The 58,516-nt window shown below is 32.5% G+C and overlaps 3 protein-coding genes across 5 annotated transcripts; 2 read left to right on the top strand and 1 right to left on the bottom strand.

The window, feature by feature from the left end:
* Nucleotides 1-6,226: 6,226 nt before the first annotated feature.
* Nucleotides 6,227-18,376, top strand: LOC132713555 (all trans-polyprenyl-diphosphate synthase PDSS1-like). Its single transcript, XM_060696194.1, has 8 exons — nucleotides 6,227-6,411; nucleotides 8,142-8,294; nucleotides 8,758-8,891; nucleotides 11,473-11,611; nucleotides 12,344-12,455; nucleotides 13,092-13,201; nucleotides 13,517-13,597; nucleotides 18,101-18,376. The coding sequence occupies exons 1-8, from the start codon at nucleotides 6,244-6,246 to the stop codon at nucleotides 18,350-18,352; spliced, it is 1,149 nt and encodes a 382-aa protein (XP_060552177.1). The 5' UTR covers nucleotides 6,227-6,243; the 3' UTR covers nucleotides 18,353-18,376.
* Nucleotides 18,377-25,624: 7,248 nt separating this feature from the next.
* On the bottom strand, nucleotides 25,625-29,244 carry LOC132713550 (serine hydrolase RBBP9-like). Of its 2 annotated transcripts, none has more exons than XM_060696189.1 (2): nucleotides 28,970-29,244; nucleotides 25,625-26,192 (listed from the first exon to the last, which is right to left on the bottom strand). In XM_060696189.1, exons 1-2 carry the CDS (start codon nucleotides 28,987-28,989, stop codon nucleotides 25,646-25,648), a joined length of 567 nt encoding a protein of 188 aa, XP_060552172.1. In that variant the 5' UTR covers nucleotides 28,990-29,244; the 3' UTR covers nucleotides 25,625-25,645. The 2 variants fall into 2 exon arrangements, with proteins under 2 accessions (XP_060552172.1, XP_060552173.1); XM_060696190.1 differs by having other exon boundaries at nucleotides 28,965-29,236.
* Nucleotides 28,626-42,308, top strand: LOC132713549 (enhancer of polycomb homolog 1-like). Of its 2 annotated transcripts, none has more exons than XM_060696186.1 (14): nucleotides 28,626-29,041; nucleotides 31,992-32,148; nucleotides 32,980-33,221; nucleotides 33,546-33,653; nucleotides 34,127-34,194; nucleotides 34,606-34,686; nucleotides 35,221-35,329; nucleotides 35,626-35,799; nucleotides 36,277-36,360; nucleotides 36,809-36,957; nucleotides 37,737-37,859; nucleotides 38,113-38,522; nucleotides 38,981-39,299; nucleotides 40,160-42,308. In XM_060696186.1, the coding sequence occupies exons 1-14, from the start codon at nucleotides 28,889-28,891 to the stop codon at nucleotides 40,233-40,235; spliced, it is 2,253 nt and encodes a 750-aa protein (XP_060552169.1). In that variant the 5' UTR covers nucleotides 28,626-28,888; the 3' UTR covers nucleotides 40,236-42,308. The 2 variants fall into 2 exon arrangements, with proteins under 2 accessions (XP_060552169.1, XP_060552171.1); XM_060696188.1 differs by lacking the exon at nucleotides 28,626-29,041 and adding an exon at nucleotides 29,348-29,418.
* Nucleotides 42,309-58,516: the final 16,208 nt, after the last annotated feature.

The raw sequence follows: 58,516 nt of genomic DNA, 5'->3' as shown, positions 1-58,516 counted from the left end.
CAACAAAAACCGAGAAAAAGCCATCAATTGCATCAAAACTTCGGCATTCAAATGATACTTCATCACACGATCGAATACAATTTAAAGCATTACAACAATTTCAAAACATACCGCAATCAAACGGGAGGGAGGAAACCAACTCTGACAAACAACAGCCATTGGGAAAGGTCAAAACTATTGTTGTTTACACACAAAGAAAAGGTCAAGCAAATGCGCCGGTATCAAGATCGTCAGAAATGCAAAGACCAAGATAAATTATTTATGTTACAAACTTGTACTAGAAATATGTCTGCTGCCTGAAAATTATAAAACAATCACTATGTACTAATTTAATGTAACTGAATATAAGTTGAAATCACATTGTAAAGACATCTTGTGCAAACTCTGATTCTGAATCATGATGGCTTCATAACTATATTGCTCCATGTTTGTCTGATATATGGCTGCTGGATAGCTAACCCATGTCATTTCGGTCAAAGTGAATGGGGTATTCTAGTATATAATTCAATATAAATACTGAAATGATTTTCTTTAATTAAGTTAAACGCCAAAAGTATTTGTCTCGGGTGTTACAAACGTTGTGTTAAATCTCTCTTATTTTCCATAATTTTCCCAACTGATTTTTTGCAAAAAGTAATAAACAGCAGATTAAGCTTCATCCCAGGTACATTCTTGTCATTCATATTTGAGCCACGCCACGACAAAGCCAACATAATGAGTTTGCGACCAGCATGGATCCAGACCAGCCTGCGCATCCGCGCAGTCTGATCAGGATCCATGTTGTTCGCTTACAAACCCTATAACAAGAAGTGAAACTGATAGCGAACAGCATGGATCCTGATCAGACTGCGCGGATGCGCAGGCTGGTCTTGATCCATGCTGGTCGCAAACCCATTATGTTGGTTTTGTCATGACGCGGCTCATTTAAAGAAAATCTTTCCAGTATCTAAATCGATGGTATTTTAGCATTGTTCCGCTGTTCACTTTGCTCTAAACAAAGAGTCACGTGTGTTTCCCACCCTATATATACATTTAACTGTGTGGAATGGTGACTCGTTATTAACTATAACGTTCCACGTTTCAAATAGGTTGGCTTGGTGAAAACAACCTTGAGATTCTTTCACTTTAGTTAAACAGGGCGTAAATCTTTAATTCTTTAAACAAGGGACAAGGTTATAAACACGTATACTTTCATCGAAAAGAAAAACTACTTAAAGCAGATTAACGTTGGTATTCTATTTTTTCTTTCAAATTAACTCATTATTTAATTATAGCAATTAATTATCGAAAACGTTTTCTTCGGAAGACATACAAGACGGCATTCGCATAAAAAATAACAATTCTGTTATCCCGTACTTCGCTTAAGAAGTACTTGTACTAAAAGGTTAAAGCTGAAACAATCATGAAGCACAAATAGAATTTTAATTTGATGATGAAATTTACATAATACTAAGTATTTTACACAAGCTATAAATTCACATAAACATTTATGACAAAAGAACAGATAAGTTAATATAAAGCACTTCCAGTTGTCGGACATTAACTGTAGCGTTTATGGCGTCCTGTAAATATTTCAAGTTTATTGGCCATCGGCCTCAATACATAATTTCGTATTAAAAAGATGTAAATCTGGTCGCGTCACAAAGAATGGTTATATTTAGTGATGTTCCGATTGTCGCAAGTCGCTGATAATCAGTTACTGTTATGTAAAGCGACAATAATCGATTCACAAGAAATTGTTCCGCGACGTCGTCGAAAATGTTTAAAGTATCAAAACAAATTAATTCTGACGGTAATTTTCTTTTAGGAACACCTCGCCGATCACAAAAAAATTATCTCAGATCAATACGTGATGTAAACAATAGTAATATAATGTGATGTGAATGTTATTATTTGACATCCATTGGAAAAATAAATCTAATTCGTAAAATAATAACTAAATAGGGTTAAAACTGTGTTGAAAAGTGCTAAATGAAGTTCATGTTACTGAATATAATCAAGTGCCTTGGGAAAAAATGTGTCTTCCCTATTTCTTTTTAACGCGACTTTAATCGGAAAGTTATCGATTATGTCCCATCCGATTGAACCGATGATCGATTGGGACAAATTTCATCCGATTTCCATCACTAGTTATATTCAATACAATAGCAGAATATATAGTCAGCATTGTATAACAAGGTAGAAAATAATACATAGTATAAAGCATATACAAAAACACATAGTGTCAAGTTCAGAGAAATAATACACTAAACAAAAACATATCAAAATATCAGAAACAAAATGTAGTTTACAATTACGTATTTGTTTGGAATTGCATACAGTGCTGAACTTTTTATTGTAAGATGGTGATAGGTTTTCAATTAGTATGCTGTAGTCTTCACTTTACCAATTAAACTGATAACGGTGTCTTATATTATTAAATATTGGGCAAATAAAAAAGGCATGGTATTCATTTTCAATAACTATACAGTTACTATTATAATTAAACAAGCAATAGTGACATATTCTATATGATCTCTGAATGCCATAGTGTCGCCATAACCGGTGGATCGCGCCATTGATTTTCTAAACGGAAATGGCAGATCAATTGATATTCATATGCACAGCCAGTCATGGTATAACGGACGCTACTTAAAACAAGATTGCACTTGTGAAAATATGCTATGCCACCACATTAATACAATACTAAATACATGTAGTAGGAACAGAAGTATATTTTGTTTGTTTCTATACAATTGAACTGCCATAATGCAGGAGTGTTTGGGGTCAATGTCTTATTTCAGCATGTCAAATGAAAGACAATAAGCAGATGTGTCTTATGTTCAGATACAAAGGCAATAGTAAAATAATTTAGGCAAAATAAAAGTATTCTAACTTCATAAAAAAAACTTGTGAACGTTTTTGTTTTTTAGAAAAATTGCATAACATGAACACATGTATGAAAGAGTTTTTTCATTATTTAACTCATAGGCTTGTCTTTTTATAGCAATGGAAAAGGCATGGCCTTCTGGAAAAGAGCCAATTTTGATATTGAATAATGTTAATAGAGGTTCACTAGACAATGTTTCATGCTAAAAGCCCTAGTAGTTTTTAAGAAAAAGATTGTTAGAATATTTATAATATACATATAAGGAAAACACATTACCCCTGAGGCAGGGCCCATTTTGAACCCCAAGGCTATTTTTTGAACAATTTTGGTGGAGGTCCACTCCACAATGCCTTGCGCACAATACCTATGCTCTAGGCCTTTTAGTCCAAGAGAAAAAAGCTTTTTTTAAGATATTCTATTATTCCTTTCGGTTACCATGTCAGATTGTGGTGGCAGATATACAATCTTTTACTTAATATTTTGGTTTGAACAGTCACGTGACACGCATCTTATAAGAACCATGAGTTCGCGGTAGAACTCGAATTTTCATTTGTTTAGAATTCGAACAGTCACACGTTTATAAATTGACATAGACAAGTGGAACATTATTAATTTACCTAGATAACGTGATATCATGTATTGTGCCATATTTATGTTTGTTGGGGTCACATTCGCGATTACATTTCACAACGCTATGCTCGTTGAAAGAATATAACGTATTTTTTCCGGAGCTCAACGTCAGAAAACATTCGTCTGATTCCGTTGCGAAATTAGCCGAAACAATAGTTTGGAGGCTCGTTTTAGCGGCAGCGTAAGTCACGAAACTCAAGCCCAAAAAATATAGCCATCGGAGGCCAGCATGTCAAGGTCGCTTTTTCGTTTGGCGATTTGTTTTTTCTCTACATAAAGTCTTCGAATTTTTCTAAAAAGCACTATTTTCTACAGATCACCAACAGAAAACAGTTCATTTGATTCCGTTGCAAATTAGCCATAACAATAGATTGAAGGTTCGTTTTACGGCAATATAAATCACAAAGCTCTAGCTCAAGAAATGTGTCCCCCCCCCCCCCGACGTCCGCGTGGCGTCAGCGTGTTTTTTCACCTCCGATTTGTTATTTCTCTATAAAAAGTGTAAATGTTTTCGTAAAATAAAGTACCATTTTTCCCGTGCTTACTGTTTAAACACCATTTGTTTGATTCCTTTGTGGATTGGCTCTTGCAATAGTTTGGAGGTTCAGTTCTTTACAGCAATATAAGGCACAAGAGCTCTAGTCCAAAAATTTTGGTCTCGAGAGGCCTGCATGGCAGGATCGTTTTATGGATCGATTAAAACACCATTTTTTATTCCGTTGTGGATTGGCTTAAAGTTTCTTCTTTACAGCAATAAGGTACAAAGCTCATATCCACAGGAAATGGCCTCAAAAAGCTTGCATGGCAAGGTCGTTTTAAGGATAGGCGATTTGTTCTTTCTGTATATTCTTAGATCGACTGAAAATTTCGTGATTAAGATATTGTGTGACACGAACGCGCTCATAAGAGCACGTTATTGCAAGAAATTAAGTATGCCATGTACAGTGATTCATACTAAAATGCTACGTAGTTTAAAAACAAATCCAGTAGTTTGTTCTCGTTTGAAAATTCATCTTCTTTACAGCAATATAAGGCTCAAATATATAAGGAAAAATGACGGCGAGGCATAGTCGCTTTTAGCATTGGCGATTTGTTCTTTATGTACATGTATGTAAAATGGTATACATTTTCGTAATAAAAATCGCAACATTATTTAGAGTCAACCGTTAAAACACCATTAAATTTGCCAAAGAGTAACTTTTTTGAAACTGTATGAAGACATTTTATGAAATAAAAAAGCATTTTTGGGACATAATGGACCGATGGTTCGATCTATTTGTGTACCCGCTCAGCCTGAAATAATGCAAGAAGAGGCACCTGAGGTAAAGCAGGAAAGACAAACGGGGTGAATTCTGCATGGATTTTGATTTCCAGCATTTGTAAAAAGCAAAGGTTAATTTCCGCTGCTCCATATCTGCAATATAACCTCCATATGTGAAAGCGCAAAAAGTTTTGAATAAGGATCCCCTCCAATATCAATAGCATAAGGTTAAAATAGTGGCCTCAGAGCATGTTTGATGTCTTTCACCAGAAAAAATAGCGCTGAATGTAGAATTGTTTGTCATAAAAGGAGCAAAATGTTAACAAAGAACATACAACTATAGATACTAACCACAGAACAGAGCTTACAACGGGAAAGATTAACGAAACATACAACAAAAGACTTGGCACGTAGAAATTCGACATTGTAGGAATGAATAAGCCTTTGTGTACCTTAAAATGATAATATGTCAGAGTATTAGCCTTTTTGTAGATGTGTAGGAAACCAAAAGATTATCCAGTCACAATTTGTTAATTATGGATTAGCCTATATTGATAATTTCGTCGCGCGAACCTGTCGCTCATTGCTTACCAATGTACGAGTGTACAGAAACGTTTTTTCTAAAAAAAGCATGTAAACATCATGTTATATGAAAATCGGTATAGGAAAAGACCATCATCTGATAAAAACTACCGGTTATCCTGTATATTTAAATTCAGTCACAAGCAAGCACCCAAGCTTTCAGCTCACCATCAGGGTAGCTCTCTCAGTAACACAGACATCAAATATAACATTTGACCGGGTTTTGAAATTCAGACCGTCTACCAATCGACTAAACCCTTTCTTCTCTACATATTATTTATTGAACATAAACTTTCACTTGTATATGTATAATCTCCCTTTATTAGACGCGCACTTTAAGTTGTACTCTTTTAAGTTCACAAATATCAGATATGATTTGTCCGTCCCGAACCATTACTTGAAAGTCAAGAACCAATCTTACTAGTATTTGTATATGATTGTTACAGTGTATAATTCATTTAGGTCTGTCTGACCTGTGTGTATGGAGTGCAGGTAACGTACGAAGGACTGTTGCAGAATTAAAATATCGATACGGTTCTAAACTTTCAGCTAAAATAAGTGTATCCTTATATTATTTTTTTCTGATACAAAAATCTAGATTCAATTTTCTTTATCTTTTCATTGGTTATGAAAATAGAGTATCGATGCAGTGAAAAAAATTAGTAGCGTACAACATAACAAGAAAAAATATTTAGTGGCGTAAATTCTTTTACATTAATTAACGAATTATTCGTATTAATTATGTGTCAAAACAAAAATTTGAATTTCATAGTTAGGCTACTCAATTCTATCTTAAATATATAATTCAAATTTATGCTAGAACTTTAATTGATATTTCGATAATTTTAGATTTACGAAGCTACCATTGACCTTAGTGTCCTTGATAGCTTTACATAGAGAAATGAACATGGCAAACGTTTTAAAAAATGTTAGCAGACAGCATAAGTTTTTAGTTGAATTTACTCTTAATTCTTCCAGTATGACATCATTTTTGAATTTCGGAATCAAACGAGAGTCATGCAGGCATTTTTCAAAATTAATTCGGCGTGTATGTCACATGAAAACTCGGGTAAGTTGCTGAGAAAACTTTTAAACGATTTTCAAAGTCAACCGGCTTGCGTAATTTTACATGTATGTTTCAAATGTTTCTGCAGTTGATTTCATTAAAGCTTAAAATGCAAACTAAAGGCAAACAAAATGTTCAAAACAAATTAATTTATTCTCAACTTTTAGATCATTTTGCTGTGTTTTTACTTTTTTTAACCCTGTAATTTTCCCCACCCACTTTTGTTTTATGTAACACATAATAATAATTTCACATATCCTATATGGCAAGGTTAAAAAGGTTTAGCCAGGAACCAGGTTGTATCGATCTATTTATCCATAAATCACAACTGCATTTTAAAAATTCAAATCTCCCTTAATATTTATTTTGTATCATTTATTTTGATCCTTTTGCCATAATATTAACATGGCAAACATCACTGATATATAGTTTTTAGCTTTGAATTATACGGATATTTAAGGACATGTCAAACAGGTTGATGAATTAGGTCACGCCATTATATCGATGCATTGTGAGAATCGCTCAGTTAGCCAAAGTTTGGTAAGCCTTAACCATCTTTATGTTAGATATTTCAGTCAATTAGAAACATAGATGTCTGTTTTAAAATGTCAGCATAAATTTAGGAACTTTTAACACACAGCAAATGTACTTTTAATAAGAAGACATTATTTATATATCTATTTATTATCTACAACGTCTTACAGTACTGGAAAAATGGTTTTGATCATTTTACTGCACAAAAATAAATGCGAAAGATTTTCGTGACACTCTTGTAAATGTTAACAATCAGTAGGTGACGTATTTTGCAAAATATCTAAAGATTTGTAAATAGATCGATACAATGAATAGCACGATACAATGGTGTTCCACTATATATGGAATGCTGTATTATCGACATAGTTCCACTATGTCTGCAATGAGTTCCAATTGTAAATTTACTTAACACAGATTAATTACAGGGGCGCCTGTGGCCGAGTGGTTAACAGGTTAAGGTTGTTGTCTTGAAACCACTTAACCCTCACAGCTGTGGGTTCTAATATCGAGAGGGATTTTGGATTATTTCATGTGAGGACGCTATCCAGCTAGCTTAAGGAATGTCTGTTGTTCTACTCAGGTACCCGTGAAAGCCTGAAATAATGCTGGGAAGGGCACTTGAGATCTTCCTCCACCAGTAAAGCTGGAACATAGAGATATGACCTATACTGTGTTGGTGTGACGTAAAACCCAAACAAACAAAAGTCACAGATTGATTACTTGTTACTTTTTATCATGGACAAACCAGTTCTCAAACCTCTAAGCATTCAACTTTAGTAGAAATGAAAATATATCTTTATAAAAAAATCTTTACATATTTACACTTTAATCTTTATGTAGCATTTCTGTAAAATTTGGCAGAAATCCAACAGCTGTTATTTCCATTTTGGAAAAGCACAACACTTTTTGTACAAACTGACATGGCCTCTTAAAATAAAGAACCAACAGTACAGCTTTAACAATTTTTCCAAAGTTTGCCAATCCCCGCAATTTTGTTTTGGGTGGATTGTCATGGCAATGTCCCTGCTACAGTGGTTATTTTCCGCTCATCACATAGATTTACTTCTATTTGAAATACCCTGCTGTTGTCATTTAAATTTACTGAGATTGCTAGAAAAACAAAACAGAGGCAGATGCAATAGTAAAAAACTGGAAAATGTGATTTAGGTAAATGGGAATTTCATATTTGCCTTTTTCAGAGAAGTTTGTGCCTTGCAAAAGTATCATCAAGGATTGAGTCAGTAGGGAGATGTTTAAGCACCAGCACAGACACAGATCCAAGTAAGCGGACAGTAGACCCATACAGTCTTGTTGAAACTGAGATTAACAATATAACACAAGATATTAAAAAGGTAAGTTACGTGTAAAAGAGAGATTTGGTTAAACAAATACATGTCATGATCAAATCAAATCAAAATTTATTTATTGTCGGTATACATATATAACATTTTACAAAACATAAGCTATGTATAGCTTTTGACCGACATATGTGATGTGTCTTTTACAGGTTGTTATAACAGGGAACAAATTTATTATACAAAAAAAAGATGTTAAACATTTACAGATGTTACGAGATGTACATTATAACGAAGTGTAGTTGGTATAAGAAATATTAATTTTCAATGGCCCTGCTATATTGGCATTCAACAATTGGATGTTCAAGCATGCTTGAACCTTCCTTCCTTTAGATTCTTGTTGTATTATCACTATCAATTTATGCTTGCTTACTGAAAGTAAAGCTGGAAAGTCACCACATGACCTGTACTGTGTAAATGCAAAAACCCAACCAAAAAAATATCAATTTATGCTTTTCAGGAATTACTGACTGTAAATCCAGAATTACTGTCTGTGGCTGAGTATTATTTTGATGGACAAGGAAAATTGTTTCGTCCTATGTTGATAATGCTGGTGGCGAAAGCACTCAACTTCCATGTGTGCAATGATGACAGGTGTGATTATTTATATTTAGTAAGCTTTAATTTAGGGCCTTATTCACAGTCAGGTGAAAGGGTCTTTTCCCTAAATTTGGAGGAAATAATAATAATTTTGCATAAAGACAAAGAATGTGTAAATTGGTGTCAATTGAATTTGCTGAACAAAAATGTAAGTCTTGTACAAAATACAAATTTTTCATGTTGGCTATGGAGAGTCTGAGAGTACTTGTTTTTCCATGATGACTTTATTTCTAAGAAGATAGGGGGCATGATGGGGTTTTGGGAGGGAAAAGCAGAACATGCACACAAGGTCTTTGACTATTCTGCTTTTTGAAAAATAAATGGGCATTTGTGTACTTTTCACACCATGGAAGCAGGATAAAGGCTAGGCAGTGGTATTAACATTGCTTCAATTACATGTAGTTTAAGAAAAACCCGACAAAAATATAATTTAAAAAATATTTTTTGTGCCCCCAAGCATATAGTAATTGAACCGTCCGTCTTTCTTACGAGGTAAACCTAGAACTGCAAGTTAGATTTTTCTTATGTTCTACCTGTACCAATGGCTTCATAATTTACACACTTACTAATCCATAGAAAGTTTATGATCTGGGCAAGTTACATAACTATGGCTTCCATTTGCACCAAGTTATGGCCCTTTTCAGCACTTAGAAAACGAATAGTGGTTAACCTAAAACGGCAAGTTGAAAATATCTTAAGTTCTATCTATACTAATGGCTTTATAATTTCCACACTTACTTATCAATACAAAGTGCATGATATTGCCAAGTTATATAACTGTGTCATCCATATTTCCCTTTTTTCACTTTGAAAATAGGGCCTTGTCTGGTTAACCTATTTTGGCAAGTTGGATTTATCTTAAATTTCTCCTAATTGTTTAATTTCTTTAATGATATCTTTCATATTTAGTAGGTGGATACCTTTGATGGTCCTCTAATTTTTTGTGGAGTAAGCGGTCTCTAGGGTCAAGGTCAAGGTCACTAATAAATAGATATAAACATTTTTGCTCATACAGCCTTTATTTCGTAGTTGATGTCTTAGTTTAATACAAACATGCCAAGGGAGGTCCTTCTTCTTTGGGTGTAGTAAGGGGTCATTTGGGTCAAGGTCAATGTTACCAATGACAAAGTCACCAATGTTAAAAATAGATTTTTACATTTTTACAGGTGTATTAACCTTATTCTATAGACAGAGGTTATTTATAATTGATAGACACATAAAATTTGATGGAGTTAGTGGTCAGTTGGGTCAAGGTCACCAGTGCTAAAAATAGATTTTTTACACATTTGCTCATATCAATCAATCAATCAATCAATCATAGGTATTTTTATAGCGCGACACTTTATACAGTTATATTCTGTTGCGCTTCACAAGATCCTATAATGTCAAAGTCATTTCCACAGTTTAAAACTATATACACATTTGACGAAACTTTTTATCCATAAAATTGTTCAAAGAGGTGTGCTTTCAGTCTTTTTCTGAATGCAATTTCCGATGCAATGCACTTTAATTCTTTTGGTAGGGCGTTCCACCATTTAGGTCCCATAACAGAAATAGATCTGTCAGCAAGTCTGGTCCTGCGTCTTGGCACAACAAACTGTGTACAAGTGTCATCAGCAGCTGATCTTAGACTGTATTTTCTTCTCACACAATTAAACAAAGTTATGAGATACGTTGGAGCTGTTCCATGTACAGCCTTTATTAAGTGACAGATATATTTTATATTTGGTAGGAAGATAACTTGCATGGTATTCATCCTTTTGATTGGGGTAGGGATCAGTGGGTCAAGGTCACTTGTGCTAAAAATAAATTTTTACACTTTTGCCCATACAGCTTTTATTTATTGACTGATGTATTTCATATTTGGTAGGAAGATAACTTGCATGGTATTCTTCCTTTGGATGGAGCAAGGGTCAGTTGGGTCAAGGTCATCAGTGCTTAAAAAATAGATTTTTACACTTTTGCCCATACAGCCTTTATTTATTGACAGATGTATTTCATATTTGGTAGGAAGATATCTTACATGGTATTCTTCCTTTGGATAGAGTTAGGGGTCAGTTTGGTCAAGGTCACCAGTGCTCAAAATAGATTTTTACACTTTTGCCCATACAGCCTTTTTTTATTGACAGATGTATTTCATATTTGGTAGGAAGATAACTTACATGGTATTCTTCCTTTTGATACAGTTAGGGGTCAGTTTGGTCAAGGTCACAAGTGCTCAAAATAGATTTTTACACTTTTGCCCGTACAGCCTTTATTTAATGACAGATGTTTTTCATATTTGGTAGGAAGATAGCTTGCATGAAGTTGAATATTTTTCAACTTCACAAGTCAGAGCAATGACTTGGCAACTTATATTTTTCACAATTACAAAATGCCATGACTGTCAAGTTATATATCTTGTGTTTACATTTTTTTGCAATTTTTCTGTCCATAAATTAGTGAATGGGTAAACATTTTTAGAAATATTGCTCCTGACAAGAATCTGAGCTGGGGGCATTTGTGTTTAACAAATACGTTCTTGTTTTTTTTGTGATTTAAATCAGTATGTAAAGTATTGTAATTATGATTACAGTTTGTCAGAAAGTCAGTTAAAGATTGCTATGATAGCCGAGATGATACACACTGCTAGTCTGATGCATGATGATGTCATAGACGCTGCTGATACAAGACGTAATAAACCAAGCATAAACCAGGTCTGGGGTCAGAGAAAGGTATGACATGATTAAAAATTTTATTTTGCTCAATTTTGTTGTGGTTTTTCGAAAAATTTCGTGAGAATTAATATATACAGAATTTATTCGAATGCAGTTTTGTAGGAAGCTATAAGATTATAGACATTCTAAATCCTGGAACAATTCAGTAATGTTCAATGTGTAAAGTTTCTTGCTTAAGGACACAAATGCTTTGCCCTTGTAGGGTTTGAACCCACGCTGCCAGTAATCCTTAGATTACTACATGATTATCGCTGGTCATGCTGCAACTTGAGTTTTTAATGATATATCATATTCACATATTTTGAGTCATAAAACCCATGTTTTTTGGTGTCTAAGCAGGGCAAAAGTTGTCAGATAATGTTGGATTCTCAATCTTGTAAAACTGATTTCAATATCCCTAATTGACAGTTTAAAATAGCATATTTAAAGCTCATTTAGGTGAAGCATCTGAAAATATTTTATATCTCTTAGACTGCTGTTAAGGTCACATATTGCATATAAAGTTAAAAAAAAAATTTATTCCTGGTATAGGTTACCAATTTTTGAGGATAGAAACATTTTCCTGTATCTGGCTTGTGTTAAAATTCTGCACAGAAATTCAACATCACATGAACTAAGAATGGCTCACTGCACACAATTTTTGTATGTACAAGCATAGTGATAATTCAGTGAAAAATCAGAAATTTGTAAAGTAATTAATTACTAAGGTGGCTTATTACTTTATTTCAGTCTATAATAGCAGGAGATTATGTAATGGCAAAGGCATCAATAGCACTAGCTAAAATTAGAGATGAGCAGGTGGTGTCTGTTGTATCACAAATAACAGAGGATTTGGTGAGAGGTAAATGATTTTCCTTGTGTGATAGTATTGACTATTTTATTTGTGCAATCAATGTATTTTGTCATAGAGTTCAGTGTTTTTGTTTTGTAAATGTGTCAATGGCTGATCACACTGGTCTAATCTATCTATGCTGCAGAAGTTTAATTCTCTAGTATAAGTAATACACATAATCTTCCATCAGATTGAGAATCAACGATTCTACATTGGTGCCAAGTTAGCGTATTTAGCACTGGCCAGGAGGCCAATGGCCAGTGAAAATTAGTTCGGGCCAGTGACATGTTTTAATTTTATGAAAATTTAGTTAAATATATAGTAGAATAAATTAAAAACTGGAATTATGGCCAGTAAATTCAAAGTCTTAAATTCAATGACTGGGTGCCTACCATTGCTTTAATTTATGTTATTGGTAAATCTCCTCAGACATATGACCATAGATTGGTAATAGTTTGACAGTGCTTGCATTTAAGATCTGTAATTGCCATATATTGGGGCTAAAGGTTTGTACTGCTGTAAGTACTGCAGAAAGCTTGGACCAAGATATACCTGTCATACTGCACATCTCTACATAAAACCATCACATACAAACTGATATACATTAAAAAAAACTAACCTTGTTATATATTCTGTTGATTTTAGGGGAGTTTATGCAGTTAGGTTCTAAAGAGAATGATGAGGAGAGATTCAACCATTATATCAACAAGTCTTTCAAGAAAACTGCCAGTTTACTGGCCAACAGCTGCAAGGCAGTAAGTTTTATCTCAATCTTAATTTCATCATTACAATAAAAAACGTAGTTTCTTACCATCTAAGCTCTAATATTTACAGAGATGAGTAACCATTAATAAACATGTCTGGCTTTTTCACCCACATGATTTATGAAGTGGGGATGAGAGACAAGTGGCCATTCAGCTTCATGTCTGAGAATATGTGTCAAAAAGACATTTCACCTTGCCCATGGATCGAACCAGCCATCCTTGTATTATAAAAAATCCAATGCCCTTCCTATTGGGAAGACGTGTCACAATTGAGAATGAATATAAATGATTTAACAAAAATTTCAGGTGGCTGTTCTAGGAAATTGTGATGAAGAATTGGCAGAAGCTGCATACAATTATGGCAAAAATATAGGCATTAGTTTTCAAGTAAGAATTTTCTTTAACACTTAACTTTCTTTATGTGATCAGATGCACTTGGTTTTCTTTGAATTTTGAGTTTTAGAGGGATTTAAACATTTAAAAACACAAACAGTGTATATTCTTCATGTTTCATGAAAAATGTAGTTGAGGGTTGTAGTAGCTGGGTTGTACAATGTACTTACATCCTTTGTATTGTCCTTTTGTCAATTTAAAGGGACTAGTTCACTTTAAAGGGACTCCAGTCACTCCACTAAAGTATTTGACATAACAGGATAGGAAATAATTTTTCAAATTAATGTCCCATTGATGTGGTTGTAGATATATAACTTGTGTGCAAAATTTAAGATCATTCATTCACTCTGTGGTCCAAAATAATCATTCCTATTGTGAAAAACGATTTTTTATCAAATCAGACTAAGACTACCACGTTTTTCAATCTATTTCTTAGTGTATTTATTATCTTTTGATATTTTTAGCTCATCTGTCACAAAGTGACAGGGTGAGCTTTTGTGATCGCTTTTCGTCCGCCGTCCGTCCGTCCGTAAACTTTTGCTTTAATTGACATCTCCTCATAAACCACTGAGCCAATTTCATCCAAACTTCAGAGGAATGTTCCTTTGGTGGTCACCTTTAAAAATTGTTCAAAGAATTTAATTCCATGCAGAACTCTGGTTGCCATGGCAACCAAAAGAAAAAACTTTAAATATCTTCTTTTAAAAAACCATAAGAGCTAGAGCTTAGATATTTGGCATGAAACATCTTCTAGTGAGTGTCTACCAAGTTTGTTCAAATAAAAGGCCTGGGGTCAAAATTGGCCCCGCCCCTGGGGGTCATTGATTTTCCCTATATGCATATAGTAAAAATTTAAAAAATTTTCTTTTAAAGAACCGTAAGAGCTAGAGCTTAGATATTTGGCATGAAACATCTTCTAGTGAGTGTCTACCAAGTTTGTTTCAAATAAAAGCCCTGGGGTCAAAATTGGCCCCGACCCAGGGGTCATTGATTTTCCCAATATGCATATAGTAAAAACTTAAAAAATCTTCCTTTAAAGAACCCAAAGAGCTAGAGCTAAGATATTAAGCATGAAACATCTTCTAGTGAGTGTCTACCAAGTTTGTTCAAATTAAAGCCCTGGGGTCAAATTGGCCCCGCCCCGGGGGTCATTGATTTTCCTATATGCATATAGTAAAAACTTAAAAAATCTTCTTTTAAGAACCATAAGAGCTAGAGCTTAGATATTTGGCATGAAACATCTTCTAGTGAATGTCTACCAAGTTTGTTCAAATAAAAAGCCCTGGGGTCAAAATTGACCCCGCCCCAGGGGGTCATAGATTTTCCCTATATGCATGTAGTAAAAACTTAAAAAAATTTCTTTTAAAGAACCCAAAGAGCTAGAGCTAAGATATTAAGCATGAAACATCTTCTAGTGAGTGTCTACCAAGTTTGTTCAAATTAAAGCCCTGGGGTCAAAATTGGCCCCGCCCCGGGGATCATTGATTTTCCCTATATGCATATGGTAAAAACTTAAAAAATCTTCTTTTAAAGAACCATAAGAGCTAGAGCTTAGATATTTGGCATGAAACATCTTCTAGTGAATGTCTACCAAGTTTGTTCAAATAAAAGCCCTGGGGTCAAAATTGACCCTGCCCCAGGGGGTCATAGATTTTCCCTATATGCATATAGTAAAAACTTAAAAAATCTTCTTTTAAAGAACCCAAAGAGCTAGAGCTAAGATATTAAGCATGAAACATCTTCTAATGGGTGTCTACCAAGTATGTTCAAAAAAAAGCCCTGGGGTCAAAAGTGGCCCCGCCCGGGGGGGGGGGGTGTCATTGATTTTCCTTATATGTGTATAGCAAAAACTTAAAAATCTTCTTTGGAAAAACCCAAATAGCTAGAGTTTAGATATTAAGCATGAAACATCTTTAAGTAAATATCTACAAAGTTTGATAAAATAAACGCCCGGGGGTCAAAACTGGCCCTGCCCCAGGGGTGACATTGTTTTAAACTATATGTGTATAGTAAAAACTATAGTAAATCTTCTTTTAAAAAAGCCAATGAGCTAGAACTTAGATGTTTAGCATGAAACATCTTCTTATGGGTGTGTACCAAGTCTGTTCAAATAAACAAATAAAAGCCCTTGGGTAAAAATTGGCCCGGGGGTGGGGGGCCTATATACAGGTGAGCGACCTCAGGGCCATCATGGCCCTCTTGTTCTGTTAAAGTGCCGCTGCTGATTTATGTAGAAAAATAAAATTTTATGTTTTTGAACCTCAGTGGAGTTCGTTTGACTTAACATTTCATGTAGCCTTGTCATTTAATGCCAAATACCTTAAATGATATGTTGAAATCTTGTTAGACACCTTAAATGATATGTTGAAATCTTGTTAGACACCTTAAATGATATGTTTGAAATCTTGTTAGACACCTTAAATGATATGTTGAAATCTTGTTAGACACCTTAAATGATATGTTGAAATCTTGTTAGAACACCTTAAATGATATGTTGAAATCTTGTTAGACACCTTAAATGATATGTTGAAATCTTGTTAGACACCTTAAATGATATGTTGAAATCTTGTTAGACACCTTAAATGATATGTTGAAATCTTGTTAGACACCTTAATGATATGTTGAAATCTTGTTAGACACCTTAAATGATATGTTGAAATCTTGTTAGACACCTTAAATGATATGTTGAAATCTTGTTAGACACCTTAAATGATATGTTGAAATCTTGTTAGAAACCTTAAATGATATGTTGAAATCTTGTTAGACACCTTAAATGATATGTTGAAATCTTGTTAGACACCTTAAATGATATGTTGAAATCTTGTTAGACACCTTAAATGATATGTTGAAATCTTGTTAGACGTCTACCCTTATAAGGTCAAGATCACAAAGGATAAAAGTGAATTTCTGTTCTTTCCCTTATTGTTTGGTTCTGTTTTTAGCTCGACTATTCGATAAGAATAAGTAGAGCTATTGCAGTCACCCGAGCGTCGGCGTCGGCGTAACCACTTATGTTAAAGTTTTTGTAATAGTTCAAATATTTTCAAAGTCCATTGACATATGGCTTTGAAACTTTGCACACTTGTTCACCATCATGACCCCAACCTGTAGACAGGAGGAGGTAACTCTATCAAGCATTTTGACAGAATAATGCCCCTTTTTCGACTTAGAATTTACGTTAAAGTTTTTGTAATAGTTCAAATATTTTCAAAGTCCATAGACATATGGCTTTGAAATTTTGCACACTTGTTCACCATCATGACCACAACCTGTAGACAGGAGGAGGTAACTCTATTAAGCATTTTGACAGAATTATGCCCCTTTTTCGACTTAGAATTTACGTTAAAGTTTTTGTAATAGTTCAAATATTTTCAAAGTCCATTGACATATGGCTTTGAAACTTTGCACACTTGTTCAACATCATGACCCCAACCTGTAAACAGGAGGAGGTAACTCTATCAAGCATTTTGACAGAATTATGCCCCTTTTTAGACTTAGAATTTATGTTAAAGTTTTTGTAATAGTATAAATATTTTCAAAGTCCATTGACATATGGCTTTGAAACTTTGCACACTTGTTCACCATCATGACCCCAACCTGTGAACAGGAGGAGGTAACTGTATCAGGCATTTTTTTTACTATCAAGCACTAAGAATAGTCGAGCGTTGCTGTCCTACCTACAGCTCTTGTTACATGTGTCAAATGATATTTGGGATCATTCATTAATACCACCAATTTCCATTCCTAGATTGTCATTTTAAGGATGTGTTATTGTTCATCTATGTAGATTGGAGTTGAGAGAGAATTAAAGAGAACAAAAATCGAAAAACTTTAAGCTGGTTCCTGCTTCCTTAAAAATGTATATGACTGAAATACTTCTACAAAATCCCTTACAATTTAATAATAATATACTTGCTGTAATGTCCAGGGTTACAGTTATAAGATTTTCTATTCATTTAAATAAGCAAAAGTGCAGAATATCCTAAAGTAGCAGAATATCATAAACTACCTATACTGATAACCTAAAAGTAAAGCATCTGCGATGAATATGGCAGGTTACATGTCAATCTATGTGGCATTGTTGACATGGTCAACATGGGCATTTCCTAGCTTGTCACATGTTAAGGTGACATAATGCTCATTTTATCGTTGTCAAGTTGTGTTGAATTTGTAATATATTTCTAAAGATTTGCTTCTATTAGGGTGATTGACCAAAGACTGCCCCTCTCTTTTACAGAATTGAGCGTTACCGATACATTTAGAACAATACTAATACTTTTACCTGTCCACTGACCATTTACACTTAGATGTACATAATATCACTTTAATAAAATTAACATACTTGCTTTTCATATCAAAATTTGATGCCAAAACAGATTCTATAAGATGTAGGTGTTGAGTGGGATAAATACATGTTGATCTTTTTTCTGATCTTTCAGTAATTTCTGTACAAACTGTAGTAACTTGAATTTCACCTTGAGTAAATTATTTTTACAGTTAATAGATGACCTTCTAGATTTTACCTCATGTGATCATGTGATGGGAAAACCAACTGCTGCAGACCTCAAACTGGGCCTCGCTACTGCACCAGTACTTTATGCTGCGAGGAAATACCCGCAGCTCAATGCCCTCATCATGAGGAGATTTACTCATAAAGGAGATATTGAACTTGCTAGGGAACTTGTTGAGAAGGTAAATTTTAACTTAAATCCTACCTTAGTTTGTGTAATGGACTTTTCCTGCTTTTAAATATGGAGTAGTCTATTAGTAGTTTAATGAATTATGTAATCAGACATATGAAACAGAGCTGCTGATATTATTGGCCTGGCTATATTACATTGATGTTCATGCTGGCCTGGATCGACACTGGTGGCATAGTCTGAAGTTGTTATTGTGGCACCTAGCCTTATAAAGGGCTGATAAGAAAATCTTGTAGTTTGAATTTGATATAAATGACAAAGTTCTGTAAAATTTAGAAAGTAAATTTTCTAGTTAGTCTTTCCATAAATAATTTTTAAAAACATATGCAGATAATTGATATTTATATATTTGTTATTTTACACAAATTAAAAAAGCATACTACAGGGTATTTGAATACCATAACAATATGTCTGCTAGTTTTGGTTACATAAAGTGCCAGCTTGTAGCAGTATTTGCCTCATATTTATCCCTCAAGCTTACAATATATTAGCAGTTCTACTCAGGTGCCCGTTTAAGCAACTGTATTCCTTCACCAGTAACATTTGACGTTGTTTGCCCAATCCAATTTTTTTTTAATTCCTTTTTTTGAGGAATATTTCAGGAATAATTGCCTCTTGATCTAAGGCCAAACCACAGATCCTTGTAAGGTTTTTCTTGCATAACTGAAAAATGCTTGTAGACCCAACTCTTATGGCCAATTTTAATCTAAAAGTGGCGTACTTTCATTTGTTTGTAAGTTGATAAAGGGGGGATGTAAGAAGAATGATATTAAGTTAAAAGTGATTACAGCGGGGTGAATAAAGGCGAGTAAATTAGCAAAATTAAAATCATTTAAAGTACCTTTGTCCCGGCGGTTTATTAAGCCGGGAATACGGTTTTTAGTGTGGTGCTCTCACACTTTTTTGTCCCACTCATAAATATGTATTACATAATATATACTTTCTATACATTATGCATTGATTTGTTTTTTATTTTCTCTCCATAGAGTAAATGGTGTAGCGGAGTACGGCATGGGCAAGGGGAAAACCTGGCTGAGGACGCACAGTGCCGAGGCAGTGAAATGCAAAATCAAAAACATTACAAAAATCAGACAAGTCTAAAAAGCACTTGAAGTTTTAGCGAAATTAGTTCTCTCGAGAAATAAATAATATTAGTGTTTATTAGGAACATTATTAGGAACAAATTTGTTTGGATATTTATAGGACTTGTACACAAGAAAAGGCACTGGACTGTCTTTCATTGTTGGTAGTGATAGGACTTGCAAATAAGTTGGATTTATACTCTGAGATTATAAGTTCAGTCAGACAACATATCATTGACTTCAGATGATGCAGAATGGAAAATAATCTGATTTTACAGCTTTATAAATGAAAAAAACATTAATTGTTTCCCCCTTAGTAATGTACACACTATCAACACAACATTGTGTATTGTTTGACCTCACTTCACTGTGATAAAAAGAAAATGTCATTTACTGAGACTTAGATATTATGACTATTATATAGAGGATATTTGTTTAGTTCAGTGTAAGATCAGAATATATTTCACCGAGTGAGCACCAAAAGGTATATTTCACGAGTGGCGCAGCCACGAGTGAAATATGAACTTTTGGTGTTCACAAGGTGAAATATATTTCAATCTTACACTAAACTAAACAAATTTTCTTTTTATTATATGCAAAGAAACGTTTTAAAAAAAGACATTTAAAACCTAATACTTGAATGAAAAAGCGCGCCAAATAATAATATAACGTGACGTCAATTTACGATTGTACTCATTTAGGTTGGTTCCCCAGTACCTGTGACAGCCTGGTATTTCACTGAAAACAATGTAAAGGGGCTTAAATTCAAAACAGTGAAATTAAATCAAGTGGTAATTTTTCACGTTTTTCCGAAACAGTGAAATAACCAAATTTTAAATATCAACTGAAATATTTCTATAAACCACCGAAAAGCATGTAATAAATTGTTTTTAAACACAGTTTGTCAGCTTAATTCTATAGCCAGATCATCAGATTGGTAATCTATAGGTCAGTAGTATGAGTCTCTGGTGCGGGGAAATTTCTCTGACAATTGAGACGAGACATAATTATGAGTTTAATTATGAGTTAATACTGCTGATTCAGAAATCATTTGGGATTTTTGAAGTTGGTCATTTGTGAAAAAGTTCAGGAAAGCGGGTCAGGTGGACCAGCCACCAAGTTGTGACCATAAATGTTTTTAGATTCTTGTAAAAACCTGGCAAAACACTTCATATTTTGAATGACGTCTTGTAAAGGTAAATAACTGATTCAGTCTTACAGGCAAAATCACCCACTGTTTACCTCCCTTGTTTACATTGCAGGTACACTAGGATCTTTGTTGTTTTTTGTAATAATTGTTGATGTAATGAAGTTTACAGTTTCCTGTAAATCTTGAAAAATTTTTAAAAATTCTTATGTGGATTTTTTGTTTTTTAGTGTAAAGTTAAAACAAAAGGATTTTTTGAAAACCCTGAAACTGTTAAATATGATACATGAAACCAAATTTAAAAATTTCTAAAAAAATTTTTTTTGATTTTAAAAAAAAAGAATTTTAAACATGGAAGAAAAGTGTTTTTCGGGGCTCAACCCAAAAAACCCAATTTCTAACAAGACAATGTCAGAAACATGTTTTATTAAAAAAGGTTACTTAAACTTTTTTACAATAAAAATATTTAAATTTTAAAAAAGGGCCAAATTTTTTTAAGAGCCCCCAATTTTAATTTATAATAAAAAGTGTCAGAAAAATTTTTGAAATGCATGTTGAAGATATTTAACTAATTATTATAAGTTGTTGATTCTGAAATATCAACTAAATTATACTTTAGAAATTGATATACAGATGTTGTTCTCATATGATATTTTTTCACGTTATCACAGTAATGGGTCAACTTCTATTGTTTCAAAATATGAGGAAACCCTACACTGCATTAAGGTTTTAATTTGTTGTAAAATAAGATTTAATAGTATTTTATTTTGTAAAGTTAATGAAAAATTATTGTTATTACCTTCATATGAACATACACGTATGTTTATTTTGAAGGTAAAGGTTATTTTTATTCAGCAGTTTAATTTCATATGACTGATCCGAGTATACATGTATAATACTGTGATTCATACAGAAAACAAAACCTATACTGTATTTTGTAAGTTGATGTTAAAGGGACTAAACTGGGTTTTTTGTGTGTCAGGACTAGTAATATTTTTTTCTGATATTTGGGGACAGATTGGTGAAGGTCTTGACCAATCACTTTTGTACAAATTTTTAGGTCATTTCCTCACCCCTTTTTCCAGAATAATTATTTTTTTATCGTGCAAAATGACCTAAAAATGGAATTCTGAGTTCATTTCTTTGTTATCCTTTGTAGAATTTTTCTTTTAAAATGCTTCACTTGAGATTTTTAAGATATTAAAATTTTATGTTTTCAGGCCTTTGGACCTCAGTTGAGTTCCTTTAAGCTATTCAATCTTTTAATTATAAACATAACATATCAAAATCTGTTCACTTTCCAATGAATTTCATCTAAAAATTATTGAATATTCACATTGTCCACAATACATGTAGTATGCGAATGTTAACACTGTTTATGCCTCTGTGATTGTTGTTAAGCAGCATCATCAAAGAAATTTTTCACCTTTGAAGATAATGGTCAGATTTACTTTAATTTAATATACCATCTTTTGTGGGCAGCTGTCTATGATTTGCTTAGTTTACAAATGAGTCACTAAAGATAGATATACAGAAACCTTCAGATATCTTCAAAACCAAAAGATGGATTATCTTCATATTTTGTCTGTTCTTTTCTTAGATTATTTCTTTTTCTATCAGTTTGGTTGAAGAATTTTATAGAAAAGAGGCCACTAGAATTTTAAAAAAATACTGGATCATCACCAGATTTTGGTTTGAAGCATCCTTTAGATGGTTCCTTAGATCTTTCAGGCTTATGCAGTTAATTATGCCAGCCTTGTTGACTATCAGGGTCTCTCTATACAGCAGTGCTTGTATTTGAAAATTAATAATCATAATAAGAGTTAAGGTAGACAAATAATTGTGTTTATTCTGAGGTTATGTAATATGGCTATTTATAGAAAACCTGTTGAATGTGTGAACAATTGTTATGGAAAATGTACTCAACATTTTCACTGCCAGAACTTTGTTATTACTCAAAGGGATTGATAATAATAAAATATTTTTATATGATAAACATTGTTTTTCTTATTAGCTCATCATTCAGTGTCGAAGAAAAAGTCGAGCTATTATGATCGATTTGTCAATGCTGTCTTACAAAAAAATTAAATTAAAGTGTGCTGTTATTCAAACTGTTATCAAAAAGTTATCAATACTTATCCAAACATTTTTAAAGTTATCAACATAAAACTTGGAATACTTGCTTATTATTACAAGGGGCTTAATTTAGAAAGCAATATTATATTTGTAGTTATTCCCCTTTTCAACAGTTTTTATCAGACGCAGTGCATTAACACAGCATGTAGTGCTCTTGTATTGTAAAATGTTATCTATACCTCCCTGTACCTATGATGAGTTTCCACCTACCCAAGCATACTTGCAGAAACTTTGCAGGTACTAGTGAGACTTAAATTCAGTCCGACAGGAAATAGCACCGAAGTCTATCATATTCTTAAATGAATTGGCACTTTTCTGTCGTCTTTTTACAATGTTTAAGAAAAACAAAACTTGTACAAAAGTCACTAGCTTGAATGAATGATTAAATGAGAAGACTCTTGGTGCTTTTTCGGACGGAGATCACTTGATCATGTTGAAATGGGTGTTTAGCCCAAACCCGACCCCGCCCCCCAAAATTTTAAACTTACGTTGACAAGAAATAATTCACCCCACTGTTCGTTTTTTGCCCCTTGTCTTCCCGGATTAGTATAAATATAGGGCCTTCTTTTCCTTTAACACGTACTGTTTGGTGACTTGTATTCAGAAGAAGGAAACACTGATCGGTTTGGTTTATTTAAGGTTAAGGTCACCAAAATCAATTTCTAGTAATTATTGTTTTCGTTTGACCAAACTGCCCTACATATATATATATACTTACATTGAGTCCCTCTTATTAGGAGAGAACTTTGTTTGGAATCCTAGTTGTTGGAATATATTTTAACTTCACTTGCCGCAAAGATTTTTTTTAAATGCTTCCATTAAAAGTCCAGTCCAATTTGGCATATGCTCTTATGCTTTCAGCTGGGCTTTTATTAATTTAAGGTCAATGTTATTATATGATCTTACATATTGATAACGATTTCGGCTGAATAATTGGCATATTTTTTAGATAAACCAAGAATAATTTACTTCACATGCACACAGTGTATAAATATAACATTTCCTGGTTACGCTGATTTGCTGCTGTTCCTGCTATACGTTGAAACACCTGTGCTTGCAGAACGAGCTCTTAACTGTACTCCATAGTATTTATGCCACTGAATATAATATATTATGAATGTTTAGTACAAATAAATGACAATTTTTTTGTTCCAAATGAGACCAAGTCCCCAGAATATGAAAGACACCTGTATTTTAATGGATAAATCACCTCGGCCTTAAACGGTACAGAGCCACCAGTGGTCAAACTGACTACAAATTCATGGATCGCAAACAAGAGTTCGAACCCCCGATCCAATTGAATTACAAGTTTTTTGTTTTTGTTTTTTCCACAGCGATGTCCTTTGTAATAATTCTTTAAACCCTGCAGGCATTGAAGCAGTTGTTACGTGGGATAGGTTATTTAATATATCATTTGCTATGTCGTTCAAAGAATAAAATTACGAGTTAAGTCATTTGTATTGGGTTTCCGGTGGCGACTGTACAAGTCAACGTAGATACAGAGGCCAAACTCGTAACCTTACGTGTGTTTCAATTTTTTCCAATAGAATTCCCTTGACGCTTATAAATATCAATTGAAATAACGGAGAAAACGAACGATTTTATGTATTTTGTTCTCAATGAACCACGAAGAACACATTCCACTACTAGTATCCCAGGTCTATAAAATAATTATTACACCTAAAATTTTGATATCTCATTTATACAATGGCTTTCATATATATATTTTTCAGGAAACCTCTACTGTATGGTTTGATACGAATAATTTTCCCAGATACTCACAATAATAACGACGAAATAGAAATTTTATTTCGACGATTAGACAGAAAATGATTAGGAATACGCAACTTCGATAATCATAAAGCGATCTTGTATTCCCAAACTTTTCAAGAAGGATATTTAAACTGAGTTATTAACTGTTCATGTATAAATGGAATTTTGACGTTTTATGTAAAATTATGCAAAGTTGTATCGATCAGCAAAGATGAAAGGGATAACAAAATGTCTTAGACTGTAACAGATATTTAATGCATCTCCCTGTATGACTGTAAAATTTTCTTGAATACATGAAAACCATTCCTAATGGAAGTTCGGTAATCGGTATGTGCATAAATGACTAATCAAGTATCAGTCATGGCGTCGTTTCAGTTACGTATCAATATCTGATAGCGTGCCGGAGCAGAAATTCAAGGACTTAAAAACTAACTTAAGCTTATCGTTTTGTTGTTTTATTTATTTATTTTTGTCTTTACTGTTTTGTTTCTTCTTATATTTTATTTATTTGGTCCTGCGCGAGAATGTGTCAGAATTGCAATTCACCTTATCACATAGACAAAACATGTGACAGTGTGCGTTAGTAATTCCGGAAAATTTCATTTCTCGAAGCAGGCGTGCATACGATTAAAACATTAAAATGAAAGACTACTATTCAAGGCACCATGAGTACGATCTTCCTGTCCTCCAAATACATACAAACTTGTCTTTAACGGCCACTTTATTTATACGGAAAAAGTGGTCTGTCATCACAAGTTGCCTCTCGAAAAAAAAATTTATACTATAATTGTTCAAGAGGGAAAATGCAATTTTGACCTTAAGTGAAAGGTTTGTAATTATTGGCTGAAAAAAAAGATGGTAGACTTAATCAGAGGGTGCGATCAATAGTAAGCTTTCACTTTAAAGGAAGGACCTGTTAATACTTCTGGAATGCACAGTCACTATATGTTACATTACCGAAACAACAACTTACGGCTCTTCTTCAGGATCGAGCCGCCAATATATGAAACATGTGGAGAATATAAATTAACAACTGTTATATATATATGACTAAGCACCATTCGATAGTTCACAGCTTTATCATTTATTGACTGAAAGGATATAAAACCTGTTTGTTCATCCTCAAATAAATTTGTACATGTACATTCATTGATTAACTTGTGGAACTACAAAAAAGTGCAAATTGTCCGTTTCTATCAATATTTTATTCAAGTTTTTTCTTTATTACTTCAATCAATTTCGGGAAAGAAGTGTTCATAAAATGGCCTTTATCGTCGAACTTGTATAGTTCTGACGTCATACCGTCTGCAACTTGTTGCTGCTCCGTCCATGGTATAAACTGGTCGTCTGTTGATCCAAACTGAACGCGCCATTCGGTATTGCTCTTGATTGTGTCCCAGTCCCAGGGTCGGCTGTAATACCTACTGGCCCGCTCGTTCTCGTCGCCAAGGTCCGTTACGCATGCCGAGACCACAACGATACCTTTTACTTTATACCGTTCCGCGAACCTCATAGCGGCTTCAGCACCGGAACTGTGGCCAACTATTATGGTATTGTCGCCACAATTCATCTCATCTCTCATAAAAGGAATCCAGACTGATTCCCTGGCAGTGATAGGGTCGGGCATGTTTCGGAGGTCGCATTTCACGTCTTCCATAGCATTTAACTTTCTTTTCGCCCAGCCATACCAATTGGCCGCCGTAACGTCACCAGCGCCATTCCCCGGAATTATTACTATGTGTTTCATCGTCCTGAAAATAGACAAGACTGAACTTTAGAAAAAAACATAGGCATCGATGCATAACATGCTGTTTTATTCAGTTAAATTGTACTAATGCGTGTTTCTGCCGTTTTTCTTTTTATATAAAAAATGATAAGGATCACAGTTAAGGCTCGAATCATGACTATCTGAAACAAATAGGTTTACTAAGAACAGATAACGTTTAACCACTAAGGCAGCGTTCCCCTTTAAAGTAATTCATTAAAGAAAATTTATATATTTATTGTCTTACTTTTTTTCAAATATCAAAATCAGGACTAACTTCATATTATCATTGATGCAACATTTTAGAAGCAAAGAAAAAAGTGAACAAAGTTCTTTTGCTGTTTATTTTATTTCATTGTTGTTGGGGTTCTTTTCGTTTTTTTTCTTTTTTATCTATTTGTTCATTTATCTATCTATTTATTTTTTATGTATTCTTTTTTTAGAAATTACAATACAGACAGAGTAATAAACATGTTTTTTATGACAATATCATAATTATGACAAAAATACTTTTATTTATTTATTTATTTATTTATTATTTCTATTCATTTATATAATTATTTATTTATTTTATTATTATTATTATTATTATTATTATTATTATTATTATATTATTATCAGAGACATAGATAATTAGTTATCTATGTCTCTGTTGTTATTATTATTATTATTATCATTTTAGAAGAAACAAAACAGAGTGAAAAAACATGTTTTCTTTTTAAAACAATATCACAATAATGAGAAATGTACAAATGTACTTATAAATGGTTTAAAAGATAAGTCAGAGGACACGTCGATCCGCATTCGACACACTTCGCCGATACCCGTAAATATACACTTAATCGTTGTTGACTTATATCTTACCGGAGTATAGCGGAAATGGCCGAAAATTTACGGTAGATTACCATGTAGATCTTATGAAATGGTTAATCTTAAATTGAATCTGGTTGTCTTATTCAATGCCTTTATACATATAATAATAAACAAAACCCAAGTACGTGTGCGTAGCTAAGCTTATATGCGAATAAAACTTCGCACAATGATTTTATAATTATAATTCTTTACGTGTTTCAACACATAACATGTAATTTATTATGCATTAAATGTTACAAAATTTATACCCATTTTAAATGACACAATGCTTTCATACAATATTATATGCTACAAGTAGGCCTATATAACATGGCTAGGGAACAATAGCAGCTGGCTTTCCTAATTTGTTTCCGGTATCCTATTTCTTTCAATATTATGTTGCTTTCATTCAAACACACCCATTTTTAAATAAAATGCACTGTAACAAAATATCTCTATTTCAAATCGAAACGAATTTGATATTTTTAACAGGTGATGTTCGATGAAATTACCCGTTTGAGTCGTGAAATTACTTATTTATAAATACATCACCATGTTGTACTTGTAGTAGCTACGTGTATACGTGTATATACAGTAGGTAGATGCATACTGGTAGATGCACTAATATTAAATCATTTATGAACTATAATATATTAGCATAATATGTTTTGATTTTATATATATCTACACGTAGAGCTATCTATTATTTCAAATAAACATATTATCATGAAAATGCGTTTAATCTGAATTATTTGTAAATGTTATAAAAATATTGCACTATGTAGGCCTATCTATAATCTTATACGTATGGCCTAAAAGCTATAGGATAAGCTGCAATGTCTAAGTTACATAAATAAATCTATATCCTGTATTAGTCATATCGCCTTATCAAAACTTCTTTTTTATATTTATAACTGTAAATGTCGACATTTTTTTTCAAATACTAAACCGATTAATCTACATTTAGATTATTTAGAAATGTCTTACTAAAAGATAAAATTGTCATGATACGTCGAATGGATTTCTTTTTCTGCCTGGAACATATGTCTGTCTGTATATCATTTAATTGAGGGGGTAAAGAACTTGGAGTTTATATGATGTAGGTTAGAATCAAATTTATACAAGCTAAAATATAATGTGCTTTGCATTGGACTCACATTTCTAACACGCTGCCTTAGTGTATATCATATAATATAGGCTTACTATGTTTTTAATCACTATCTCATGCAATAAAATTCTAGACATTTTATCAAAAATATATAAAACTCGTGCAGTAGGCCTATACTGTATGCATGCATGCTCGTTATCGATGAACTCAAGTGCACTCAATAATATCGAGATCTAATGTCTTAAATAGCACACTCATTATCATACTGCTTGAATGGATTACTTTTCAGATAGTATAATATTTTAATTAAAGTTAATGAAAAAGAATTTTTCACTTTTATTTGTAAATCGTTCAATTAAATCGTCGCTTCATAAATGTTTTCCTAGAATGATTGGAGAAAATACGCAAAATGACCACGTGCTTTTCGCTTCTCCAGTTTTCGAGCATGCGCAGAAAAGCTAACGCGGGATTGTGGGAGTTGTTCAGTGGCAAATTGTCCGCCATGATGAAAAAATCGAAAAATTCAGAAATATTACAAAATTTGAACGCTAACTGTGTATTCATTACTGGATAAGTATATGTTTAATGAATCAAATACAAATGTGGTCCCATTAAGGTATTATTTAAGACTATTTAGGTTCGTACGGAACCTCGTGTTTTTCATATTTTTGAAAAATACTAGCGGGTGACCGTCTCATTAGCATAAATTCAGGTCAGCCAAGATGAGCAAAGTAACTTTTCGGGCTAGGGCGCTGGATGCTGCCCGCCCTATGCCCGTATATAAAGCAGAGGACATACCGGACCTTCCAGACTTTGCAACCATCAACAGATCTGTTCCACAAATGCCGACGGGGATGGAAAAGGAAGAAGAAACGGTATAGTCTTTCACTTGCGAGTCCGGGCAGGATTGGCCGCCATCTTGGATTTTGTCAATTTCAAAACGCACTTGTTATTTTTGACCAAGATAACGCTTTAATTGTAGAATGAGACATACACTATTCTTTTAAAGTTCTTTAAATCATGTTATTGTCCAGATAAAATGCGGAGAACCTTTAGTTTTAGGGTTTCGTTTTGTTCTATTTTTAGAAGTTTTACCCACGTGATAAGCCAAGGGAGATAACTACACAGCGCACGTGGGTTTTATACTTAATCTGTTAATCATAATAAAGTTGAACTTTTATTCTGATTCGTATCTGCTTAACAGACATGATAATTCATGAAGAACTATATGTGAGATCTACTACTGATTTAGGTCTGTGTACACATTTTGTTCCCTTTGAGTTTGAATTTTGTGAAGTTTTTAAAACTGCTAAAATTTTTAACTTCCTGGAATTGAATGAAAGGAATGATTGGCATTTAAATTGATACAATGAACACATTTTAAGTTTTGGTTTGATTTATAGGTACATAAAGCACTTTTCGTCACTTCTCTGATTCCTGCTCTTGAAAAATGCAAGATATTTGAAATAAGCAGTGACTTTTTTTTCAATTTTCAAAACAACTCGTTGAAAGGGAAAATATTGTACAAGAGGGAAAACCTGAAATTGAATTTAAACAACTGAGAATGAAATTTACACACTGTGGGACACATTTGATAAACTTGCAGTTCAATTTAAGAGGCATGGTACATAGATAAGACTATAGGGACATCTTTCAGTCCGTTATCTGATCTGCACAGGGTATTTAAGGAGAAAATAGACCTTTTTTGGGCTAGGGAAACAGCCTTTATTCGGCTATAAAATATAAGAGGGGAGGGGGAATCACTAAATAAAAGAATAAAAGATCCTTAACTGCATAGTCATAAGCATTTTACATTTTTGCCAAACTGTCTTGCAAAGGGCTGATAAAGATACTTCTCAAAAATAAAAATGTAGGATAATGAAAACGGACCCAGTCACAATCTTAGAAAAAACCATTGACAGGTCATGAATTCATAACAGTAGTCGTAGTAGTGTTGGGTATCGGACTCAAAAATTACTATCGATAATCGGACCACCACAATCGATTGTCTGCCGATAGTATAATCGAGGTTCACACTTATTATGGCCCTTTTTTCTTTTAAGGTACCAATCCTTGTATGTATTTTTTTATACAGTAGTGACCACATTTTGAGTGTCTCCAATATTAAAGTATGTTTTGCTTTTTGAATTCAAAACAAACGACACCAGGGGTTTTTTTTACTAACAAATTGACACCGATAGTCGGCGTCTTCCCCTCGGTAAATAGCCAAGTTTTTTCCCCCAAAAAATTCTATTTTCCTTTAAACTGGATCAGATTTAATAATTACATGGTTTAAAATATTATTTTTCTTCATTTTATGCAGGATAAACCACCAATTGTTGTCCAAAATAACCAAAAACATTGCAGGAAACTGCAAGTTCTGTCTCAACATGGAGGCAGCCATTTTTTTTTCTTGGCTATATCCCGTACTGAACGGTACTATTTCTGGAAATCAGTTGCTATCAAAATATTGTCATTTTCTTGGTTATTTTTAGTAAAGTAATATATTTTGTACTTCTTATTATGAAAATGACTTATATGGAGCTAAAGTGTGTCACAAATACACTATTATACCTATACTGTATTAACTTTCATATAAAAATAGAAGTATAAAAACCATTCACCACCATACATATTAAGAAAATATGTTATACTGCAAAGAATATTTTGCATGATGATAAAGTTTTTAAGGGGAAAAAGATATAGTTGTAACTCTCTACTATGTAGTTAAGTATATAGTATAAATAACGTCATAATAAAGTTTCCCCAAATTGACTTTTTTCGTATATTTTTTCCCCTCCCTACCAGCGTCCAGCGTCTTCCCCTTTTCCTAAAAAAAACCCCTGGACACAAATACCTAATACAACTTTATGGCAGTCAATATTAGTACTAGTCAACAGGTCAAAATATTAATAAGTAGTATTGTAGATCACTAATTTAACTACAGTAGAAACTACAGTAGATACTCATTTATAAGTTTATAATGTTATGTTATTACACACTATGATTTTCTAAAGTAGTATTAACCATGTTAAATAGGTTATGAATGCAAAAAAGACTTTAGGATCGTCTGGAATTAAAGAGATTCGGTATGGAAACTTTTATTTGACCGCGTGTAAAAAAAGTTACGCCCTAGGCAATTCAGCAGTGGTAGAACATTAAAATAATCGATTTTTAAAAAGGACTATCGATTGTCGCCGATTTTGGGGTGATCCGATTAGTTATCGATTTTCAGAGACAATCGGGACAACACTAAGTCTTAGTGATACATTTTTCACAGAAACTTGTTAATCATCATTTGTATAAAAAGATATATTGAACATTATTTTGTAATGCTTGACAAAAATAGATGACAACATGTCATTATAAAGATATATAAACATTTACAATAATATCAATATGGAGCAGGTCCACGGTTACCTGTGCCAAGTTTGCATTGGTAAGTCATGGCTAAGTAAGTCATAGGACTGAGCTGACTGTGATTTTATTACAAAGGTGCATGTCTTTCAAAGTGAAGAGAAGAAATATAAAAATGCTTGCATAATTTAAAAGTGTTAAATTCAAAGAAATATGATGAATGAAATTTGTTTGTTCTATTGAGAAGTTTTCCGTGTTGATAGACAACTCAATTGATTTTCTTTGTAATATTTTTGTGTAAATTTCTTTTTAAAGTAAGTATAAAGGTCCAGAATAAATTTAAAAAGGGGTTATATCATAGAGAGACATTATATTAGCAGTACTCTTTTTGAGTCGTAGCATGTAGTTTCTTAAATAAGGGTTAAAAAATGTTTTATACTAAATTAATCAAATTTGCATATTTTACAGGAGCACCATCTTCAGCGAGCTCTCTCAGCCCAGCAGGTGTATGGTACTGCAGAATCTTTAACTATTCCTATCCCTGATGTTGATGATACATCTGAACGTTATGATGGCCTTTACCCCAGTGACTTCAAGCAACCAAAGCAGTTCATTCATTTACAGGGTATACATTTTTTGTGTCTTTTGAGTCTACTTTTCTGAATTCTGAATTTCACTAGCTTTTTGTCCTTGCTCGTTCTGAAAGAAAAAATATTGCATGTAATAATTTAAATGTTAGTTTATTAAATTATGTGCTTTCTTCAATTCAGGCATTTACATAATGTATCTGTTGTGACTTGAATACAGTAAAATGTGATGCGTTTTTGAAAAAATTTACTTATTTTAAATATAACAAATAATTTCACTGCTAATTTTATATAATGAGGTATGACTAAATAAATATGATAAATCATATTTCAATTTTATTAAATTCATGCTTCTTTAAATAAGTGATAAAAAAAAGTTTAAGTTACATCCTGAAATAGTGTCTAACTCTTGGTCTGTGCTTGTTAAAAGGTTTATATTTCAATAAATAAAATTCTTGACTTTTGGCATACACCTTGCATATTCAACAGTCAAAGGATAAACATATGACAATAAGATATGATAATGAAATGGAACATTCAAGTCTTCGTATTTGTGAGTAGAATCTTCAGCAAGGCGAGTAGGAAAGAAGTAGCTTGCTTGTAGAATTAAGAAGCTATTTGTTCTGCTGGTTGAGTAGCTCTAAGTGTTTTTCGATCTCAAAGAATGAAATCAACAAGTTAAACATGACAGGTTTTCTTCAACAATCACCTAAGCCCAAAACGTAGTATGCTGTTGCACTATAAGTTTTCAGTTTATATTTGTCCCATGATGTTATAATGTAAGAAATATTATTTTGGACATGAGATACTTGAACAAGAAAGAGGGAAGAACTTGTTTTAATGCTTACTTTAAACTTATTGCATTTCAGCATTTGGTATGGACCAAGAAATTCCTGATTATGATATGGACTCTGAAGATGAAGCCTGGTTGAGTGAACAGGCAAAGAAAATGGAGATCACCCCTTTAAAGTTTGAAGAAATGCTTGACAGACTGGAAAAGGGAAGTGGTCAACAGGTTGTCACTATACGAGAGGCGAAACTACTGCTGAAGGAGGATGATGATCTCATTATAGCTGTCTATGACTACTGGCTTAACAAAAGACTCAGAACTGTAAGTTTCTCTTCGAGCCCTCCTTGTTCCTATTCATTTTCTTTGTCCATTGGCATTTATCATAATTATCATTATGAAAAGACTGTAGTCTGTTGAATTTGGGAAAAAAAGCTATAATTGCTGATTGGGAAGTAAAAAAGGTGGTGTACTGTAGGTTTAGATTTTTGGGGAAAACTGCATAATTTTATGAAAATGTTGATTGGGAAGAGGCCTTTTATAGGTCCCTGATATATAAAGGTGAAAAAAATTTGTGGTATTGACTTTTAAAGCCCTACAGTTTAAGAGGAAATTGATATTTAAATTCCTAAAAAAATTTTTTTTCAGCAACATCCGTTGATTTTGAGCGTTAAGACAGAGAAAAGAGATGGATCTACAACAAATAATCCTTATGTTGCTTTCCGACGACGTACAGAGAAAATGCAGACAAGAAAGGTATGTTGTTACATGATGTTGTCATTTTAACTTCATAAAGACAAGTTTTTCTTGTACATATTAAGATAGAATATATAATTAGCAAGATTTGAAGTTTTAAATCTGTATGCATTTTACTGTTAAATTGGATCAAGTAAATGTATAAACTGCTATTTACTGTTGTAGATAAATCAATTAGATTTTAAAAAAAAATGTTTTTGCTGTATGTTATAAGTATATAGTTTGGTCAAAAGTTTCAAAACAATGTCTATTTTTTCAACATCGAAACATATGATTTATTACATTTATATTGTTAGATAATGAAGTTAGAATGTGGCATTTTGCTCACAAGTGTCATTCCTTTTCTTTCTGTTAAGTGCTAACATTAAATTTAATAAGTTGTCTTTTTTTTCAAAGACACCTTTATTAGTTCTTATTACTAAGTATGTACAGTTAGAGGTGTTATGTACTCTTGACTAACTTTACTCTTGTAGAATCGCAAGAATGATGAAACATCATACGAGAAGATGTTGAAGCTGCGTAGAGATCTCAGTCGGGCAGTGTAAGTGTCATTACATGTGTACATTGGCACTGATTTAACACTTTAAGACCCTTCTTCTCTCTATGTGGCATAACAATTCTCTAGTGTCTATAGCAACTTGCCTTAGGTAGGTAAGTATGACCACTGATTCTGAATTGAAAGCTAAGTCTTAGTATTACCTGGTGGTTCATTTGATTGCTGAAAGGCTACTGTATTTCAGTTGTGTTTTAAAGAAGTGGTGCTCATTACTGAGCTTAATCTGTGTACAGGTATGTGACATGTACAAAATGAAACAGTAGAATTACAAACACTAGTGTGTTGTTTTTGTTTTAATAAACGAAGGTTGAAAATAAAATGCAGTAAACTGTATATTATTTGGGAAGACAGCAATATGCATATTTTGATTTATCAATTTAAGTTGTTTCATTTTAGGACTTTATTGGAATTTGTGAAGCGCAGAGAAAAAATGAAGAAAGAAATGCTACAGTTGGCTATCGAAGTTGCAGAGAAAAGGTAAATGAAATAGTTGAAATATATTATATGTAGTGCAAGTTTTCACACTTAAGATGTTGCCTTCTTTTTCATAAGCATTTCTGTAAATGACTTAGTTTGTTAATACAAATTGCAATGGCCCAATGATGAAGAATTAAATCAGAGGTTGGGGTAGCCTTCGTCTAATCGCCTAGTCTTCATCTTTTTAAACTGTTTTCTTTGTTCTTGATTTCTTTTCTTCTCTATTTCTATCTTTCCTACAACCTTCTTGTGTCACCAACCCACCCTTCTTGTTTTCTGTCTTTTACTGGGTGTAAGATGTGTGTGCTGCAGCGCGACCAATGACCAGTGATTATGAGAGCTGAGGGCCATCATTGCAATAAAAGTTGAGCTGTGAAATATAAATAATTCTTTTTGCTGGGCTTTGTTACTGCCTTATTCAAGCTTTGTTTTACATAAAAGTAAGATATTTTGTTTTTTTATTGCATGTGCATTTAAGTTGGGTATTTTATTTATATAGGCACATAATTTTACAAAAATATTTATATTGAAAAGGTACCACTTGGAAGACTATGATGGAAAGATGCTTTCAGATGCTGAATCTATCAGGCACAAGTTACCTCCCTTTGTTTCTGCATACACTTGGAAGGATTGGGGCACTGGTGTAAGTTTGCAATTTTTCAAATATCTTAAGACATTGAAAGCTATTTTTAGCATTTATGCATTTTGCTTAAGAAGGTAATACATTCTAGAATAAGTTTCTTTATAGTATATCTAGGCTTTGCTAAACTACTGAAAAGTTTGTTCAACATTTTGAAATACAACTTGGGGGGTTTTTTGTTGTTGGAAATATAATTTTCTTACTTATTGTCACCCGAATATAATTTGTTTCTATTGTACATAATAGATACTACTCATGTTCAGCTTTTTGACTGGCATGCATGTTTTCTTTATATACAGGAAGAAGTATCTGTTAGTAAAAAGAAACGAGAATATAGAAAGCGCAAACATAAAAGTTCTACATCACAACAGCCAAACCAAAACACAAATGCTCAACCTGTATATAATAACACAGAACACTTGGGGATGCTGCAATCTGATCTATACAGCTCTGATGAAGATGTCCTTTCACCAGTAAGATATTTCATAAATGTCTTAATGTTAAACTTGTATATGTTTTTACTGGTAATATTGTTTTAGTTCCACTATGGAGGTATTACAATTCTACAGACTCCGGGTCTCAATGTTGATACAATTTTAAGAATATATTGAATTTTCAAAGCAGTTTGCGTTTATCTAGCTTTCATTGATGTAGTGGTGAAGGGGTTGCTATTTTAGTGAAGACTTGATGCAATTTGACATCACCTTGAGAGAAAACCATTGAAGTATTGAACCTTATGATGGTCAGATAAAGGAGGGATTTGTACAAATTTGCATATATAGGGAATGAATATGCACATTCTAATAACTGTCTTCGTAAATAAATAGGAATTTGTTAAAATTTGATTAAGGTTATCAGTTTACCTAATTAATTGATTTATTTACTTGGCACCTTAGTACATCTTATAGAACATAGATTGACTTGTATTTTCCTCTCTTTTTTCCCCCTAGATGTCTCCATCAGATCATGAAGATGAGAATGATCCTGATGGTATGTTTGCCTTCAAGAGAAAAAAGAATTGCTCCTATTATGCTGTAAGTATCTATAACAGTACAGTCTATTACAACATATATCTGGTGTTGTTAAAATGATATGTAAAAACCATTTTATGAACTTAAGTAATGAACTGATTTATGGCCTGTTTAAGAAAGACCATAATGGGTTGAGCAGATACAGATTATTTCACAAATAGTATGGAGAAGTATCTTTGCTGTAGTCTCCCTCTCTTATTACTGGTGAACATCTAAATAAAAATTTCTTCAGTAAATGGATAGATCCTTGTATGACCCTATTCTTTCTTATTCAAATTATCAGATAAGTGCATTCAGTTAAGAATTTTCACCACTAACTATTTGTTAACAAAAGAACATATGATGGTGTTTGTGATTAAGTCTCTTATTATTTAAGTGAAAGGTCAGAATATGGATACAAAAGTATTTGATACTGAAAACATGCATAAAATTTTATTTGTTCCTTTTGCAGCCAATTTTAGACCGCCTTGGTAATTGGCCTTGGTGTAGTCCAGATGATGGTGGTCTTGGAGACAAAAAATACCGGTATTCATTAACCTCACTTTCACAACCTCAGAGATGTGTAGGGTTTGCACGGCGGCGAGTTGGGAGAGGAGGAAGGTCGGTACTTTATTTAATGTGTGCACAGTTTGTTGGGTAGAATTGTTCAAAGTGGATACTTTTGTTTCTGTGATATGATAGGGTTTTTATAGTTAATTTGAACTGCAATGGCCCAATGATGTAGAACTAAATCAGAGGTTGGGGTAGCCTAAGTCTTATTGCCTAGTCTTCATCTTTTTTAAACTGTCTTCTTTGTTCTTGATTTCTTTTCTTCTCTGTTTCTATCTTTCCTACAACCTTCTTGTGTCACAACCCACCCTTCTTGTATTCTGTCTTTTACTGGGTGTAAGATGTGTGTGCTGCAGCGCGACCTATGACCAGTGATTATGAGAGCTGAGGGCCTTCATCTTAATACAGTTCATTTTCTAAATTGTAGTAATATAATTAAAAAAATGAGGATGGATAATTTTCCATAGTTTGATAGTGGTTTCTTGTTACTATTAGTACACAGCAACTTATTTGATCTTTTTGTAGACTTGGAATCTTTCATGTGAGGAAGCTATTGAGCTACTTTATAGAACTTCGGTGGATCTACTTAGTTGCCTAAAGTTAGGCACAGAAGGGCACCTGAGGTTTTCCTCCACATGTAAAGTTGGAGCCTCACCATATGACCTAAACTCTGTCGGTGTGACAACCTAATCAGATAAACAAATAATTTTTGTAGACAAATAATAATCACACTGTTAAAATTACTGGTAATATTGTTATTAACAGTACATTTTCCCTGTTAATCATTGGTATTTGATGGAAAAAGATAACATAAGAATTTTTTTTTACAGAATATTATTAGACAGAGGTTTTTCTCCGTGGGATGATGAATTACATCAAGTGGATTTGTCGGGATCGGGTTCATATTCAGGAATTTTAGGAGACTATGTCACTTATATACGAGATAAAAAAGTGTAAGTTTCTATAACTTGATAGATTCATTCCTTTATCACCCATAACTAATAGTGATATCTCTTTTTATAAAAAGATACTCATTTGGAAATTGGGTAGTGTTTTGTGATGGAAAAGAGCTCACCATTCAGGAGAATAACGTTTAAAGTTTGGGTAAAAAAAATAAAGATGAATCGAGTTGCATTTGAATGATGTTGAATTAAATGATCTTTATGTTTTGAGATGTAGGTTATCGATACTTGCATTTATTTGTAGATCACATTTTCGTCCCCATTCACCACCTCCAGATGCCGACACCAGTCATCTTCTGGGCCCTCCATCTTTCACGTCCTCCCAGGACAGCGAGTTTAACATGGATCATTTCACATCACACCAAGAACAACTTCTCCAGATGCAGAGAGACCAGCAAGAACAACTTCTGCGCCACCAAACCTGTGATCTCGACACTTCATACCCAACATTAGAACATTCCTTCTCCTCTCAGCCCACATCAAGGTTCACACTTGACACAGCTAGTGCTAAGTTCGCTGTATCAGCAGTGATAAACTCAACTCAAGTGCAACAGCAACAAAGTGCAACTTCCACAGCTACTATAAATGGTGCTAGCTCAATAGCCACTTCAACAGTCAATTTATTGAATGGACCAATAAATGCTATCACTGAAAGTAAGCTTGTATTAAACTTAAAGAGCTTGAAAATAATTTTCAATGCTGATTTCTTATTGCCATTGGTGATGTTTTGATTAAGACATAAATGGGGATAAACTTAAAAGTTTTTACAGCCACCTATTTCAAACCACAGGGACGATACTTTCGTTGATCATTAGCTGAAAAAAGAGAAATATTGCCTTTGAGAAAATTTGTGTGGATACTTTAGTGTTTTTTCATGTACCTCTTAATCTGTAATGAAAACTAATGTTATAACTTACTATTATATATGGAAAAGTTTTATAATGAAAACATTACTGAATTGATACTAAAAGTCAAACAGAACCCAAAAAAATGTGTTTTATTCTTGTTTATTTATTTAGATGTATATAAAACTTTGACTATTGATTATACATCCAGCTCACTTTCAAAATTTATTGAAATCTTAATTTGTCATGACATTGTGTACCTTGCAGATAAATCCCACGGGCTTTCAACATCACCAGCTGCAAACATCCTGCAGTTGAATTTTCCATTGAACAACAATAACAACAACAACAATCAGCTGTTGCCTGTTACGATCATCACGTCCCTCACCACATCTAACACTGCCATATCATCACACAGCTCTAGTCTTTCATCATCGCTGTCAACGACGAGTATATCATCATCGTCGTCCGTCCCTGCAAGTACAGTGCTCACAACTATTAATAACCTGGCTGGCAGGAACTTCACGGCAGCCAATCTGTACAAATTGGCTACCTCTCAGAACACTGTGCTGCAGACATCAATCAAGTATGTTTACTCTTTTATCTTCACTTAGTGACAAGTTTTATTTGTTTAGCCTAAATTTGGTCAGATGCCAGTCATTATGTAGTATTTCCTTATCAACCTAAGTGCTAACCATGCCATATAATGTACCTAGTCATCTTAAGGATAATTTATTTAAATATTGTCGTATTATCTAAAAAAAAAAGCTTAAATTTTAAGTCCTTTTCATAAAAAGTGCGAAAAAATTGAAATTAAAGTGCTAAGTCCTTGAATTTAATTACCCTCTTGAAAAGTTGATTTCTCTCTAAAAAAAAAAGGGCTTAAATTTGCTGTAAATATGCTTGAAAATGATTGAATGACATAGTGTCTGTAAAAAAAAAAAGCAATTAGCAAAAAAAAAATGATCAAATTATTATTGAATGACATAGTGTCTGTAGAAAAGGCAATTAACTTAGATCAAACTTAGTACCAAAATCAATGAAATGTTTGCTGAATACAGTAAGGGGAAAAATTACAGTTGATTGGAACTAGTTTGAGTATGAATATATCATAGTTGCGCCCCTTTGTTGTTCTTCTATAGAAATTGTAAGATGGCGACCGGAAAATACTACACATCTAGTTGAGAAGTAGTCCTAGTATTATTTCAGTGGTTTATACTAAGCAAACTGATAGATGTATAGAATATGAAAATAAATACAGATGTATAGAATATGAAAATAAATACTTAAATTACTTTAAAATTGTGTATGTGTATATTTTATTCAGGTTTCATATATGTAATTTTTATGAAAATTATCATTGAAGAGTTTATTAAAATTGATGATATAATCGGAACTTTTCAATGTCATTTTTTATAACTCATTTATATATATTTGTCATTACAGACAAAATCATGAAGATGCCAAATCTTTGAACAACCTCAATAATATTGAAAAAGTCATACAAATGGATGTTACTTGAGACGAGGTCTACTCCACTATGACTCACATAGTATGAAGTGAACTTGCATGTCAAATGTGATGGATTATGTCCATACATTGTATAGGAAGCGCCCACAGCTTGGGGAGAGTAAACACGCACCAATGTAAAAGCTTGGATTGTTTAGAGCATCGTGGTTCTTACTGGTACAGTCTTGACGAGAGTAGAATTTTGTAGAAATAGAACCTTCGGCAGTATTACAATGTGTCAATGTACATGGTCATTTGCAGGGAAATTCTTGAGGGTTTAATCCTTGATGATAATTTGATATTTATGTTAGAGCACATTAGAAATAGAAGGGCTATGGCTTATTCTTTTGTAGATATGAAGTTTATAACTTGTTACACTAAGTCTTTATACCGTTCTTGTTTAAACTTCAGGGTTATAAGTTATTTTTGACTATTGTTTTAACGTATCTGTAATTTAGGCGCTAAAGCTGTTCAGAGTAAAACTTGTCATTTACAACATCTAAATTGTTACGAAGGATAATACAAGTTAAATAGTGAATAGCATTTTAATAATGAGGTACCATGAAAGTTTACCATTTGGTGTTTTACTTTTATACATGTACAAACAAGTCAAATTGTAAGATCTCGTGTTCAGAAATTTTAAGAGGATATTCACTTCTTAAGAAAGATGTAATCGTAATGATTATTTTGGATACCAGCAAAAGGTACTGTATGGTGTCAAAATGATTTCTGGGATTATTGAAAGTTGAATCATATTTAGTCTGTTAACAACAAATATGTTTGCATACAGTTAAACATGAACCAGAAAGAAGACTCTTAATGGCAAATGGTTGTGCCACCACCGTGTTTTATTTTGAAAATCATGTTTCTATAATTTAATAACTTAATGTTTTTCATTTTCTTCTTCTATTACTAATATGTTCTATTACCTTTGTTCCTCATTTTAGAGGGAAGTTACTAATGAAAAAAAAAAATGATAACATTCAACAAGGTTTAACAGTTAACTTGCATACTTTGAAGATGCAGTTAGTAGAAACTTGCAAAAATTTGTGAGTAATTATAGTGTTGATTTTTGTGCTAAAGTAATTAAGTACAATTTAAGTTTTCATTATGCGAATGACATTCATCTTAATTAGCTTAAATTAGCAAGATTCTAGTTGTGTGTTAAATCTTTGTACAAGACAAAAGGTTACACAGTTTAAATTGCCTTCCTGATTTATTATGTTGATGCTTGACAAAGAACCATGTAAAGATAGTGGCAGATTTTGACTACCATAACTATACTGAGGTTTTTAGCTTTGCCGTGTCTCGAATTAACAGAAAGGGTGAAACCAAATATTATATTTGAAGAAAATGCTGAAACTTTATCATTAGTTTTCCAGATCTTAACAAGTTTCTTCAGAGAGGTAGCACTGATTAATAAATATAGATCATTTCATTTTTTGATAGCTGCTAATTATTTCACATGGTTGTTTTCATATTTTTTTACCATTCATCAGCTTGTTCTAAACCAAAGTCTTTCAAATAACATATTTTGTATATGAGCTTGTGAAGTTTTCTGTATGAACTTCTGTCATGTAATATCATTATTTGTATGTTTGTGTAGAATTATTTGTACATTGCCACACACAGGGTAGCTTTAACCAGCTTTCATTGATACCATAAAACTTACGGGACCATATCACTGATGGCCATTTTATATTTCTGGAGTGATTGCCTACACTGCATTTTTATGATGCTTGATAGTAAAAAATTTAACTCTGATCCATAAGAGAATACAGAAAAGTCTTTGTATGATTTTGAGAGAATGATTTCATTTTGAATTTCACATTGTTGCCTTTTCTATTTTTCTTTCCATTTGTTTTGCAAAGATAACTACCTCAAGAGCGAAGAGAAGAGATTTCCAATCTTATAGCATAATAGATATATGAAACATATGCACGATTCTTGCTTAATGTGAAAAATCAAGAAAGATCACTTATAACCATTGTTTATTCTTACCCGAGGAAATGAAATTGATCATAGTAATTATCGTTTCCAAATGACTTCTTCATTTTTCAAACTATGTATGTTATACTGAAGTTGTTATCTATGCGTAAAAAAAAACAACAACATTGAATTGAAAAATTGGTTTGGAGAAATTGTTAATGTTATGATGCTTATTGTACTACAGTTGTGATGTATTTATGTGTCGTGTATATCAGAACTTGTCACCCAACTTGTAGGAATTTTATCCATTTGATTCATTAAGAGGGTTCGGCATATTAAATCTGAAGTTTGGCTTTGTGATCTGTAACAATATTCTAAAGGATATGAAGTATTTGATGCCAAAATATGTTAAAAGTGAAAATAGATTTTGTACAATTATGTAGTAGGTTTATAAGTTGTCTGCTCACCGCTTCTCAACAGAAAATCGTTGAATTCTTTGATATTGGCGAGTGAAAATGGTAATTTTAAAACAAATATTATATTATTACCAATTTTTGTTTGCTATCACAAAAAAAAACTTCCTGTAAACCTGGCTAAAATTTATATTTGCCAGTGTTGACTATATATTTGTAATGTGATTGTTTATTTAATGTATTAATTTAGAATCCCTGGTGCCACCTTGTATGACTGTATGCATGCTATGTTTATCTATACCACTATTGTGTTCATAAAACCACATTTTACTGTGTCTAGAAGTGTATAAAAATTGGTTTGCTTTGTAATTTATGACTAGTATTTTCTCACCTGTTATGTTGAATTGTTGCTTTTCAAATTTTTAAATCATGTCTAAAAAAAAAAAAAAAAAGTTCTTTGCATTTTGAATTATGAAATCTTATCCTAGAAGCTACCAATTGCTTGACTGATTAAAGCGATTTTTATCATAGTTTTTCTCGAATTATATGAATATGCAAGGCAGACCTATATTTGTCAATGATTACTTTGTAGCTTTTAAAACTAGACCCCCCATCCTGCTGTCTCCCAAATTTAGTTTTAGTGTAATAATCATACCAGATTTGTTCTAGAGTTGATAATACAGTTTGTGTGATTTTTGTAAAAGGGGGGGGGGGGCTGACTAGTTTAGGGCACTGTTTTCAAATCACTTGCCTGTAGCCACAATTGGCTCAAGTCACGCTAGAGCCTATGAATTATTTTATGCTAGGAAACTATCACAACAACACATAGAATTTTCCAGCAACATGTCTGCTACTGGCTGGAATTAATGTAGGGATCTCTAGGATCTGCATTTACTAATTAAACAGAAAAATTGACAGTTGATCATAACAGTGATTAATCCCAAACAATGGAATAAAGAATTACATATGTGATATGAATATAATTCATTTTTATCTTTCCTTTATAATGATGGTGATAAAAAATGAAAATGGGTGGGTAAAAAGCAACATAAAAATGTTTGGTTTTTGATTGATGGGGAAAATCAAGGATAATTATTTTTTACACTTATCTGCCCAATACTTAAGATATCATATTGTTGAAATATATTTATTTCAGTTAGATAGTATAAAGGGAGAAAATGAAATTATTGCAACAAAGTCTAACTTCATACTTGCATTGTACTAATATACTTTCTTGTACAAAAAAACTCTAATGCTTCATATTTGAATTAAAAAATCTTTTTGTTTTCTCTAACTATATAATATACATACTAAGCTCAAATCCTTTAAAAAAAAATAAAATATAAAAAAAAGTTTTTGTCTCAGTTATCCAGGTAAATGCTATGCTGCTAGTACATCAAAGTAACAAGGATTTATTTTTACTTGAATTATTTATGAACTTACCTTAAAAAAATCGTTTGAAGTTTAAAGGTGAGTTTTGTAATCTAATCAGTGATGTGAAGGGCGAGAAAGTGAGAGTGGTTTAGATACATGTTTTGTAATATAATAATCTTGTGTTCAACTGTGATATGATAGAGCTACTCGACAGAGTCAGTTCTGAAAAACACAAAAAATAAAATAATAAACAAATACCAAATACTTCTTGTGTATTCTTTTCTATAATGCAATGGTCAACATCTAAACTGTCATTTGCATTCATACAGATTCCTTGGTAGATTTTCAAGTACCAATTTCTTTACGATTTTCACAATAGTAAATTTTACGGATGTGTTGATCTTGAGATCGGTCAAAGGTCACCGTTGCTTTTACCCCTAAAAGATTGCCCGACCAATAGCAAGAGACCGCTTTGACATACAGCTGAAGCTTGTCATGATTTGAAGATGATCCTTATCAATTTTGAAGTCGGTTGGTTAAATATCAAGGTCGCATGCCTTTACCAGGTAAAGCTTTGCTGACCAATAACTTGAGAACGCTGTCGCTGATTTGGCGGATAAGTCGATGGATTTTCAGATCAGTCGAGTAAAGACCAAGCTCACCGTAACATTCATCAAAAAAAGTTGTCCGACCAATTGTTATGGAATGCTCTGAAAAGACATCCGAGATATTTTTTGCTGTTGCATTTGTGCTATATGACATTGCGAATTTTATTCTTATGACAAGTCCTGTTAACTTTAAAGGAACTTCACTGAGGTCCAAAAACCTGAAGACAAAAAAATCATACACAGATCAGCAGTGGCATAAAAAATATGCATAATGTAATAAAGAAATATTGAAAATCGTATGTTTGTGCTATTCTTAGCCCGATTTAAATTAAAGACGTTGCAGCGTTTTTCAATTGGGGGGTTGTTGTTGTTTTCCGCAATAAAAAGGAGTGAGCGAAAGATCTTAATTGTTGCATACAAGTTATTAGTCTAGATCTACATCAAATGGAACGTTAATCTCGAAAAAATATTTTCAGCCCCGTCATGTTAAAGGAACTCCACTGAGGTCGAAACGCCTAAAAATAAAACTTGAATTTCTTTCACAGATCAGCTGGGGCTCTTTAAGTAGAAAGATTATTAAGAAAGATGTTCAGAAACAAATTAGAAATCGTATTTTTTGCCGTTTTGAATTAAAAGCGTTGCAACGCTTTTGAATTTTAGGTCAGTTTTTACAATTAGAATAATTATTCTGGGATGAGCAATTGATCTGAACATTTTAAGGCAAGCTATTGGTCTAGAGGGACATTCATCTCAAAAACTATTTCTAGTCCTGTCACATCAACAAACTTCAGTGCAGTCCCTTTAAAGTCCTCTGAAGTCCCTTTAAAAGTTTACAGGACGTGCCTATAGATTTTATTAGCTTGCAACATATTCTATCCCCCAGACGAGCGCTTTGTGGTCAATGACCCCCTTGTATTAAATACAGTCGAAGCATGATATGAGGTCAAAATATATTAAATTACATGCCGATGTGTCACGCGCAAAGATTAAATTTCATGCAGCTTTCATAATTTATGCATGCATGGTTGGATTTACGCATGAAAGACCTTTGTCAAAGTTTTTTTTTGTATTTCTTTAAGTTGTATTTGTCATATTATTATCTTTACTGCAGTTTGAGTACATGTTCAGTCCACCACCTTTGCATGCTATGCATGATGGGTTTTGAAAATAAATGTGTACCTATACAGCCACCACATGTATATGATGGCCTTAGGTCAAAGGTCAATGTCACAGCAGGGGATTAACCTTGATGAATTTTTCATAGTACATTGTAGTATATATATAAAAGTGCAGTATCGCTGTCCAGAACCTTTGCATGTGCGATTGAATTGCATTATTTGGTTATAAAGAAGATGTATTTGGTGCCGGCCAATATTATTGTGTCAAAGGTAAAGCTCAAAGCATGGGATTGAAATTGGTGCGTTTTAAATACTTTGTATACTCTTAAGAACATCTTTTACTTGCACCTTTTATTATAAACTTTAAAAAAAACCAACACGATACAATATGCATTAATAACATAATTATTTTTTCAGTCCTCATCACATTCAAACGAAATATAATTTGCTAACTATATCTTTCAATTAACATGTCAATGTCTGTAGCTAATAAATGAACCGTATTTCCTATTATTAATCTCTTCGGATTTCTTTCTGATTCTATTTGTACCGTTATGAATATTTCGGATTTCTTTTATTTTCAAAGTAAAAGCACCATTGTGGAAAGCCCGAGTTATCTGGCGTTCCCTCATTTATGAAGTTTTCACTGACCGTATTAAATACATTTGTTTTTCAAGATGACTAAAGTAACTATTTGTTTGTTTCCGAAGGGATAGTGTTGCCAACCGGAATCACATAATGCCCCGGGATATTGAAAAGGAAATTATGTTTCTAGAAAGCTTTTAAAGTAATCAATCGTTTATAAAGAAAACATTGCGAGACTAGATTTTTCTGTTAGAGTGATTTTGTGAAAATGACTTTAAAGCAAAATATAATTCACCATTATTCTAAGTCAATATTCTGCTGTAATTTTGCGATTACAAAACATCCCTTTAGCCATAAGATCATTTTCAAAGTTACTAGTATATTGTATGGATATCCCTACAAAATGTATTGAGCAATTGGTCATTGATACATATACATTGTTGCTATGATAGCGTAAAAATAATTCATTTTTTTATTTGACTAATAAGCATCAAACTTTTATATACAATTTATACGATCTACATAATAATATCATCACAAGCTAAAACGTGTGTGGCGGTGTGGCTGAGAGGTTGCACGTCGGATTTGTAATATAAGTATCGCTGGTCGCGTGGGTTCAAACCCCGTCAGAACAAAACCGTTGTTTCCTTCAGCAAGAAACTTCACACTTATTGCTCAATACTGGTTAGTTCCATGAACGGATTCCACCGTGTTTCAATAAGTTCATAGCTTCCGACAAAATCGATCTAAAATAAATTCGTATAAACTAAATGCTTTAACTTTTATTTTCCATGTCTACTTTTGTGCTGCAAAATCATATCAAGTTACTGATCAACCTGTAAGATGCTTTTCTTCCTAAAAATGTATAACTATGTATTAACTCAAGTAATGTCAGTTATCTTTTAGACTGTATTACAATATACATGTACTTATTTCTATTTTAACCGTTTGGACCCTATAAGTCGTTATTTTGGCGGATCACCTTTGAGGGATTTAACTGGACAACTTTATTATTCCATCTCTATACAGAGTTCGAAAAATACGACAGTTGGGCGAATAGACAACTGGTCGAATTTGACATTGAACAGAAAAGACAATTTATAGAAATGTATTTCTTTTGAATTTCGTCGAAAACTTTTGACGAATGATCGAAAACTCAGTTAATTGAAAATCTAAGAACAAAATGAATACCGGAATTAAAGGAAGTTGTACATTTTATTTTGTGTTTATCATACCATCTCTATATATTCTAATATCATATCGATAGATTTGTTTTCTATATGAATTAGTATTAACTATTTTCTGACTTTTAATTGAATTCACGATAAAATGAACACCTTTGGCATTGACAGACTTGAACGATCAATCAATCAATCCATCAATCAATCAATCAATCAATCAGTCAGTCAGCCAGAACACCTGATAGACTTTGTCAATCAATCAATCAATCAAACAAACAAACAAACAATTATTCAATCAATCAATCAATCAATCAATCAATAAGTCAGTCAATCTATCATTTTTGATAGACTTTTGCAAAATAATCATATCTATTGATACATTTGCTTTTTTTTCCTTTCAGCACGTAAACAGCAATTGATCTACATTTTATATCTATATACTTAAGTTGATACTTTTTAATTTTTATGATTCGTCCAGTGCCCATTCAAACTTTCAATTTGTTTGCATTAATAATTTTTCATTTTATTTCAATATAATGTAAATATCATTTAATAATCGATCTGGGCTATTTGGTTTTATGAAGGCGCGGCAAACGTACTTACGATATTGGCAAGTCTGTTACAATTTCTATTGTCGTCAATAATTTGCTACTTTCCAAATAACATGCATTAAGAAAATGGATGGAATGCTATATCCTTGTAAATATTTGATTCCAATAAGTAAACAATAGCGGAAACGGAAGTGACGTAAATATATAAAAAGTATATTTCAAAAAGGACTCATTTTTTGCTATTTTTCAGCATTTACATTGGTGGGTGCTAAAACAAAAAGTTTAACGAAAAGAGCTTTGCTTTATAAGAAGAAGTGATATGTAGACAATAAACAACACGTCTGTTTATATTGCTTTGTCTGGAAAAACGGAAAGTTTATGGGTTACTTCCACAGTTAAAGTCTGTTCGATTATATAGAGGATATTGGTTTAGTTCAGTGTAAGATCGGAATATATTTCACCGGCTGAGCACCAAAGGGTATATTTCACGAGTGGCGCAGCCACGAGTGCAATATGAACTTTTATATAGTGTTCACGAGGTGAAATATATTTCGATCTTACACTAAACTAAACAAATTTTGTTTTTATTATATGCAAAATAACGTTTAATAAGACGTTTTAACCTAATGTTAAATAAAAAGTGCACCAAATAATAATAATACAACGTGAACGTCATTAACGACGTCACGTCGGTTTCCGGTACTGTGCACGCTGGTATTTCACTGAAACAACGTAACGGGCTTAAAACAGTTCATAAAATAACAGTTTTTTATTTCACTGATATATTTCTATAAACTATCGAAAAGCATGTAATATTAATACCTTCTTTTAAAATGAATTGGTCTGTAATGGAAAGTTTGTAATACAATAAATGATTATGTTGATATTAATTAGTATCAGACAAAACAACAAACCATGAAAGACTTATGTATGGATGTAGTTCGTCAGTGTTAGATACATGATCCAATATTTCTATATTTATATTACAGATAATAAAATGTTCTAGAACAAAATATTATTATTCATTATAAAAATGTTCATACTAAATCATTTAGAACAACTTTATCAACATTTTTTCAAGTAATATTTTATATGAAAGTCCAAATGATACATTTATTTTTTTGTTTTTATTAATATTTAAAATACTTACAGTATGGAAAAATGTGCAAATTGCAAACCAATCCACTTTAAAAATGTGCAAGTAATGTACGTATAACTTAACGTATGTACGTGGATTCACAAGAGAAGAAGTGTGTATAAAATAGAGAATAAGGAAGAAGATGTGTAAAATAGAGAATAAGGAAGAAGATGTGTAAATAAGGTTAAAGTCTCTGCAATGCCGGACATTTGGTTGCTAATTTGAAGTATCTTAGACCGTGACACTCAAAAAAATGAAAAAATTAATACACACAATGTTAATAAATGGCTAAAAGTCTATATTTGATGACTGTATAGGTTAAGACCACAGTTAGATTTTTAAACAAAACTATCTCTTCTACAAACCTTGACTTGGCCTATTGCTTACATCTTGGCATTATTTATATACATACAAGAATCTCCTAAACATCTTCCTTATTCAGACGACCCTTTATATATTTGTAGTATTTCACATTATTTATTTATTCATTGGCAATTTGAATTGTTATTTTCTATACTCAAACGTCCTTAAGAGGTTAAGATGTAATATTTCATGATTAATAATTGAAAGAATCCATCAGCAAACCATTCCGCCGTAAATGCTTTTAACTTTTGACATTGAAAATAACAAAATCAACAACAATAACATACTCTATAAGAAACGATTTCTCCATGATAACAAAAGGTTACAATACATGTCCTAACAAAAGCAATAAAAACAGTTGTCTTGTAATGGACTCGATTGTGGAAAAAAATCAGAAAATGTATAATCGTTTTCCCCTGTTACCATTAACGAACCAGCATGTATAATGTTCGGATGACTTTTGATGTGGGGGCCAAGCACCGGCCAACAGTTGTCATGTTATAGTAAACAGTATAGATAAATGTTGATTTATTCTATATACAATATCAATGACATTGTCAATAGTTCTGTAATATTCCTCAGTCAGTATGCTATAGGAATAACTTTCTCACCATGATACTAATTGAATTTTACGACATCGATTCCAGTTTCTCCATAAACAAACGACATCGTTACTGCCGTAAGGCCGGTCAATGTTTTCATAATGAAAGCGTGTTTCCGGTGCATTTGTCCCAATGTTACGCTTTTGCCATAGGAAAATAACTTGTATTGTACAATTGTAGCATATTCTTATTCTATTCTTAAAGCATATGTTCTGTTCTGTTCTCTTCTGTTCTATTGAGATTGTTTTTTTATATTGCTTGAAGATACTTAATGACTTATTCAAAAATAATTATATTTAATGCAAAAGTCCGATGTCACCTAGTGTGAAACGTTTTTTTTCCTTTTTTTTCAAGCAGTGTCGTGTATTTATAGCAATTTTCCTTTTTGCGTTGTAAACGGCCCTTTTATTCACATGTCAGGACATTTAAAACAGTCGGTAACAACTCCTATATTGCTTCCATTTTGGAGAAAATTGCATAAATGGTTTCAATTAATAATTTACTTAATAAAAAACACATGTTGTATGGCCTACACACTTTGATACTTAATCACATGCAAGAATACGCTGTATCTTTTCTCACACAAAATATCATTTCATGAAATTAAAACGGTGAACAGAAATGCGAAATGGCCTATAATGGAAGGTTTGTAATACAATGAACAATTACGTTGATTAGACATAACAACAACGACAGCATTTATTTGAAATACTTACGGAAAACGTGCCCATTGCAGACCATTCTTCTTTAATACTATTATTTTGCATAAAGTGTTATGATTCTTTTTATAGTCATTTACAGGCTATTTGTTATAATCAAAATTTCTTGATAACTCTGTTGTGGAAAGTTTCAAGTATAAGTAATCCTGCGTTGTGTCTGGTAATAATTTTGTATCCAAGAAAATTTATTCTAACTCATTCAAATAAAATTGCAATATTATTATTACCTTTTCTTTCAGAATCAAAAAAAAAGAAGAAATAAATAAAACAAATATATTTTTTTTAAATTTGAATTGATATTCTGGGCAATGCTAGATTTCTGGGAGGATAATGTGTATGTCGTGTTGGCAACCAGAAACCGGTACACTATACCCCTCACCGTATCATTGCATTAGAAGCGCCCGCCCTATTCATTTTTTCTCTCCAGAAACTGCAATGTAAAGGGGAAATTTTCTCATTAAGTACATGATATTAATGTTTTTTTTTATGATAAATGGCTGTTAAGATGAATCATTGACCAAACGGCAATTGTCATCGGTTTCCTAGGCGACTATGGCATTATAAGTCACAGTGCACATAGAGCTTACATTTCGCATTAATCAACATACAGAAAAAAAGTTAATCAAAACGTATTTATAACACATGTACAGTAGACGTTGCTTACAAACAATTACGGATGATCTATATATTATATATACTCACTGTCTCCGTGATATGATGATAATTAAAAATCTAAAATAAAATATGCGGCAAAAAAGGACAAACAATTATGGATTTTATATTGTAACTAAAGAAATATAAACAGGATTTGTTTGTAAGAATGGTTCATTTCAACAGGTTAGTAAATAAAAGTACAAGTACTTTAAATCTGCTCAAGACGAAAATACGTTATTGCTTGTGATATGATTATTTGCTTGATTTTTTTTTTCTTTTTGCACAAACGGTAATGTCACTGTATTAATTGAGTTAAAAACAACAAGTATAGTTACGTTTGGCCTCACAACAGATGTAGATATTACGTGATATTGTAAATATTTTCTATGCCCTCAATGAAGTCATGTGCTCTCTATTATGAAATTATCCAGGCTCACTGCTAAACGATCAAATCCAATATGCTATTAAAACATGAACAGAAAATATAAGAGCTAATATTTGGACAGAACACTTAAAATCTATTGACGAATATTTGATCTTTAAATTTCATTGTCCACAACGATATTCATTGAAAGCGTATATAACAACTGACGTTGCAACATCCATTGTTTTTGGTTTTATATATACGTTATGTAACGCGAAAGACACAGGAATCTGACATTTCAAGTGAAAGTGCTTTAAAAAATATAAGTAAATGTGATGTCAATGGTACGAATTTTTCGGAATGTTAGTATTGTTTAACTTTTCAATAAATACTCTGCGACTAGATATAAAATGAAATTATACTAATCGCAAAATCATGCTATAAACTTTAATGAAATTCATGGCACCAGAATATACACGTGTTCAGTTAAATTCAAATGTGGATTAAATGTACCGGTGCAATTGTTTGTTGTCAACAAGATTCGTGATGTGACATATATGACATGAAGATGCAACACAATTCAGAAAAGCCGGGTACATCAGGTTTGCAAAGCAATGGACATTTAAAAAATAAAAGACTCGCTATAAATGATAAGAATCTAGATCGGCAAAATGTTTCCAAAGGTACCAAAATAGCAAATGGAAAAGCAATTACTAACAAAGACATTCCTGGTGTGGACAAAAATGAAAATATTGATGCAGATAATCAACATTCGTCAACTGAAAATGAAGCAAAAACGGTAGAATTACAAGCCCGAAATATAAAAAGTTTAGCTGATCTCATTGGTTTTTGTCGGGAAAGTGGAATTCAAGTTTACAATGATAAACCTAATGTTCCCGAAGCTGATCGAATACGGATGCAGGCCCTCGGTGAGCAAGGCAACACCAAGAGGCACAGCAGGGACGACAAAGACCCGAATCGCCGCAGCCGATCTAAAAACAACACTTCCGACCAAACCTCAACGAAAACTGGTCTGGAAAGGGAGGCTAGTATAGCCAACTCTACGTTGACAGCCTACTCTACATTGACACGACCCTCCGAGTCCGGTCGGTCGAGGGTAACAATTTCCTCTGTATTCAGCTCTGTAAGTTACTTCAGCATTAAGTTGCATTTTATTGAAAATTATAAAAAAAAAATACACACGTGACGTTTATTAGTGTTTGAAATTATTTTTTGTCCAACAAGATTGCAGTATTTCAAATGAATCATAACACATTTACTTTGGTAAATCGGCAAACTGTTAATCAGTCTAGTAAATCGACTACATGTTTATAAAAAAAAATAATTCAAAACACTAAGCCTGTATAAATTTAATGGTACGTTTTTACAACATTAAATTGGTCGTACTAATAAACTTTAACCTATACTTAAATGGTGGACCAATTTAACTTTGTAAATGCTTACTAATAAAAACTAATCTTTACTTGCAGCATGAGTATCGTTATTTTATTAGATTAATTAATAATTAATTGTCAGATTGCTTTCTTATTGTTTCATCGTGAATTCATTAACAATGATTCTCAAAGGTAAAAAATGTGATGAAAATAGCAATTAAAATGGTCTCTAAAGTTTAACCTTTTTAAGGAATCACAGATTCATTAAAGTGGGGGAATTATTGAAAATAGGAATTAAATAAGAATTGTATATTTATTGCATTTGAGATGATTAAGTCAATGGTAAAATTTTTAACAAGGATTATTATTCAATCCGCACAAAGTATCATTTAACGTGTCAGTAAAACTTTACCGGTACATTAGACTGAGCTAAAATCAAAGAAAAATGCATTGTGTATGTCACACGCACATGTATATAGAGCCTGACCACCCAACTTGTACATCTCTGAAAGTCGACAAGATCATATACAGTTGACATTCCTGATATAAACACCCCTTAAATAATAATGAACCAATCCAAATTCAAAGCCGGAAAAGACGATCATAGAAATTTAGTTTGTAGTTTTGCACTGAAATTTAGCTGTGAAAATGATAACAAAAATATGTCAATACAGATTTTTTTTATTTATCACACCACAGCGTTTTATAGATTAATAGAGAGATAAATGTTTTGAGAAAAAACATGGCAACGGAATTACTTTTTAAAATCAATTTTTGAAATTATTTTTACCTTCAATTACTCTATATCACGAAAAGGTTTCTGTTATCAGTTATCAGAAATCTTATCTTTATTCCCATCCCCTATCCTACGGTTTTCCATTAGGACCATCATCTATAAATGACAAGTTTCATAAGTTTATTACTCAAATTCATTAAGGCCACATGGCCCGTGAGGATATACAATATATATATATATATGGCAAGAAAGTGTACAAAAATAAATTTCAAACAAGATTTAAAGAACAATGGAGAAGGTTTACGTTGAAATGTCTTAGTCTTAAGCTATTTCCAATAATATCTAAATGTTTACAAAATTATGTATGTGGTGTATTCTATAAACTACTCTTGCTTTTCCTTGTCACAAAATAACTATGTCTGTTAAATATATGAGTCTTTACATACTAGTCATATCTTGATCTTGTCAAAACGAAACACAATAAATGTAATCATATACATGTGTACATTACTGCGTCCAATACCGCAGATTATCAATTTTTATATAGAGAAATATAATGTACGTAGTTAAGAAAGTTTCTTGCTCAGTGCTTAGTAAATATCAGTGCCACTTATTCAAGAAATAATATTTTATGTCAAAAAATGTAGATCTAACTAAAAATAGTTATTAGAATAAAGATGAAATGATATGTCTATAGTAAAATAAATCTTTAGGTGTTTCTTGTGGTTGTGAGGTTGAAATAAAGTGATCGTTTGAAAGAATATACGTAATTATATGTTTATGTATAGTGTAATAAACCCCACAAATATGTTAATGCAAATGCTATATATTGTTGTTAATATATCATAAGTGAAGACTAAATTCCATATATCTTTTAAAACAGGAAAGTAGAAATCAATGAAATATTCATTGTCGCCTAGCAAAATACATTAATAAAACATCTGAAGTCTTAGATGTTATGAAAATAAGAAACTAAGATGTCCATAGGTGGATCTGTGCAAGGGCTCCGATGGTTGTATGCAAACTCCGTTTTTTAAGCACATACAATTGATATCTACAAATGTAAACATTTCCAGATCTTATATACCAGAGCGTGCATTGCACCAAATTTTTTTTGGAAATCGATCTCGTTCCCGTCTTTCAAAAAAGAAAACAACTTTCGTGATACCAAAGGCGAACCCCTGGTATTAGTTTAAACAATCCGCCAATGGATAATTAGGTTTTTAGCAAACTTTCCCCTTCAGACGGAAAATGAAAACTGGAGGAATACGTGTAAAATAAATCTTATTTTTGTAGGAAAGTTGTGCTATTGTTTTTGTTTTAAATTAACAACAATTCGGAATTGAAAATAAACATTGATTGAATTAAAAGGTTAAAAATTACATTCTTTTTGGTAAAAGTTTGTTGAGTTGATTGTGTGCAGTGTCTTATTTATTGCTAAATTACTGCTTAAAATAAGTTTTTTTTTACAACGAATAACAAAATAAAATTATACACTGGGTTCATGTCTTATATTCGCGTAATTGCGTAAAATGTTTCCTATTTAAAGCTAGGCTTAAGTATGTACTGAATTACAATATTTGTAGTTTTAAGAAAAGTGTCTTTTAATAATTAAACGTTTTATTTTGAAAAAGAAAATCGGATTTAAAATTTTAATTATCATTTAAAATCCTCATTCTAACAATTTGGAAAGTGTTTACAAAGGCTTTATTTGGACATTTGAAATTCCAGGCTTTTTCAAATGTAAATATGCTTTTTCCGTTTGTTATTATTTTTGCTTTGTTGTCGTCGACATTTTTTTATTATTTATTACAAATATATTCATAGTTGTAAATCATGCATATTTGTGTCAAATACAGGAATTTAATTCCATTAAGGTTTACAATTATCTTAAAAATCACTTCATCAATCTAATAAGCAAGACCGCGTAAAGAACCTTATAATTATTTTACGGCAATTACAAAAACTGTTGATTTTAATATCGATACCTGAGTGCCATTGACAAAAGAAATGTAACAAAAAATAACAGCCGGTAGCTTTTTTCATGTTTGTTTTTTTACTTCTTCTCTACATTGAATTCTAAACCATTCAATATCCAGTCACTATACGGTATTTAGATGGTTGTTTTTCTATAATCACCGATTAATTATCAAATAAAAAATGTACCGCCACGGATTATGATTGGAAACCTCCCCCACAACGGCGCGAAATCATTCGTAAGTAATTTACCATTCACGTCTGCGTTCTAGAATTTAATTAACGTAATTGTTCCCGACTCTCAAGTTACGGCGTGTTTAACTCATTAAACAATAAAAGGTTAACTTGGAGTTTTACCCTATACTACACAATAAATATTAAAAAAAAGACATAATCACTTTGGCAAATATTTTTTAAAAAAAGAAAGAAAAAAGAAAAAAAGAAGACTAATTACGGTTCTATTGAATATATGGATTACTCGGAAATAAAACACTAACTGTTTATTAAAAACTGAAATGGGAACGCAAACCGATGAAGAATAAATGAATTCGAGATTAAACTGGGAGATAATGAAAGAATATCTAATTATAGCAATTCTGAAATTATAAAAACCGATATCAGTCAGTTACTCCCCATTGCTTTGCTGTGGGGTACTCGCCCGGTTCTACTTTATCTCTTTCAAAATGCAAGCGATCAATGCACTGCTGTGTCTTTGAAAGTTTTGAAATTTTGTTATAATATAGGCCTTTTTACGACGCGGTCCGTTGTTATGAAAAATCGCAAACAGGCTGTGTTTTTTATCACTTACCGCTTCTCTTGATGGCATTTTCACGGTTTCTGATCTTCTACATGGAAGGGTGGTCTTTGCAATTGATATACTCTGTAATTTTCTTTTCGACAATCGCTGTTTTCTTCTGTTTACACAACCATTGCTGATCCGATTTGTTGGTTATATGGAAATACATGTATAACTTTTGGACATTTTAGTATAAATATACTATACCTTAAAATATGGTTTACTCTGAAATTGAGTTGTATAAGAAATGTTTAATTAAATTGCTAAGATTCAATCAGCAGTTTATTGCAATGCTGATCAACAAATTGTAAGAAATTGTTTAGGGAAACATTGCTAGCACCCGTGGCCGAGTGGTTAACGACTTCAAACCATGCACTTACCTCTCACCGCTGTAGGTTCGAGCCGCTCAAGCGTTATCAGATTCTACATGCGAGAAACTTCCCAAGTAGCGTACAGAACGTCGGTGGTGCCCATTTGTGCTTGAAATAATTCACTTCCTCCACAAGTAAAAGCTGGAAAGTCGCCATATGACCTATATTGTGTTGTGCAACGTAAAACCTAAAAAATAACTTTGCCACCGGTATATGGCCAGGTATGCCTACATTTCCATGCAGTCTGAGCAGACCCTATATTGCAGACTGGCTGAGTTAAAATTTTCATTTTGATTTCCTTAACATTGATTAACAGTTCCGAAAATGGAAACTGAACATTTTAGAAAATAATCAGGCTAAGCGCTAAGAAGTTTGCTCATATATTTTTATAAGTGATTACATTTATTTAATTTATTTCTTATGTTAAGAAAATATGTATTGATTAAAACTTTTGAAACCTTAAAAAAAAGGAGAAAAAAAGCAACGCTGTGCCAGGACGAATTCAATGAATTTAGAATGACTTTATTAAAATCAATAGTTTTCTTCCAGTCGTAGTAGCAAAAACATCAGCGAACAATAGATACATTTTAACAAATCGATACTTAAAGAACAACTTACAGGGATTTTCAAACGTGCTACAGATTTCTATAGATGTAGAACGATAATACGGCAACTAATGATAAAATACCAAATCGGAAAATGATATGAATATAACCGAGTATTCGAGAACTCTCTTTCCTTAGCTTATATAAAGTCATTAAATATCAAATAAATAAATAAATAAATGTGCTCTAGTCGATTATTTTTGCAACATACATTTCATGCTTGTATAGCAAGTCATTCGTTTTGGAAACGCAGTTTTATCTTTAAAGATATTAATGAAAAATAATATAAAAAAAAGAAAATTGAAAACTGCTTTAATCTTTACCAACATTTACAAGTACATGCATCATGGACATGTAATGCTTTTAATTTGGAATTGTCACTGATATATGAGAAACTTTGCTAAATAAATGCACCAAATTTTAAATCAACTAAACATTATAAGGCTTTCTCCCAACCAAACGTTTTTTTTTTCAAATTTACCTGTTGAATTGGCATCATATCATGCTGGCGTATGTAAACACTTTCTTATCATATCAAACAATAGTGTTGTCTTATTAAAATGTGGTGTTGCTTTGTCAAAACGTTATCTTGTTATGTCAAACAGTTGTGGTGTTAGTGACAATCTTAACCTTTAACCGGTTTAATTCTTTAAATTGACTTGACTTCTCATAAGCCTATTTTGGAAATGGGACTGGGTTTCAAAAAATAATATTAAAGCCACCAGTATAGAGGCAGAGGTATGCGTATTGTCAGTGTCTGAAAGGGCGGATGGACGGACCCTTATTAAGCCTAGAATACATATAGTAAAGAGCCAT

Source organism: Ruditapes philippinarum, unplaced genomic scaffold (assembly GCF_026571515.1).
Source record: "Ruditapes philippinarum isolate M1 unplaced genomic scaffold, ASM2657151v2 ctg171_1_1_1_1, whole genome shotgun sequence".
Lineage (NCBI taxonomy): Eukaryota > Metazoa > Mollusca > Bivalvia > Venerida > Veneridae > Ruditapes > Ruditapes philippinarum.
This window is presented reverse-complemented; position numbering and strand designations above follow the sequence as displayed.

What these genes read in the sequence shown, in the direction of transcription:
- LOC132713555 (XM_060696194.1), top strand. Translation starts at nt 6,244, where the DNA reads ATGAACATGGCAAACGTTTTAAAAAATGTTAGCAGACAGCATAAGTTT. An exon ending in AGGTCTGGGGTCAGAGAAAG is followed by an intron (nt 11,612 to 12,343) that starts GTATGACATGAT and finishes ACTTTATTTCAG; the next exon opens with TCTATAATAGCAGGAGATTA. An exon ending in TGGCCAACAGCTGCAAGGCA is followed by an intron (nt 13,202 to 13,516) that starts GTAAGTTTTATC and finishes CAAAAATTTCAG; the next exon opens with GTGGCTGTTCTAGGAAATTG.
- LOC132713549 (XM_060696186.1), top strand. Translation starts at nt 28,889, where the DNA reads ATGAGCAAAGTAACTTTTCGGGCTAGGGCGCTGGATGCTGCCCGCCCT. An exon ending in TGGAAAAGGAAGAAGAAACG is followed by an intron (nt 29,042 to 31,991) that starts GTATAGTCTTTC and finishes CATATTTTACAG; the next exon opens with GAGCACCATCTTCAGCGAGC. An exon ending in GCAGTTCATTCATTTACAGG is followed by an intron (nt 32,149 to 32,979) that starts GTATACATTTTT and finishes ATTGCATTTCAG; the next exon opens with CATTTGGTATGGACCAAGAA.
- LOC132713550 (XM_060696189.1), bottom strand. Translation starts at nt 28,989, where the DNA reads ATGGTTGCAAAGTCTGGAAG. An exon ending in ATGGTTGCAAAGTCTGGAAG is followed by an intron (nt 26,193 to 28,969) that starts GTCCGGTATGTC and finishes GTCTATTTTCAG; the next exon opens with GACGATGAAACACATAGTAA.